Source organism: Lolium rigidum, chromosome 1 (assembly GCF_022539505.1).
Source record: "Lolium rigidum isolate FL_2022 chromosome 1, APGP_CSIRO_Lrig_0.1, whole genome shotgun sequence".
NCBI lineage: Eukaryota > Viridiplantae > Streptophyta > Magnoliopsida > Poales > Poaceae > Lolium > Lolium rigidum.
Window position 1 is genome coordinate 263,872,739 of NC_061508.1, and position 72,089 is coordinate 263,944,827.

The 72,089-nt window shown below is 47.1% G+C and overlaps 1 protein-coding gene across 1 annotated transcript; it reads right to left on the reverse strand.

The window, feature by feature from the left end:
* Window positions 1-27,082: 27,082 nt before the first annotated feature.
* On the reverse strand, window positions 27,083-28,656 carry LOC124658380 (berberine bridge enzyme-like Cyn d 4). The gene has a single exon (XM_047196728.1). It carries the CDS (start codon window positions 28,634-28,636, stop codon window positions 27,083-27,085), a length of 1,554 nt encoding a protein of 517 aa, XP_047052684.1. The 5' UTR covers window positions 28,637-28,656.
* Between the last annotated feature and the right edge of the window lie 43,433 nt (window positions 28,657-72,089).

The following is a 72,089-nucleotide window of genomic DNA, read 5'->3' on the forward strand; positions in this document are numbered from 1 at the left end:
GTCAGATTCTGGTGATAACAGGATGAGAGTCAATTGGGGAATCTACAATACATAAAATCTTGCTCGTAGCTGATTTTGGCTAAGAGGGTTTTACTCACATTACACGTGCCACTTTCCTTGTCTGCAAAACAAGTTCCAATAAAGGAAGAGGAAAGAAGAGGACATTGTGGGCGAGATTGAACACCTTTTTATGTGTTAAGCCGAGGCCTTGTTTAGCTGAGGATTTCGACTTAGGCCTAACAGACTCAACACACCCAGAAATAAATTTCCTTGCGCGCACCACTGTCAGCAAAAATAACAAAATTGGCACGCAAGATTAAGAACGAAGTGAATTTAAGTAACTTGGTTAGCTTTTCAAGCAATATATTCAGAGAAAGAGCACACATGTCCGGCAAATAATCGTAAGAGAAGAACAATAAATCTAAGGCATTCCACTTCATATGCAGAAGGGACGCGACAGCGCATGGATTCATACCTTGAGTCGACTCTGGCTCGTAGAAGGGCGGTCGCGCCTCGAGGATGCCGGCGACGTCTCCACCTCGATCTCACATATGACTGCTTCTCGGTGGGCGGTGCGCCACGCCATGTAGAAGATCTATCAAAAGAGGAGAGCCCGATGACGCTACCGACGCCTCAACCTTGATAGCACCGGCTTGTTGCTCCGCACCGAGATGCGCCACGTGCAAGATTTAGCGGATGCGCCAATTTTAGAGATATGTCATGATCGTTGTAACAAATTTCAACATGATGATGATTTGATCCTGCACTCGGCCTTGAACATAAGTACTAGTACAGTCTCACAATTTTTTTTATCATTATACTTTGCGAGATTTAGCGGATGCGCCAAATTCAGAGATAGATCATGATCATGGTAACACAATTTTCAATGTAATGATGATTTGATGTTGCACTAGACCTTGAACATAAGTACTAGTACGGTCTCACAATTTTGTATCATTATACTTTGCAAGTTTTAGCGGATGCGCCTATTTTCAGAGGATCATGGTAACAAATTTTCAACGTGATGATGATTTGATGTTGCACTCGACCTTGAACAGAAGTACTACTACTGTCTTACAATTTCTTTATCATTATACTTTGCAAGATTTAGCAGATGCGCCAAATTCAGAGATAGATCATGATCATGGTAACAAATTTTCAACGTGATGATGATTTGATGTTGCACTCGAACTTGAATAGAAGTACTAGTACAATCTCACAATTTTTTTATCATTATACTTTGCGAGATTTAGCGGATGCGCCAAATTCAGAGATAGATCGTGATCATGGTAACACACTTTTCAATGTAATGATGATTTGATGTTGCACTCGACCTTGAACATAAGTACTAGTACGGTCTCACAATTTTGTATCATTATACTTTGCAAGTTTTAGCGGATGCGCCCATTTTCAGAGGTAGATCATGATCATGGTAACAAATTTTCAACGTGATGATGATTTAATGTTGCACTCGAACTTGAACAGAAGTACTAGTATGGTCTCACAATTTTTATTACTCGTATAATTATACTTTGAAAGATATAGCGGATGCGCCAATTTCAGAGATAGATCATGATCATGGTAACAAATTTTTAACGTGATGATGATTTGATGTTGCACTCGGCCTAGAATAGAAGTACTAGTACGGTCTCACAATTTTTTTTATCATTATACTTTGATATAGCGGATACGCTAATTTCAGAGATAGATCATGACCATGGTAGTGACCAATATTCAAGATGATGATGATTTGATTTTGCACTCGGCCTTGAACAGAGGTACTAGTACGGTCTCACAATTTTTTATCATTATACTTGGACCTTAGCGAAATTCAAAATCTCATAGCGGCAAAACTTCCCGCCTACAAAATACAAAAATTTCGTACGCTTCCAAATTCCCATTCTACCCCTGTGGAGATGACAGCAAAGTCGGTTGGTGGGGGGGTCTGCCCGTCATTTTTTGGATCACCACCTCCCTAGCCCGGAAACCCTCCCAAAAAAAATTCATTTCCCTCAGACCACCCACCGGAACTTCCCAAGTCCCTCTCTCCCACCTCCACGACCACCGCACCGGAACATCCCCGCCGGACTTCCCCGGCCTACCCGAGCCCTCGCGATCCTCGTCATCCGGCTGCCCGCCGGAGCCGCTTCATCGACGCCGTCATCAACCGGACCGGATCATCCCCGCCGACCCTCGAAACCATATGCTCATCCAGCCAGCCTACCGCAGCCGCTTCAGCTGCGGTATCGTCCACCCCACCGGAGCCGCTTCGCCGGATCCGTCGTCCACCGCATCGTATCTTGCTCACCGACACCGCTGTGCATGAACCGGATCTGCTTCACCGGCGCCGTGCATGATCTAAACTCTTCTACTGTCGCTTTTCTATTGCTTGCCTGCAAGTTCTTGTTTAATCTTGGGGGAACCTGTTTGTGCTAACGATTGCAGATGAGATGAGTAACCATGAAGTGTAATGGCCGTCTCTCCAACCCCAAGTAGCACATGTAGCGTACTTCATCACCGGATCTATCAACCCCAGGAAGATCTGCTGTGACTCCCACAGAGTGCTTCTCCTAATGTAAGTCCCTTGTTTTAGCGCCATGTTCTGGGTTCAGATGCTTGTTTGTCTGAAGCTCTTTTAGTTCATTCCTAGCTATGACCGTAACACGTTGCTATTTTCTACTTCATTGCTAACTTTAAGCGATTGAACATTTTGGTTTGCATTCCTCGCTCCGTAGATGTAGCCATCATAACTTCTATCTTGCTCGGTCGTTGTTACAAAAATTATACCGTAGGTATTATAGTAACATCCTCGCTATTATTTAGTTCATGGCCAATTTTAAGTAATTGCACATGTTGGTTCGCATTCCCTGCTCTATAGCTTTTGGCATCGTAACTTCTATATTTGGTTTACATTCCCTGCTCCGTAGATCTAGCCATCATAACTTTATCTTGCTCGGTCGTTGTTACAAAAATTATGGCCTCGCTACTATGTTGTTTGTGCCAATTTTTTACTCCATGAACATGTTGGCTTGCATTCCCCGTACTACAGGTGATGCCATTGTTTTGTATCTAGTTCATTGTAAGCTAACAAAGTAAGGACTTAGTTTGGCATGCTATCACTCGCTATCTAGCCCGTAGTACAAATAAACTTGTCATACTACTAGATAATAATTTTGCGTGCCATCTTGTTCTTCAAAAGCTGCATTATTGACTTGTTTCTCCGACTTGGCATGACGCTCACATATGGAAAGCTGAACATATTGGTTTGCATTCCCTCTTATACAAGTTCACAGGTGATCCCACTATATTCCGTATCCGGTCCATCCTAAGCTCCAAGCATTAACTATCCTCCATGTGTTGCTCATTACAAGTTTATATCCCGAAACATCTTGATTTGCATCCCCTTCACTATAAGTTCAGGAGTATTATTTAGTTCACGGCCAAAATGAAGTAATTGCACTTGGCACATGTTGGTTCACATTCCCTCCTCTTTAGCTTTTGCCATCGTAACTTCTATTTTTGGTTTACATTCCCCGCTCCGTAGATGTAGCCATCATAACTTCATCTTGCTCGGTCGTTGTTACAAAATTTATAGCCTCGCTACTATGTTGTTCATGCCAATTTTGTACTCCCCGAACATGTTGGTTTGCATGGGACTCGACAGTAGTAAGTCTCGTTGTTTCATTCTAACATGCTCGTTATATTGGCTGTTGGTATGCGGCATGCACTCTTTGTTTGCTTATTGTGCGCATTACAATGATCTTGTTATAATGACGAAATGATGAGTTCCAAATTCTTTGCCAAACAATATTGTAGTGTCTTTGCCTTTCCATTGTTGCTGTCTTAACTTGTAATGTCTTTGTTTCAGATATAGGTGCTGCATGGACAACTTAAAAGATTGCCGGATCGCTTCATTGTATTGCTAGGTTTAATTACCATTCAATTTCTTTGGGTTCTGTAATATTTTTTTCAATGCCTTGCAGCTGATGTAATATTTAGTTAGTTTTTATAGTTCTTTCGCGCATTTTTTCTTTGGTGCTTGTGGTAAGTGAGGCTATCCGACAGAAATCAATGCTGCGTAAATATTCTCAGCATCTAAATCACGAATTCCCATCCCTTAAACGGCCCAATTAAGCGAAATCACATATGTGCCTGCCCGCAAAATCCTAAAGCGCATATTATGCCGGCATATAAACAGCAACTAAACGGGCTGGCCCACTTACTTCTTGGGCCAGCCCATTTGATTTACGGTGGACCCCACACTAATTGGGCTGGCCCACTTGCTTTAAGGTGGACCCCACCAACTACTGGGCCGGCCCACTAATTAGTTGGGCCAGCCCATTTGCTTTTTGGTGGACCCCACAAAATAAATGGGCCGGCGCTTTAAGAGGAAAGTGGGACCCACCTGTGTTTTTGGCCCGGCCCACTATCTTGTTGGGCCGGCCCACTTGCTATATGGTGGACCCCACATACTAGTTGGGCCGGCCCTTTAACAGGAAAGTGGGACCCACATGTGTTTTTGGCCCGGCCCACTATCGTGTTGGGCCGGCCCACTTGCTATATGGTGGTCCCACATACTAAATGGGCCGGCCCTTTAAGAGGAAAGTGGGACCCACCTCTGTTTTTGGCCCGGCCCACTGTCTTGTTGGGCCGGCCCACCTGCTATATGGTGGACCCCACATACTAATTGGGCCGGCCCTTTAGCAGGAAAGTGGGACCCACCTGTGTTTTTGGCCCGGCCCACTATCTTGCTGGGCCAGCCCACTTGCTATATGGTGGACCCCACATACTAAATGGGCCGGCCCTTTAACAGGAAAGTGGGACCCACCTGTGTTTTTGGCCCGGCCCACTATTTTGTTGGGCCGGCCCACTTGCTGTATGGTGGACCCCACAAACGAAATGGGCCGACCCTTTACCTGGAAAGTGGGACCCACCTGTGTTTTTGGCCCGGCCCACTAGCTTGTTGGGCCGGCCCACTTGCTATACGGTGGACCCCACACACTAAATGGGCCGGCCCTTTAACAGGAAAGTGGGACCCACCTGTGTTTTTGGCCCGGTCCACTTGCTTCTTGGGCCGGCCCAGTTGCTGTAAGGTGGACCCCACATGTTAAATGGGCCGGCCCATTTAAGTTTTGACCAGTCAACCTTAGAGGTTAGGCCCGGCCCACGTAACTAATGGACCAGCCCAGCTATATAGTTGACCGGTCAAACTATGTCATCCGGCCCGGCCCGCTTAAGACGTGGCGGGCCTCGTGTGGGCCTACCATCTACCACGGGGTTTCAGCCGGTTAACGCCGTTAACCGGCGCTAACGGCGTCCGCCACGTGTCGGCTTGCATGACGTCGGCAGTCAACGGGCTCCCGAAAACACTTCCGCAACGGTCCGATTTTCCGTGGCGGAAGGGCGCCCAAGCGCGACGGACCGAAAAATCGTCGTTGGACTTTGCCTGACGCAGTTTCCACAACGGAACCCATATCGTCGGGTTAGGCCCATAGGCGACGAAAAATGCCCCTTAGTTGACGATTTTGGGACGTTGTCTATCAGAACTTTTCTTGTAGTGAGGAAGCTCATGAATGGGGCATTTGAGCATTAAAGACTTCAATCTCCCCATGCTTGGGCAATACTCTCTCCATCATGAGGCCAGAAATTATATATGCGGTTTCGGTCTTTGTGAATTTCACTTGGAGGATAGAATTTAGAATAAAATAGAGGCACAATATCCTTCCAATCAAGAGAATGCCCATCCTTCAGCAGTTTATACCAATGCGCCGCTTTACCAGACAGCGACATAGTGATGACCCACAAGTATAGGGGGTGTATCGTAGTACTTTCGATAAATAAGAGTGTCGAACCCAACGAGGAGCAGAAGGTGTTGACAAGCAGTTTCGATGAAGGATTCACTATAAATGCTCACAGACAAGTATTCAGGGGGTTTTGATATAGCAGATAATAAAGTACAAATAAATAAAATGCGAGAGAAATAATTGCAGCGAGTGGCCCAATCCTTTTTAACACGAAGGACAAGCCGGTTTGTTTACTTATAATGACCAAACGTTCTTGAGGACACACGGGGATTTTAGTCTAGTGCTTTCACTTCATACGGCTGATTAATCTTCATTGTTTTGATAAGTGTTGTGTGGGTGAACCTATGCTAATGCACCGCCCTTCCTAGGACTAATACATACTTGTGATTATACCCCTTGCAAGCATCCGCAAATACAAGAAAATAATTAAGATAAATCTAACCACAGCTCTTAAACTCGAGATCCCGCTATCCCTCCCCGCACCGATATACTAACGGGGGTTTAGGTTGTCGTCACTCCGGCAACCCCACATTTAGCAAACGAATACAAGATGTACTCCCCTATGCCCATAAAGGTGAAGTATCATGTAGTCGACGTTCACATGACACCACTAGAAGAGTAACACCACAACTTAAATATCATAACATTGAATATTACTCAACCATAATTCACTACTAACATTTAGACTTCACCCATGTCCTAAAGAACTAAACGAACTTCTCACGAGACATCATATGGAACATGATCAGAGGTGATATGATGATGAATAACAATCTGAACATAAACCTTGGCTCAATGGTTTCCCTCAATAGCATCAATAACAAGTAGTAATCAACACCGGGAGAGTTTCCCCTATCAAACAATCAAGATCCAACCCAAATCGTTACAACGGTGATGACATGCAGTGGTGGAGATGGCGGTGTAGATGATGGTGATGATGATGGAGATGATGTCCAGCTCGATGACGATGGCGATGGCGTCGATTTCCCCCTCCGGGAGGGAATTTCCCCGGCGGATTCCTGCCCGCCGGAGAGCTCTTTCTCTCTCGGTGTTTCTCCGCCCCGCGAGGCGGCTCTGTCAATTCTCCGTAACTCCCCGGGGCTTAGGTTTTCGGGACGAAGAAGTACGCAAAGGAGAGGCGGCCAGAGGGGGCTGTGGGCCCCCTCCCCACAAGGCGGCGCGGCCAGGCCAGGGCCCGCGCCGGCCTATGGGGGGGGCCATGGAGGCCCCTCTCGGCCCCTCCTTTTGGCTCCCTTCGTCTTCTGGAAAAATAGGATTTTTCATATAATTTCCGTCAATTGTTGATCTTCCGAAATATGGTGTCCTGACGGTGCTTTTTCCAGCAGAATCCTGACTCCGGTGAATGATTCTCCAATGATCATGAAACATGCAAAATAGGTGAAATAACATAAGTATCATATCTAAATATGAAATATATCAATGAATGACAAGAAATTATGATATAAAATAGTGATGCAAAATGGACGTATCAACTCCCCCCAAGCTAAGACCTCGCTTGTCCCCAAGCGAAACTGAGCTCAATAAACAAGACCACATGTTTATGGAGTGAAGAGTCGATAAATAAAATACGGACAAGAAGCATCATATTGATTCACACAAGATATTCTAGTAAACATTCTCCTCATATAACTCATCTTGGAATAAGTAAAGAGAAATCACAAATAGAGGTGCATAGGAAATCATGATTGGTTATGGCAAATTTTGTTCTTGGTCAGAGAAATATTAACATATTGTACTTATCTTCTAAACAAAGCTTTCATATCAGAATTTATATGGCAGGGCTCTCATCCTTAATCATCACAATCTCCTCATAATCATTGATAACTTTCAAAGTCATATTCATTCAGATAAAATTTGTACTAAACAAGAAAGCATAAAAGACATGATTAACTGAATCATAGCATAAATGGTTGGTTCTGTTGACGTCAGAAACCCACCGGCGGGCAGTGACTGGTCAACACCGTAGAGCCGGGAACAACTAGGGCTGCGGCTGGCCCCAGTCCCTCAGAGCGACGGCCCGCAAAGCCTCCTGGTCGCGCGCCGATGCAAATTGCAAGGGCGTGCCACCCGACCTATACCCGGTCGGAAGGTGTGGATGATGCCTCGCTTAGTTTCCTCGCAGGGCACACACGTACACGTTAAATACGAGCCTCGATCGGCTCTCAAGTTGTCCCGTGAATCGGCTCATGGAGCCGATCCACCCATGATTCGTCCGAGGTGGCCGAATATATGGTGGTCCTCGCTTGATCATGATAAAGCGTATGAGATCCACGACGATCCGGGGTTTTCACCGCATAATCGGATCATCCTACTCACGATTGGGCCTCGCGCTCACGCACGGTAAACGTAAGCCAGCCCTAGACAAGGCCTAAAAACCAACACTAGGTTGATCCTCGAACGTCCCGTCTAGGGGCAGCAAACTACACCCCGCATGCCGCCGGATCCTCCAACCCTTTGTAAGGCCTAACTATTGCAGATATTAAACTAATCCTTGATGAATCAAGGAGCGACCGTAACGGATCAGATCTACTAAATAACGATCAAGCGGGTGCCGCCCCGCACCCATGATGAGGTACAGTGGACGGCTAGATGCGCAAGGGTTGCACTACGACAGCATATGATACTAGGAACAATGCTAACCCTAACACATCTATGATAACTACGTTGCTCGCCATCAAAAAGGCTTCGATACGAGCAACGCATGAACAACTAGGCAGGCTCGTGCCGCCTAGATCGCGAGATGCGATCTAGGCAAGCATGGTGCTTACCGGAGGAACCCTCGAGATGAAGGAGTTGGCGATGCGCCGAGATTGGTTTGTGTTGAACGTTGGTTGTTGTTTATTCCATAAACCCTAGGTACATATTTATAGTCCAGGGGACTTTCTAACGTGGGCGTGCACCACACCGTGCACGAGATAAATTCTAACTTCTACGAAGCCTACTATAAAGATACACGGGCTAACTAGCCCAAACTTGGTAAACAAGGCCGATTCACATATCTCTTCTATATGTATATCTTCAAGTCCATCTTGATTGCGGCCCACCTCTGACTTGGTCAAATTCTGGTGATAACACATGCCCCCCTGGTTTTGGAAATGACATTTCCAAAATCATTATGCTTTTCTCTCGTAGGGTCATGTCGCGGCAGAGCAAAACCGTCGCAGAGTCCTTCATCATGATAACTTGCCTCCTCAACTTCTCTGCACGATTTGACGGTTTCGGCACCACTTCCTCGGAAACTGCCGTGGCATTGAATTTCTACCATATCCCCTTTTATTTAACAGCCACGAACAGCCCTTCTTTGCATCTCCTTCGCATTAGCACCCTCAAAAGCCCTCCTGCGCCACAATGTCTTCTTCTTCTTCCTCTGCCCCATCGGATCTTTCCAGCCAGTCCTCTACCTCCCGCGAGCCAACGCCTGAATGGGGCCCACAAGAGGCCCATGCGGCCAACATTCGCCGCGCCATAGCCGACGGGGACGAGTCGACCCACGACTCCTTTGTTTGGCCTGAAGACGACCAATCTTTAACGGACGGGGAAAGTGACCTTCGCTTTCTCGCGGTCGGGCAGCCGGAGGAGGAGAGCGACGACGACAGCTTCTCCTGGGACGGTTACCCCTCCATTGAAGAGACAAAGGAAGAAAAGGAGGATACCACCTCCTCCGATGAACCGCCGGCCAAGCGTCTCTGTCCCTGGGCGGGCAACATCTGCGACTTCGACAGCGATTATGGCGACGCTAGCGAAGAAGATGAGGACGATGAAGGTCCCGCCGGTGGTTTCTCCAGCAGTGAGGATGAGCCGGCCGGGAGCAGCGCCGACGATAGCGAGGATGAGAACAGCAGCGGCCCTTAAACAGGATGGAGTTAGGAGCAGTAGATGGGACAATATCCCTCCCAGCAACTTCCCTTGAGAGCAATCGGCTCTTTTTGTAAGAAATCTCTGTTTATCAATGAATAAGTTCCCTTTAACTTGATTTTGCCGATTTCTCTATACTGAGCCCGCCGATCGTCAACCCGGTAGATGCTTAACGAGCCGATGGTAAAGCATCAGCTTTTAAATGGATTGTAAAACAGATCGATCTGATTGCCCTCTCAGACGTCGACTTGCAGCCCATGGTCCTCAGACCCAAACTTTCAATCGAACTGGTCCGACACGCAGCTCTGAGACCCCTAGGCCTTTGGACTTTTAACGTCATCCGAATATGATGTTCGTCCTGATAACAAAACTCCTGAGCCAATGCTCCCAGGAAAGCCTGACCTTTGACGTTGAAGCTGACACCTCTGCCCAACAAGCGTTTGATCACAGCTTTTCCAGCGATGTCGCGCTCCCGTACCGCAACGAACTGGCCTAAGGTCTAACCACCGAAGATGGCCCCTCCTTCAGACTCCTCCTGTCAACCCTGGTGGTTTTATTCTGCAATAACTTTCTCGTTTTAGCATGGTTATGATGCAGAGACAGCCAGTTTCAACACCACTGGCTCGCTGCCCCCCGAGCCTCGATCAAGGCGAGAGTGAGGTTGCACCAGCTGCATTGGGCAACTACCAGCCCCTCTACTATGATGTAGCATCAGCCGATTCTAGTCGAAATCGGTTGTTAACAGCAGAGAACTCCCTCCCGAATCTCTTTGGTCCGATGAGGCAACCTTTGGTGAAAGAATGAAGCTCAGTCTAACTGGATGACCGCCGGTTGCTCTCGTGATCCTAGTCCGATCTGCACATCCATGCTGCTCCTGATGTTTGGCCAGGGTGGTGATCCTCAAACCTGTCGGCAAACCTCAACACCTTAAATGAGAAAAAAGGGCCATCTTGAACGCCCAAACTGATGCTCCTGTTGGTGCTGCCGAGCTTGAAGTCTTGTCGAAGGAACTGGAAGTCGTTGAAGAGAGGGTCCGAGTTGTCAGGCGATCTCAATGAAGGGCCTGCCCTGGTTAGGCTTCCGCTTAAATCCCTTAAGTCGATGGCCGTGCATCGGCTTTGAATCCTTAAGTTGATAACTACGCATCGGCTGTACTCAAAGTTTCTATTTTTCCGATTTTTTTATTAGCCGATCGATTCATGAATCGGCTCCCCCTGGGTACATCCTTTGCGGCTCCGTACCTTCTCCGTGCATATGCCCCCCGAGCCGAATCCTTCACGAGTTTGAAGATATCGGCTTTCCAGCCAATTCGAGATTTTCCCGCCACTCACCCATGTGAAATAGCACATCAGTAAACAAGGGTGATGCGAGTAATTGGAGCCGATCGCTGGAATCGTCTCGCCTTGTAGTGGTCGATCCGACCATTCACAGAATGTTGAGATCTCGAAAATCTATGGAAACGCGCCACCGGCCATCCTTTTTCTCCACAGGTAGTACATTGGAAACCATTTCAGCGTGCTTGTATGGCCTGATGAATCCGGCGTCCAACAACTTCTTGATCTCCTCCTTGACTCTCGTAATCTCTTCTGGCCCGTCAGCCGATGTAAACCCATAGTCCAGCTTTCCATCGCCTCCTGGGTCAACGCTTGTCATTATTTGGGGCCGATCGTGTGGATCGGCCTCCTCTTCGCCTTTTCCGCAGGAGCGACTGTTCCCGGGTTTATCCTCGTAATGGCGATCTGCAAGCCTTGCCCTATTAACACCAGACGAGCCACCTGGCTCGTGTCTTATGCAGTGGCTGAAACTGACCATGTTGACCTCCGGAAACGGCTGCGTATCAACTTTCATGGCAAACTGATCGAAGAGTAACCGGCCTTGCTCTATCGCCATCTGTATCTGTCCGCGCAAGGCTGCGCTAGCCGTTGGTGGCATGGGTGAACGTGTCATGCCATTTGCGGTATGGTTTGCCGGTCATCTCTTGTAACGTGGGGATTTTGTGGCCGTCGGGCAACTTCAGCTGTTTTTCCTTCAGGAGCCAATCAAAAATTTGCTCCGTTTTGCTCAAATCGAAGTCGAATTCCTTTGCCGGCCCTGGTTGTTTCGCCCACTTGCAGGACATGGGTTTTGCCCCCCGGGCCCGCTCAGCATTAGTGAACTCCCGATCTCTCGCAGAACCTTTATTTTTTCCCTTCTCGATCAGGGTGACGCGCTTGTACTCGTCCCGGCACAATTCTGGATGACGCTGTTCACATATTGTCCTCTTCTGAACCATGTCTGTGCCTACCGATGTGTCTGCATTGGTGTCAGCCGATGCCTGTGCATCGGCTTTCGCCTGTTTGGGGTGCCATACTTTCTTCGGCGGGCGCACCTTCGTCTCCACTATCTGCTGGATTTTCGCGGCCAGATCGGGCCGCACTCTCCTCAACGCGTACAGGTACTGTACTTCGGCTTCTTTCAAGCCTCGCGGCCGCTGCACCCGGCGCTTCTGAGACTGGCTGAGTCCATCAGGGCACCACCTTGGTCGGTGGTCCCCATCTTCTCCCCCGTCTGACTCCTCGAAGTCTTCTTCTTGAGATGACTCAGTCCGTTTACCCTGAAGTGGGAGAGGCCCTAGACGTTTGAACACTGAAACTTCGTTCGTCCTTCTCCTTTGCTGTGTGCATTCTGGGCAGTCCTCGATTGTTGGCAACCGGCTCAATCCTGAGTCCCAGCAATGTTTGAAGAAGGGACAGTTCCAGTGTTTGTCCATGTTGTCTTGCTCCTTTGACTTCCCTCTAGCGCGATGTTCGTACCCGTCGTCGCGGCCGTTGTTCTGACGATACCTCCCGCCTGCGTCAGACCGACGATCCCTTTGATCGCCTTCGCCGTAGCGACGACGTCGGTCGTATGGCTGATCATATTTGCTGAGGAGATGCTCGGGTAATGGGCTTGGATGCCGTATGCTTCTCACCTCCTCCTCGGCCAGGTACCGTTCATTGCCGTCTTGGGGCCGGCCACGTGGGACGGCCTCCCCTTTCTCTTTGCCACGAGTGTGGCTGCTTTCCGCTTTGTCCGCGTCATGGCGAATCACGAACCCTGCCATATTGGCATCGAAAGAGAACCCTGGTTCCCTTATGGAGTGGCTGCGATCGACCGTGTTGACGCCATGGGAGCGGGTGCCGTGGGAAGAGCCGGTGAGGTCGGCTTCGCGGAGGACCTTGACTTCGCCATTCCGATCCTCGTACTCGACCGGAGTGCTTTCCGCCATCTCTGATGTGGATGGCGAGGTGGTTGTCGTTGAAGATTGTCCCACCGGGCGTGCCAGAATGTGTTGACGTCAGAAACCCACCGGCGGGCAGTGACTGGTCAACACCGTAGAGCCGGGAACAACTAGGGCTGCGGCTGGCCCCAGTCCCTCGCAGCGACGGCCCGCAAAGCCTCCTCGGTCGCGCGCCGATGCAAATTGCAAGGGCGTGCCACCTGACCTATACCTGGTCGGGAAGGTGTGGATGATGCCTCGCTTAGTTTCCTCGCAGGGCACACACGTACACGTTAAATACGAGCCTCGATGGGCTCTCAGGTTGTCCCGTGAATCGGCTCATGGAGCCGATCCACCCATGATTCGTCCGAGGTGGCCGAATATATGGTGGTCCCGCTTGATCATGATAAAGCGTATGAGATCCACGACGATCTGGGGTTTTCACCGCATAATCGGATCATCCTACTCACGATTGGGCCTCGCGCTCACGCACGGTAAACGTAATCCAGCCCTAGACAAGGCCTAAAAACCAACACTAGGTTGATCCTCGGAACGTCCTCGTCTAGGGGCAGCAAACTACACCCCGCATGCCGCTGGATCCTCCAACCCTTTGTAAGGCCTAACTATTGCAGATATTAAACTAATCCTTGATGAATCAAGGAGCGACCGTAACGGATCAGATCTACTAAATAACGATCAAGCGGGGTGCCGCCCCTGCACCCATGATGAGGTACAGGGACGGCTAGATGCGCAAGGGTTGCACTACGACAAGCATATGATACTAGGAACAATGCTAACCCTAACACATCTATGATAACTACGTTGCTCGCCATCAAAAAGGCTTCGATACGAGCAACGCATGAACAACTAGGCAGGCTCGTGCTGCCTAGATCGCGAGATGCGATCTAGGCAGCATGGTGCTTACCGGAGGAACCCTCGAGATGAAGGAGTTGGCGATGCGCCGAGATTGGTTTGTGTTGAACGTTGGTTGTTGTTTATTCCATAAACCCTAGGTACATATTTATAGTCCAGGGGACTTTCTAACGTGGGCGTGCACCACACCGTGCACGAGATAAATTCTAACTTCTACGAAGCCTACTATAAAGATACACGGGCTAACTAGCCCAAACTTGGTAAACAAGGCCGATTCACATATCTCTTCTATATGTATATCTTCAAGTCCATCTTGATTGCGGCCCACCTCTGACTTGGTCAAATTCTGGTGATAACAGGTTCACAACAACTCAATTGCTTGCTTAAGATAGAGGGAAATAGGTTTAGTGACTCAACATAAAAGTAAAAGATAGGCCCTTCGCAGAGGGAAGCAGAGATTAAATCATGTGCTAGAGCTTTTCAAGTTTTGAAATCATATAAAGAGCATAAAAGTAAGATTTTGAGCGGTGTTTTTTGTTGTCAACGAATGGTAGCGGGCACTCTAACTCCCTTGCCAAACAGACCTTCCAAGAGCGGCTCCCATGGAGGACGTCATCTCTACCAGCAAGGTAGATCATCCCCTTTCTCTTTTGTTTACACATGTATTTTAGTTTTATTATGGATGACACTCCCCCCAACCTTTGATTTCACAAGCCATGGCTAACCGAATCCTCGGGTGCCTTCCAACATTCACATACCATGGAGGAGTGTCTATTACAAAATTAAGTTGCTTACTGATAAATCAGGGCAAAACATGTGAAGAGAATTATTAATGAAAGTTATTAATTGGGGCTGGGAACCCCGTTGCCAGCTCTTATTGCAAAATTATTGGATAAGCGGATGTGCCACTAGTACATTGGTGAAAGTCCGCCCAACAAGATTGAAAGATAAAACACCACATACTTCCTCATGAGCTATAAAACATTAACACAAATAAGGAGTAATATAGTTTGAATTATTTAAAGGTAGCACATGAAGTATTTACTTGGAGTGGCGCAAAATACCACATAGTAGGTAGTTATGGTGGACACAAATGGCATGGGTTTGGTCTAAGGTTATGGATGTATGAGAAGCATTCCTTCTCAATACAGGTTTTTGGCTAGCAAGGTTGGGTAGCAAGCATAAAGGTTGAGGGAAACAAACAAATATACATGTGATAGAAACAATCATGCATCTTTCTCATAAGCACAAGCAATTTTAACTTCAGAATACTAAACTCATTAGCATAAAGATAATATAATAATATATCTACATGTATTTCCCTTTTCTATTTAAACATCAAGGTGTTGTTGCTATTGACCAATGCTAAGTTTGCCAAAACCAAATAGATTTGCTTGATGCTCCCAAAGTGATATCAATACTAATGTCAAGAGTAATCATATAAAAGAAATTGCAAACTAAAATAAGGTGTGCAAAAAGTAAATGATAAGACTTCTCATTAATATTCCATAACGATAACTCACACCAACGGATACATAGATAACCAACTAAGAGAGATACTTCCACACTGCAAACGATTCCATATGATAACTTCCCTACTCATGATATGACACTACTTGATAGTAAAAGATAAAGATAGTGATGATGTGATACCGCGGCACTCCCCCAAGCTTGGAACAAACCAAGGGGATGCCAATACCGATGATGAATTACTCCTCCGATGGCGGTGATGGTGGATTCTTCTTGTCATCAGACTTCCAGGGAAGAGGCTCTCCATCAACAAACGACGTCTTGGTCTCGGGAATCCTGAAACTAGCAGCATCGCTAATGCGTTTAAACCTATTTTCATACTCACAGTTTTGATTCCAAACATCATAAAGTTGCGCCTGAAATTGGTTGGCAGTGTTGTGAAGTGAGAGGATATCGCTCCACGCCTTGCGTCTCCTTCTCATGTTCACCAATGAGTTCAGACACAATCCTGTGGAAGATGTCCACTTCATGCTCAGCCATCTTCTTGTAGGTGAAGACCTCTTGTTCTAGTTTCTCCATTCTGTCCTCCAAGCTTCCTTCTCCCTTAGGTCCCCGAACATCTTCTATCTGCAACTCTCCATCTACGAGCAGCAATTCCTTGGGATGCATCTTCAACTCGCTTATGTACGGGTTGACGACGTTCTCAAGGAAGTTGTCCTTCTGAGGCTCCGACGAAGACATGGTGGCTCTAGATCTGAAAACAATATCTGGCAGAAAACAGCTCGAAACAAAACACGACGAGAAAACGATATACGGACCTCTGGAGATCCGGGGGATTATATAGCAAATATTTTTACGACAAAAGGAAGGTTCCAGGCCGAGAACGAGTGGAAACGGGATGCCGAGGGGCTGTCCCCATAGGGCGGCGCGGCCAGGGTGGGGCTCGCGCCGGCCTATGGTGTCGGGCCCTCGCGCGTCTCCTCCACTCCGTTTCGATCCCGTAATTTTTCATATTTTCCATAAACAACAGAAATATTGTTCGGAAAGCTAAACGCGGACTTTTTATTACTAAAACTGTTACCTATTCAAAGTCGGACTTCGTAGAACCGTCAATTTGATCTTTGATGAAAGCTTCCGGAGTTATCACTTGAATAACATCAATATCTTCATTATAAGAATCTCCGTAAATATAATGCTTGAGTCTTTGTCCATTCACTACTTGTGTGGCGTTACCTTCCAAAGAGCTAATTTTTATTGCTCCTGAACGATATACCTCCTCAATAACATATGGTCCTTCCCATTTTGAGAGTAATTTCCCTGCAAAAAATCTGAGACGAGACCGATACAATAGGAATTTATCTCCAACATTAAATTCTCTTTTAATAATTCTTCTATCATGCCACTTCTTAACTTTCTGCTTAAAAAGTTTAGCATTTTCATAAGCTTCACTTCTCCATTCATCTAAAGAACTCAATTGTAGCAACCTCTTCTTACCGGCAAGTTAAAATCTTTATTAAGTTCTCTTACAGCCCAATAAGCTTTGTGCTCTAGTTCTAAAGGTAAATGACAAGGTTTTCCGTAAACCATTTTATAAGGAGACATTCCCATGGGATTTTTATAAGCAGTTCTATAAGCCCACAATGCTTCCTTTAACTTACTAGCCCAATTCTTTCTAGATTTATTAACAGTCTTTCCCAAAATAGCTTTAATTTCTCTATTCGATAATTCTACTTGCCCACTAGTTTGAGGATGATAAGCTGAAGCAATTCTATGATTAATACCTTATTTGGCAAGAGTTTTTCTAAAACCACCATGAATAAAATGAGAACCTCCATCAGTCATAATATATCTAGGTACTCCAAATCTGGGAAATATAACATCTACAAGCATTTTTATAGAGGTCTCACCATCAGCACTTTTTGTAGGTATAGCTTCTACCCATTTAGTAACATAATCAACATCGACAAGTATATGAGTGTTACCTTCTGAAGAAGGGAAAGGACCCATGAAGTCGAATCCCCAACAATCAAATGGTTCAATAACAAAAGTATAATTCATAGGCATTTCATTGCGTCTAGAGATATTACCAACTCTTTGACATTCATCACAAGATAAGATAAACTTCCTTGCATCCTTGAAAAGTGTTGGCCAATAAAAACCTGATTGTAGAACCTTTTGTGCGGTTCTATCTCCCGCGTGATGTCCTCCATAAACACTACCATGGCATTTACTCAATATCTCTTGTTGTTCATATTCCGGGACACATCTTCGCATAATACCATCCACTCCTTCTTTATATAAGTGTGGGTCATCCCAAAAATAATGCCTCAAATCATAAAAGAATTTCCTCCTTTGCTGAGCTGAAAAGGTTGGAGGCAAGTACTTCGAAACAATAAAGTTAGCATAATCAGCATACCAAGGGCTCTCTCGCGAACTCACCTTTATTACAGCCAATTGTTCATTTGGAAAACTATCATTAACAGGAACAGGATCATAAGTAATATTTTCCAATCTAGACAAATTATCAGAAACAGGATTATCAGCACCTTTCCTATCTACAATATGTAAATCAAATTCTTGCAAAAGAAGAACCCATCTAATAAGCCTTGGCTTAGCATCTTTCTTTTCCATAAGGTACCTAATTGCAAGCATGATCAGTATGAATTGTGACTTTTGAATCAACAATATAGGGTCTAAACTTGTCACATGCAAAAACTATCGCTAATAACTCCTTCTCGGTTGTAGCATAATTTCTTTGAGCAGCATCTAGGGTTTTACTAGCATAATGAATAACATTCAATTTTTTATCTACTCGCTGTCCAAGGACAGCACCTACAGCAAAATCACTAGCATCACACATAATTTCAAAAGGTAAATTCCAATCAGGAGGTTCAACTATAGGAGCAGTTGTTAAGGCTTTCTTTAGAGTTTCAAAAGCTTCCTTACAATCATCATCAAAAACGAAAGGTACATCTTTTTGAAGAAGATTAGTAAGAGGCTTTGAAATTTTAGAGAAATCTTTAATAAACCTCCTATAAAAACCAAGCATGACCAAGAATACTACGAATACCTTTAACATCCCTAGGATAGGGCATCTTCTCAATTGCTTCAACTTTAGCTCTATCAACTTCAATACCTCTTTCAGAAATTTTATGTCCCAATACAATTCCTTCATTAACCATAAAGTGGCATTTCTCCCAATTAAGAACAAGGTTAGTTTCTTCACATCTCTGCAAAACTTTATCAAGGTTTCGCAAGCAATTATCAAAATAATTCCCATAGACAGAAAAATCATCCATGAATACCTCAACAATCTTTTCACAAAAGCCATGAAAAATAGCAGACATGCATCTTTGAAAAGTAGCAGGAGCATTACATAAACCAAAAGGCATACGCCTATAAGCGTAAGTTCCATAGGGACAAGTGAAAGTGGTTTTCTCTTGATCTTTAGCTCTAACAGCAATTTGTGAAAACCCAGAATATCCATCAAGAAAACAGAAATGAGTATTTTTAGACAACCTTTCTAACATTTGATCAATAAAAGGTAAAGGGTAATGATCTTTCTTAGTTACTTTATTAACTTTTCGAAAATCGATGCACATTCTATACCCTACAACTACTCTTTGAGGAATAAGCTCATCATTATCATTGGGCACAACAGTTATACCTCCTTTCTTAGGAACACAATGCACATGACTAACCCATCTACTATCAGCAATAGGATATATAATACCTGCTTCAAGAAGTTTTAATACCTCATTTCTTACCACATCCTTCATCTTGGCAATTAGACGACGCTGATGTTCAACAACAGGTTCTGCACCATCTTCTATATTAATGGCATGTTGGCAAATAGCGGGAGAAATCCCCTTCAAATCATCAAGAGTGTAGCCAATAGCTCCTCGGTGTTTCTTCAATATTTCCAATAACCTTTCTTCCTCGATATCTGAAAGCTTAGCACTAATAATAACAGGATATGTTTTCTTATCATCAATATAAGCATACTTAAGATTATCAGGTAATGGTTTCAAATCAAATACATGATCTTCCTTTGGTGGTGGTGTTACGCCTAAATCTTCAACCGGTAAGTCATGTTTAAGAATAGGTTGACGAAGGAAAATTTCATCAAGCTCATCCCTTTCTTCCCTAAAAACTTCACTCTCACTATTCTCCAAATGCTGCTGCAAAGGATTACTAGGAGCAAGAGCAATAGATGCACACTGTTCAACTCTAAAATCATCATTAGGCAAATCAGCTTTATAAGGAGTTTTGGCAAATTTAGAGAAGTTAAACTCATAAGATTCACCAGCAAATTTAGTAACAATTTTCTCTTTCTTGCAATCTATAATGGCTCCACATGTATTTAGAAAAGGTCTACCAAAAATAATAGGACAAGACTTACTAGCAGCAGAACCAAGTACCAAAAAGTCAGCAGGATATTTAATTTTACCACATAGAACTTCAACATCTCGAACAATACCAATGGGAGAGATAGTTTCTCTATTAGCTAGCCGAATAACCACATCAATATCTTCAAGTTCACAAGAACCAATTTCATGCATAATTTCCGTGTAGAGCCCATAAGGAATGGCACTAATACTTGCACCAATGTCGCATAAACCATAATAGCAATGATCACCAATTCGAACAGAGAGCACAGGAACACTGGCTTTCCTAGACTTATTAGGATGCGAAACAATATTAGAAGCATCTTCACAAAAAATAATATGACCATCTTCCACATTTTCAGTCACAAGATCTTTAACTATTGCAACAGCAGGTTCAACTTTTATTTGTTCTTTAGGTTCTATGGGTTTCTTTGCACTTTTATTATCTACATTAGTTATAACAGAATACTCCTTCATTTTAGCAGGGAAAGGAGTTTTTTCAATATAAGCTTCAGGAAGAACATGATCAACAGTTTTAATTTCAATACATTTGCCTTTAGGCGAATCAACTTTATCTTTATATGGTTCATGATACTTATCAAAATTCTTCCTAGGCAATTCAAAATGAGAGGCAAAGGCTTTATAAATATTTGCAACAACTTGAGAGTCAAGACCATATGTAGCACTTATATTACGATATTCATCGGCATCCATAAAAGTTTCAATGCATTCATAATTATAATTTATACCCGACACTCTACCTTTGTCATTCTCCCATCCTTCAGCATTTTCTTGGATTCGATCAAGAAGGTCCCATTTAAACTCTTCTTTATTGCGCGTGAATGATCCGGAATCAAGCAGTATCCAAGCAAGGTTTTATCTTGAAAAGACAGTCTTGCATAGAGATTATCAATAATAATATTACCAGGAAGCTCATGAATGGGGCATTTGAGCATTAAAGACTTCAATCTCCCCCACGCTTGGGCAATACTCTCTCCATCATGAGGCTAGAAGTTATATATACGATTGCGGTCTTTGTGAATTTCACTTGTAGGATAAAATTTAGAGTAAAATAGAGGCACAATATCCTTCCAATCAAGAGAACGTCCATCCTTCAGTAGTTTATACCAATGCGCCGCTTTACCAGATAGCAACATAACAAATAATTTCTTCCTAACTTCATCCATTGAAATACCTGCACATTTGAATAACCCGCATAATTCATGTAAAAAATGTAAATGATCTCCAGGATGAACAGTTCCATCCCCTTCATAGCGGTTATCCACAACACGTTCAATAATTTTCATAGGTATTTTATATGGTACCACTTCCTCACCTGACGCCTCATCCACTACCGTTGCAGTAGTAGTAGATTTCCCAAATAGAAATTCAAGGGAGGATCTCTCCATAATGATTTATAGCAGCAAGCAGAAACAAAATCAGCACGTACAGTAAAAGTTTCCTTACCAATTCCACTTACCAATAACGCTTCACTCCCCGGCAACGGGGCCAGAAAATAGTCTTGATGACCCACAAGTATAGGGGGTGTATCGTAGTACTTTCGATAAATAAGAGTGTCGAACCCAACGAGGAGCAGAAGGTGTTGACAAGAAGTTTCGATGAAAGATTCACTGTAAATGCTCACAGACAAGTATTCAGGGGGTTTTGATATAGCAGATAAATAAAGTACAAGTAAATAAAATGCGAGAGAAATAATTGCAGCGAGTGGCCCAATCCTTTTTAGCACAAAGGACAAACCGGTTTGTTTACTTATAATGACCAAACGTTCTTGAGGACACACGGGGATTTTAGTCTAGTGCTTTCACTTCATACGGCTGATTAATCTTCATTGTTTTGATAAGTGTTGTGTGGGTGAACCTATGCTAATGCACCGCCCTTCCTAGGACTAATACATACTTGTGATTATACCCCTTGCAAGCATCCGCAAATACAAGAAAGTAATTAAGATAAATCTAACCACAACCTTAAACTCGAGATCCTCGCTATCCCTCCCTGCACCGATATACTAACGGGGGTTTAGGTTGCTGTCACTCCGGCAACCCCACAATTAGCAAACGAATACAACATGTACTCCCCTAGGCCCATAAAGGTGAAGTATCATGTAGTCGACGTTCACATGACACCACTAGAAGAGTAACACCACAACTTAAATATCATAACATTGAATATTACTCAACCATAATTCACTACTAACATTTAGACTTCACCCATGTCCTCAAGAACTAAACGAACTACTCACGAGACATCATATGGAACATGATCGGAGGTGATATGATGATGAATAACAATCTGAACATAAACCTTGGCTCAATGGTTTCACTCAATAGCATCAATAACAAGTAGTAATCAACATCGGGAGAGTTTCCCCTATCAAACAATCAAGATCCAACCCAAATCGTTACAGCGGTGACGAGATGCAGCGGTGGAGATGGCGGTGTAGATGATGGAGATGATGGTGATGATGACGGAGATGATGTCCAGCTCGATGATGATGGCAATGGCGTCGATTTCCCCCTCCGGGAGGGAATTTCCCCGGCGGATTCCTGCCCGCCGGAGAGCTCTTTTCTCTCTGGTGTTTCTCCGCCCCGCAGAGGCGGCTCTGTCAATTCTCCGTAACTCCCTGGGGCTTAGGTTTTCAGGACAAAGAAGTACGCGAAGGAGAGGCGGTCAGAGGGGGCTGTGGGCCCCCTCCCCACAAGGCGGCGTGGCCAGGCCAGGGCCCACGCCGGCCTATGGGGGGGCCCATGGCGGCCCCTCTCGGCCCCTCCTTTTGGCTCCCTTCGTCTTTTGGAAAAATAGGATTTTTCATATAATTTCCGTCAATTGTTGATCTTCCAAAATATGGTGTCCTGACGGTGCTTTTTCCAGCAGAATCCTGACTCCGGTGAATGATTCTCCAATGATCATGAAACATGCAAAATAGGTGAAATAACATAAGTATCATCTCTAAATATGAAATATATCAATGAATAACAGCAAATTATGATATAAAATAGTGATGCAAAATGGACGTATCACATAGCGAATAATTTCTTCCTAACTTCATCCATTGAAATACCTGCACACTTGAATAACCCGCATAATTCATGTAAAAAACAGTAAATGATCTCCAGGATGAACAGTTCCATCCCCTTCATAGCGGTTATCCACAACACATTCAATAATCTTCATAGGTATTTTATACGGAATTACTTCCTCACCTGGCGCCTCATCCACTACCGTTGCAGTAGTAGTAGATTTCCTAAATAGAAATTCAAGAGAGGATCTCTCCATAATGACTTATAGCAGCAGGCAGAAACAAAATCAGCACATACAGTAATAGTTTCCTTACCAATTCCACTTACCAATAGCGCTTCACTCCCCGGCAACGGCGCTAGAAAATAGTCTTGATGACCCACAAGTATATGGGGTGTATCGTAGTACTTTCGATAAATAAGTGTGTCGAACCCAACGAGGAGCATAAGGTGTTGACAAGCAGTTTCGATGAAGGATTCACTGTAAATGCTCACAAACAAGTTTTCAGGGGTTTTGATATAGCAGATAAATAAAGTACAAGTAAGTAAAATGCGAGAGTAATAATTGCAGCGAGTGGCCCAATCCTTTTTAGCACAAAGGACAAGCCGGTTTGTTTACTTATAATGACCAAACGTTCTTGGGGACACACGGGAATTTAGTCTAGTGCTTTCGCTTCATATAGTTGATTAATCTTCATTGTTTTGATAAGTGTTGTGTGGGTGAACCTATGCTAATGCACCGCCCTTCCTAGGACTAATACATACTTGTGATTATACCCCTTGCAAGCATCCGCAAATACAAGAAAGTAATTAAGATAAATCTAACCACAACCTTAAACTCTGAGATCCTCGCTATCCCTCCCCGCATCGATATACCAACGGGGTTCGAAGTTGCTTGTCACTCCGGCAACCCCACAGTTAGCAAACGAATACAAGATGTACTCCCCTAGGCCCATAAAGGTGAAGTATCATGTAGTCGACGTTCACATGACACCACTAGAAGAATAACACCACAACTTAAATATCAAACCATTAAATATTACTCATCATAGTTCACTACTAACATTTAGACTTCACCCATGTCCTCAAGAACTAAACGAACTACTCACGAGACATCATATGGAACATAATCAGAGGTGATATGATGATGGATAACAATCTGAACATAAACCTTGATCCAATGGTTTCACTCAATAGCATCAATAACAAGTAGTAATCAATACCGGAGAGTTTCCCCTATGAAATACTCAAGATTCAACCCTAGATGTTACAGCGGAGACGAGGTGCAGCGGTGGAGATGGCGGTGTCGATGGTGGAGATGATGATGATGATGATCCCAATGAAGTCCAGCTCGATGACGGTGACGATGGCGTCGATTTCCCCCTCCGGGAGGGAATTTCCCCGGCGGATTCCTGCCCGTCGGAGAGCTCTTTTCTCTCTGGTGTTTCTCCGCCCCGCAGAGGCGGCTGTGTCTATTCTCCTTTTCCCCCGTGCCTTAGGTTTTCGGGTAGATGAAGTACGCGAAAGAGAGGAGGCCGAGGGGGGTCGTGGGCCCCCTCCCCACAAGGCGGCGCGGCCAGGGCTGGGCCCGCGCCGGCCTATGGGGGGCCCATGGCAGCCCTCCTCGGCTCCTCCTTCTGGCTGGCTCCTTCTTCTGGAAAAATAAGATCTTCGGTATAATTTCCGTCAATTGTTGATCTTCAGAAATATGGTATCCTGACGGTGCTTTTTCCAGCAGAATCCTGACTCCGGTGAATAATTCTCCAATAATCATGAAACATGCAAAATAAGTGAAATAACATAAGTATCATCTCTAAATATGAAATATATCAATGAATAAAAGTAAATTATGATATAAAATAGTGATGCAAAATGGACGTATCACGACACGTTCTGAATTACGTCAGTATCCCAAATTCGTGTTCGGGGACACGAGTTTGAAGTAGGTTTATCCGGATTTGCCACTAGAGCAATTAACTGGTACCTGATCCGTCAGATGAACCAGCCGCATTTACCAATATCCATGTACAATATATTTAACGAAGAAAATAGTGTCTCTTCGGTCTCGAAGAATTTGAAAAAGAGAAAATGCACGAAAATTTCATTCGATTCTGCAAATATATAAAGGTTTGTAGACTCAACTCGATTCTGCGACTCGAGTGGAGCCTACTCCCACCAGGAGTGCATGGATTTCATTAAGTCTTCGAACAGGAGTCGATAAAAAGGGGCAGTGCCCAGAAATATAGTCAAGTTCTTCATCGAGTAGTACAACTTGACTCTATGCCCAAGTGCAAGCATTTGTCCATAGACTCGGGGGCTACTCCCATCGGGAGCGCTGCCGCGCACCCGATAGAAAAATAATTTTGAGAATCGTCGACATCATCTACGCTACACATGATATACGATATTGACCTGATGTATTTTCCGGATCAATGGCCTCGCCTTGTATTTCTTCGACTTTGGAGATGATTATGCTTGGAGTCTCTACGCAAGTCTTCGACTTCCCTAGACACTCGGGGGCTACTGACATGGGTATACCCTTTGGGTACCCATTATTAGTATACCTGGCTCGGCTCAATATGGAGAAGGCACAAGAAGGCAACCCGAAGAAGTAGTCGACTAGGACTCTTGTAAAACCCTAGGCTGGTTGCATATATAAAGCTAGCTATGGCACCCCTATGGAGGGGGAAATAGATAGACAACATAGCTCCGCTACGGCGGCACCCTGTAAACATACTTATGATCATATACTAGATTTCTAGAAGCACGTAGGGATCCTCCACCGAGGGGACCCGAAGCTGGGTACATCGTGTGCCTAATCTCGCTCCCGAAATCTCCATCGTCGCTCTCTCTCCCGAAACCCAAGTCTACAATCCGTAGGCATTGGCGAGCTGATGCCTCGTCAAGGAGCCTTCGTCTTCAGATCTGGTACCAGAGGCCTGTCGGGGCGACCTCTGCACCAAGCCCACACCCGCTGCCCGCGCGGCCGAAGGAAGCAGACCGCGGCATCGGCATCCGCCGCCAAGCCGGCGATGCCCCACCCTGCGCCCAAGGCCGCCGCCTTAGATTCCTGGCCCTAGCCCGATCGAAGGAAGGCACCCAACCACCGGCCACCGCTCCTCAGCGCCGGTGAGGCCGTGCCGGAGAGGGGGACGGAGGGATACGGGCCGACCTCTCCCAGCGGCGGAGGCCACCCCCACGCGGCCGTCGTCCTCCCTACAGCAACGCGTGGGGGGGGGCGAAGGAGAGTTCCCCGCCACCCCCTTCACCGATGCCGCACAGCCTTGCCGGCGGCCGCCTCCGGGGGCGACGAGGGGGAGGGAGAGGGAGGGGAAGGTGGCGGCGGGATCTAGGTCCCCCCAGTCGTCTGCAGGGGCGACGCGAGGGAGAGGGAGAGGGCCGGGACCCAATCTCGCTTTAATTCTCATTGAGACAATTGGTGCACATTTAGGCATCTAGTGGTGGGGTGGTACGAGAATTGAAAGACATGAAAATTCTCAATTCTCTACGGCGTCTAGGAGATAGATAGAATATTTTCAGGAACAAGAAAATAAGAAGAATCTTTCTCTCTATTCACTACCATTCCGCGTCTTCGACTTCTATTAGTTTCTTTTCTTATTTAATGCAATAGCTATAGTTTGATATAAGAATCCATTTCTCAAAGTAATGGAAACCATTCTCTTATAGGAAATGGTTCGAAAATCCCTATTCCACCTTTTAGGTATCGTGAAAAGTGATACCTGTGAAGATCGTGCATTTCAGTCAAATTCGGATCCGTTTTTTGAGTCCATGATATAAATTGGGTGGATCCTCCACCCGTTTAGCTAAGAAAGAATAGATACAGAGGTGGATAATAGATCGATATGAAGATCATGAGCTGCCCCATAATGAAACCCCACCAGTAGTCGCGAATATCTCCTTCTTCCCTAATCCAAGATTGGAGAAAGAAGATCTAAGAGGGACCTATGGAGAATGTGGTCATAAATCCATAATAGAGTCCGACCACAACGACCGAATTAATTATCCTCATCGAGAAACTTAGACTACTAAATAGAAAAGATTTTAAAATCATGGCATGGGTCTCCTTTTTTTCTTTCTTTAGAGTTTTCTATATGCACAATTTCTCGATGTTTCGATGAGAATTTCTTGACTTTCCATATATAGAAAGAGATAGACTATAAATGACATCTCTTATGTCAATAAGACCAAAGGCCCCTTTTTGTGATATCGATCTTTTATAGTGCTAAAAGAATGAAACAACAGACAACAATACGAAATGATCTTACGAGTTTCGACTGTTGAAAAACAAAAGTGAATTCACGTAGAATTACTAGCTACGCATCTATGACAAATGTCACATTACACACAGCATTACCCTATTTTAAACCAGCTGCTTATTCACATCCTCGAGACAAGTGGCGGCACACTCTGCTCGTTCCTGAAGTAGTCGTCAGCGTCCACCTTCCCCTTTGTGATGGCGAGTCTTTTGAAGTTTCCCCCGAAGTATTGCTCACCCCACACCTTGCCGGTTTCATAGCTCGTGACGCCACCGATTACCGTGTTCTCCCCAATGTCGAGGTCCCGGTAGTTCACGTACGCACCCCTCGGGGTCTTGCTCACCAGCGGCTCCATGAAGTCGTACATGCCTCTGATCCAGTTCGGTGAGTCGGTGCCGTTGCCCGTCCAGAACGCGACGTACTGGATGTTGTAGAGGACGCCGCTCCGGTGAGGGTACGGTGTTTCGGCGTCAGCGATGCTGCCCACTCTTCCACCGTGAGGCTCCAGGATGATGATCCCGGCGCCCGCGTTGTTGAACCAGGGGAAGATCTTCTCCCACGAGGCCTCCGTGATGGCCTGCTTGACGTAGTCGGACTTGTTCTTGGTGAAGGTGTTCAGGCTGGTCGTCCTGTTGAGGAGCGTCTCCACGGTGGTGTTGGCGTCGCCGGAGTTGATGTAGACCGTGGACTGCAGCCAGCTCATCTCCCGGCAGTCGGCGCGTGTCATGCCGAGCTCAGGGAACTGGCTGCTCATGGTCCGCACGAGGGCGCTGCAGTTGCCGAGATACAGGGACTGGAAGAGAGCCTGCTTGCTCTGCACGATCACCCGTATGCTGAGGTCCTCTGGAAGGGCCGGCGCGATCGTTTGCCATTTGGTCACGGCATTGACCGCACCCTGGTCGACGCTCTTCTGGATGTTGAAGAACGTCACTGTCTTTGGGACCGGCACGAGTCTGACCTTCCACGACAGCACGATGCCGAAGCTCCCGCCGCCGCCGCCGCGGATGGCCCAGAAGAGGTCCCTCCCCATGGCTTTCTTGTCCAGCAGCCGCCCTGTTGCGTCGACCAGCGTGGCGTCGAGGACGTTGTCGACGGAGAGGCCGTACTTGCGCATCATCATGCCCATGCCGCCGCCGCTGAAGTGGCCGCCCACGCCGATGGTCGGGCACACACCCGCCGGGAACGCGAGACCGGGTGCCGCCTTGGCCACGGTGTAGTACAGCTCCCCCAGAGTTGCGCCGGAGTCCACCCACGCGGTGGCCGCGCGACCGTTGACTCGCACGGCGCGGAGGTTTGCGAGGTCGACCACGGCGAAGGTCTCGGGGCGCTCGGACCGGTACGAGAGGCCCTCGTAGTCGTGCCCGCCGCTGCGCACGCGGATGCGCACGTCGTGGCGGCGGCCGCAGAGCACGGCGGCCTGGACGTGGGACGCGTTGGTGGGAGTCACTATGCAGAGCGGCCTCACCGTCGTCGGGGTGAAGAACTTGGGGTTCCTGATTGACGACACCAGGACCGAAGTAAAGGACGGCGAGCTTGGCGTGAACACGAGCTGGCTGGGGATGTTTCCCGAGAGGCACTGGAGGAACTCGCCGGAGGAAGCCAAGGACGGGACGGACGCGTAGCAAGCGAGGAAGCAAACTGCGAGCAGGAGAGCTGTGCCTGTGGACACCGCCATTTTCGCCCCTCTCGTGCACTCTAGGGTCTAGGGAGAAAGAAGGTGCATATGGGCTTGCCAATTGCCATCAGCTCGTTTCTCGTTATATAGGCCATCGACGACTTCTTTGAAACGTCCGCAACAGGTGAAGTGCTTTGGTGGGCGTTGAAGTCATGGTTAAATTTTTTTTTTCTGCGTTGGTCAGCCATTCGGTTACTTGCATCGGCCGGATTAATTGGCTAATTTTCGTTACTCGTTAGCTGTGTTTGATTAGTACTTGCATATGAGATAAGTTTTGACCAAAAACAAATAGATGGACAATATATACTCTTTCCAACGATGCTAATTGTATACCTATACCTTCTATAGAGTCTCTCCGATCCACAACTGAAAGGTGTCTAAATATACGGAAATTCAATTCGGCACATGGGAGCATATGCTCCTGCCACCGGAAAAACATTTTGAAATATTCAAAAAAATCAAACAAAAAGTTTCTTGCTTACGTATCAACATTTTACGTGCGCACATCAAGTCTTGCGAAAAACCGACATTTTTTACAACTTGTGTAAAAAAGACAAATAAAACGTCTCGTACACAACCTTTATTTACACAAAAATTTGTCTTTTTTACGGGTGGCACTCAAAATGTCGGTTTTATGTGAAACCACTTTTTGAATGTGTAGAATTTTAAGATGTATCCACTAAATTTTTTGTTCAAATTTTTCAACATTTTAAAAGTGCATTTAAAGCGAAGTTTGAAAACCGGGAGCATATGCTCCCGGGTGCCAAAACGCCACTCCCCTAAATATATCTATATTAGCATCAAGTAATATGAATCGGAGGGAGTAGTACATAATAAGTATTGTTAAATTTGTATTAAAAATATTCTAGTGATGCTAATTGTATACCAATAATCTTTATATGGTATATAATAAGTATCATTGAATTTGTATTAAAATACACTTTCTAATGATGCTATTTGTATACCAATAATCTTTATATGGTAGTACATAATTAGTATCGTGGAATTCGTATTAAAATAACACTTTCTAATGATGCTATTATATTCCAATAAATAGTACATCATAAGTATCATTGAATTCGTATTAGAAAACACTTCTAATGATGCTAACTGTATATCAATAATCTTTGTATGTTTACACTAATTCTTTGCCAAAGACAAATTAATCTTAGAGGTTGTTTGGTATCCAACATTTGGGCCTGGAATCTTGGAATTCATTTTGAAATTCCATAGGTGGGCTGTTTGGTTGTCACAGAATTGGGCCGTCATTTCATTTAGGAATTCCAGCAAAATGACCCCATGGGTAAACACGATTCCAAGCCTCTACAAATGACCTATCATTTACGATTCTCTATGGAAGCCTCTACAAATTCAATATTGAATTCTGCTGTCATTTGTAATTCTGTGGCAACCAAACACGTGTCTATTTCTGAAATTACAATGTAAATGAAATGAATACATGTATTCATTTCAAAATGCTACAAACGAAATAAAAGCCTGGCTTCCAAACGACTTCTTATAATACATCGGCTGGATTTACTTGAATGGAGGAGTATTATATTTCCAAATGAAAACCAAGAACTAGTACTCCCTCCTGTCCAAAATATGTTGCATATAAGTTTTTGTCAAAGTTAAACTTTGTCAAGTTTAATCATATATATTGATAAAAATATAAACATGTACAACAAAATGATAATATTTTTAGAATTGTTATGAAATATATTTTCATATTATATGCATTTGACATGGTAGATCTTTGTATTATTATGTCTATTCTTGATCAAAATTTGCATAGTTTAACTTGTACGTAAAATTATACACAACATAAAATGGGCAGGAGGGAGTATCAGACCGAATATTTTTGTTGAAAGTTGTGTACTCGTGTAACTAATGAGATTTTTCTCTTGCGAATAGAGCTGTTAAAAATATTCGAGCCCATCAAACTATTTAAAATTGATTTATTAGTGGCTCTCGACTCGTGTTCGGCTGAGGTTAAGCCGAGCTCAAGCCTGGAATGAAGCTCGCGAACCTGCAGTCCATCTCGTTTTTTTTTTCTATGAAAATATTCTGGACATGACCGTACATGCAGCCCAGGATGTAAGTGGACAAGCCGCTGGACAATTCGCGACTTGCCGCACCAGCAGCAATTCCCTATGCGGAATTAACCGGTAACCCACTTAAGAGTAATGCTACACGGACGAACATTTTCTTACAGAAATCACTTACGGACTCATCATGTACACAACGGGCAGGGTGGTTTTCTATAAAAAAAAAAAAAAAACAGGCAGGATGGTTGTTTCCGATTTTTAAGCAAGGAAAGCAAACTGAACCAACCAATTTCTTCTACATCAGCCCGTAGGTGTTTCCGTAAACAGAGAATCCGTAAGTCTAGGATTATTGCCCACTTAATATTCGTGTGGTAGTTGGGGCGTCCGTGAAAATCTCATTCCGTGCGGCACAAGCCAGGTTCACAGAGCTCCTTGTACGATCTCGAGCAGAAAGCGACGCTCGGTGGTCGCCACCATGATCCAAAATAGTTGGAGCTCAGCCTACTGCGACAAGGCCTCGATGCTCATCGGTGACAGCTGGCCCCCACGTATTATTTCATATGTTGATGAGGCCGCTACTCCCAGCGTGGTTAGGTTCTCGCTCGGCGGAGGCGGCAGAGGTGAGAGGTCGTTGCTGCACGGGCTACTCCACATCGGAGTGGCTTCGTGCACCATATGAACTACAATTCTGTTCTAAAAGACAGCCCTAGCACTCCGTTCTTTGGGCGGTGCCTGGTTGTAATCTCTCTGTGCCATGAAGATTGTTTGAAATTTCTCAAAATTTAAATGTATCTAGCTGAATACGTTTAAAATTTGATGAATCATAAACAATCTTTGCGGGATGGACGAAGTAGCATAATTCATATTCCTTGCAAGCTGTTATGTTACGTACAACAACTGATCGATCACAAGGTTGGCTCTAAAAAGTCGCAGCACATCGAGCAAGCTCTGCATATTGTGTTAGCTCCGTGTCCGCGATAAGTATTTCCGCGGGATTCACAAACAGATTCCTAGAGGGGAGGAAGTGCATGCAGACGTGCGCCGCTGGCGCCGCTGATCAAAATATGGGAAAACTTAAAATAGAGGCTCTAGGCGAAGCTCCTAGTAGGACAAGGTAGGGCAACCCACCTATCTTAATTTTTGGTGATTATACTTTTATGCGCGTGTTTTTTCTGCAAATTTTGAGTGGTCGTACATCGAAAACGGACTCCGTATGAAATAGTTGTGTTTCTTTCAGTGAATATTGCGCAAAATCGATTACAAACCGAAAACATAGACTATTTACCTCCAAATATAGACTCATATTCTAAGTTCAATATGAATAACATTGCTTGTATTACAAAGATTAATCATTAACTGACCTTAGTATATATAAGGTAAACTTGAGTTATCCACAATTTATACTCATAGAATTTTAGATTTTGAAGATTTCTAGATATGAAAGGCACATCATACTTTCTCTGACCTCATTATCACTTCTTTAACGTGACCTTGGTTCACCCATGGGCGGCATCAACAATTGAAAGTAATTTTCTGGCAACAAAGATAATTAAGATCGAGTTGCACATCGAAGAGAGATAATCGAACGTCTTGATTGTTTAAATACACTAGATTTTTTTAAAGAGATAAAGCTTTACCATTGAGTTGGCATTATTGGTATGTGTTTTTAGATTCTACTTACAATTAAATATTTTTTATTTTTCTTATACTCAAAAATGTGTTTGAACCATATACATCATTACTATTTTAAAATTATTTTGGTATTTGCATCATTCAAGGTTCACCCTACCTCAGTTTTTTTTCGTCCTTCGCCACTGGGCTCGCCTACACAATCTTTTAATTTAACGGGAAAACTTAAAATAGAGGGTCACATACACGTAATATTTTAATTTTGAACATTTAGAAATTATATTTAGAAGTTTAAAAAATCTAAAACAAAACTCTAGACGTAGCCAATGATGTATACTGCTCAAAATATTAATACAAACTACTTGTTATTTTACGCTTATTATTTTTATATAGCTTAGTATATAAAGTAATTCGTATTGAGATTTTGCAGGTTTGTAGTATACGTCATTAGCCACCTCTAGGATTTTGTTTTGGAATTTTTTTGACACTTCAAAATACAAATTTTAAGTGTTTGAAAATAAAAAGCCGCATGTAGCCCGGTCTTTATTTGTCCACTCTCGCCAAATCAGTTGATATATACCAAACGAAACAGTAGTACGAGGCCCACAAGTGGTCATATGCACACATGCCTCATCTCCAAAGGACAATTTCGATAAAACTTACCTATTTCTAGAAAGAAAGCATGAAATAGCCTGTCCCCGAAAAGATTTCATAGAATAACCTTTTTGTATGGCGCCACACCAGGTAGAGCTGAGCTCCACAACACGTTGTTGCCTCGGACGGCGCCATGATCGGCACGACGCCTTGGACAACACTACTATGGGGAGTCCGACGTTGCTATCAACGACAACCGTGGGGCCTGATTCGCGTTAGCATGGCGCCCCCATGATGGCGTCGTGATGTGGAGCATGGCGACATCCGCGAGACACAATTCGATTCGGCTGTGTTATGCCAAACCATCTCACTCCTCCACTTAAGCTCTTTGTCCTGATCTCGACCGCCCTCTCACCCCCTCTCGCTCCTCCACTTAAGATCCTCTCGAAACCCTCTAGATCCGATGTGTTTCTTTGTGAATTTCGGCTACTTTTGTCCCTAGAGATAATATCCCCCATTCCCCTTCTTTTTGTCCACCTAATTTTGTTGTATTGGGTCAATTTTCTCAAACATGGTGAAACCTTAGATCTTGCATTTGAAGGGTTTATTGTTCATGTATTTAACAATGGTGGTTACGGTTAGAGTTTTGTAAGATTTAGTAAGAGCAAGGTTGTGTAGGTTAGGTCAGATTTTATACCAAAGTTGGCATGCCTTGTTTGATATTGCTTATTGGGAATGCTTTGGTTGAAGGTGATATAATTGTTCGTTGATGCATTTTGGCCTTTTCATTGTTTTTTAGATGACCAGAATCATAAATGTTCATCATGTGGACAAGGCAACTTTTTTGAAAGGCAATGCCGAGTGTGTTGACCTGGAGGAGGTAGTCATGGTGTTCGTCACTAGTTCTACCTATGCCGAGGTGTTGGAAAGAGTGAGGATGGATTTGAAGTGGATTGGGCCAAGTGATGCATGTGAACTGGTTGGAAGGTACAATGCCAAGTTTGCAATCACAATTACTTGAAGATAATACCTATTGACTCCGAATTGAAACATCCTGCACGGTCATCGTCATCTTCCCACAAGGCAGGTGAAAACTATGCGTCTCCGGTCTCGATTGATCAACAAGTCCCACGATCACACAAGGGTCCATATGTGGTGTCGAATGGGACACAAAGTGGACGACAGGGAGAAGTCCAATCTTCTCGATATACTGTGTGTATCACTCGCCGTAATGCATCTTCTTTCTATGAGCCTCATGGCACCTCAGGTGCAACCATTTGCAAATTGTCCTTTTCTCCACCAGAAGCCTTTCATGGTGCCATTTATTATAATGCTCATCTAGAATAGATTCGGGTTCCATCCTGCATTTATACAAAAAAATATTATTTTTCCTAAGTGATTCATATAAGAGGCACAAAGTTGGTAATATTCACTAAAGTTAATATTATGAACATATTTGTTTTCACAACAAGGGTGAGCTTACACAGCCAACAATTCATTAAATACGCACCAATCCATTTTTGCACAAATGAAAAAGTTGTCACAACAATCCGCATACATGTCATCAATTATCATGAACTAGCACCGCACCAATCCATGTGTGCACACATGAGACTATGAACATATTCAGATAGACCATAATTCGTATGCACAACAATTTATCTTGTGTAATTTCATTCTATGCACATACTAGGTTTTCACATCATATAAACTAGGTCACAAACACTCAAATCTAGCTACACGAAACAACTACCAAATATCTGCAATACATATATGTGCCGTCAACTAGGGTTAGTATCCAGAAAAAAACGAAAATTTAGAATTATGGTCTATCCGAATATGTTCATAGTCTCATGTGTGCACACATGGGTTGCCGAAATCCTAGAGGTTTGATGATTCCAACCAATAAAAACAAGGGAAGGGGTGTATTACCTCTAGGGATGTGAGAAGCACAAGTTCCACCAAAAAGAGCTTTAAATCCGTGGATATTTGGATTAGGGTTTTGAGGGAAGGGGAGAGGGGCAACACCGACACCATGGAAGGTTGCTCTCTATTTCTCGGGCAAGGAGGTAAGTGAGGAGAAGGTCAGGGCGGTGATGGGCTGGGCTATTTCACTGAAGGGAGATGGCGTTATCGAGCACAGAGCCATCGTTCAAGACATAGTGCCTTGAGAGATGGCACCATACATACGTGTCATGGGGCCCATGACAGGCGACGACCGCCACGTCGGCCTACGCGTACATAGCTTCATTGTCCACGTCGTTGTGCAAGCCATGGAGACGTCCTTGGTGGCATTGTGCCGTGAAGCATGTCTATGCCTGTTGCGGCGCCAAATAAAAAAAGTTATTCTATGTATGAGAACATGTCATTTCGTTAATTCTCTGAAGGCTCATTGATTCTTTCTAGCTTAGCTTACGAGCCCATCAAATCCCGATACTAGCAGCAGCACATAGCCAAACAGCTAGTACCACCTTGCTAACACAACAAGAGTAGAGGGTGAAAACAGCGTGACGTTTTGGCTTATATGTCTAAATGCACCTATAAAAATGCATTTTAAGTTTATTTTAAAATGGAAAAAAATCTGAAAAGAATCCCTAGTGTATATCTAGACATTCTATGTTCACTCACAATTGAAAAGACATTGTTTGGGGGTGCACCTATAAAAAAAGACATTGTGTGTGGTCTACAAAAAAACTGATAACATATCAAGTGAAAAGCTATTTTCGATGAACGGAATTGTCTTTTTTCCACATCCCATAGAAAATATCTTTTTTTTTTTTGCAAAACTTAGTGGTTGAACATAAAATGTCAAGATGTACCCCCAAACTTTTTTTTTATAATTTTTTAGACATTTTAAAATATATTTTTAGAAAACGAGTACATTTACACCTTTTAAGCCAAAGAGGATTTCCCCTAACATAAAAGAGGGCTAAAGGGGTTATTTATTTACTCGCCAGGAGAAGCTCCTCCAAGTGCCCAATTATCCATAGAATCAGTGAAAGCATAAGACTGCTGACCTGTGTGAAGTCCATTGCGCATGCGTGCACAGTAGCTTAAAAAAAGGAATTTACCAGCCTTCCGGTGAACCAATCTCGAACCTGGATTGCAGCTCGCCGAGCCGAGCTCGAGCTAAACAATAGGTTCGTTTGGTAATTTCAGCTCGAGCAGAGCTAGAGTGTAAAATAGCGACATCTACAATGTCAAATTTATTATTTTAAAATTATTATAAAGTATATATTCATTATATGTACTGCATTTAGTATTACGAATGTTGATATTTTCTTTTTAATAACTATTGCAAATTTTATTTTAACTAAACTTAGAAGGTAACGTAATTATGAATTATGATACTAAGAGCATCAGCAGTAGCGTTCCCCAAAGCGTTCCCCAAACCACGCCGGATTGAGCGTTTGAGGACGTGTTTCGTTCGTGCCGCGTTTGGGGGACGTCGCTCCCCAGTCGCGTCCCCCAAACAAAATTTCGAAAATTTTAAACTTAAGCGAGATTCGATAGATTCATCCAAAGTTGGCATATATTTATTTACATAGATTCGGACGAAATTTGACTAAATTTAAACTAAACCTAATCTAGAAGTACTTGCGGCGGCCGGAGGAGTCGTAGTACTGGCGGAAGTTGTACATGTCGTCGGTGACGACCTCCTGATTGACGCGCTCGTCGGGCTCGTCCTTCACCAAGCCGCTTGGCCCTGCGCCGTCGTCGGTGAGGTTCACGAGCGGCTTGCCGTTATCGCGGATGGACATGGCGATCGCCATGTCGATGTCGCCCCTCCAGGCGTCCTTGTCGTTCATCGACGCCAAGCACGCCGCCCACATCCCTGGGCAGTCCTCGGGGTCGTCGCTATTGGCGATGAGCCGCTGCTGCCGCTCGTACTCCGCCAGCAGCGCCGCCTGCGACGCTTCCTCCGGCTCCTCCTTCACCTCCGGCTTCGGGATGAGGAAGGCGCCGCCACGCCTCTGTTGCTGCCGCCGGCTGCCGCTGCCGCTGTCGCCACGCCTCGTGTTGACGGGCGTCGCCGGCTCCTCCTTCACCTCCCGTTTGGGGATGGTGTAGGGCGCCGAGCGGTACGACGAGGACGGCGTCGACCGGGCCGGTCCTGAGGAAGAAGAGTTCGAGGAGGACGAGTACTTCGTCCTCCTCGGCTGCCATTGCGGTGGTCCTCCTCGAGGAGACGCTGGCGGTGAGGGCGGCGTCTCAAACCTTGGAGCGCCGTTGCGGATGCCGCGGATGACTTTGTCGAGGGTGCGCCCCGGAACACCCCAGAACAGGGCGCGACCGTCCTTGTTCCAGCTATTCGGCCTGCCGATGAGGCCGATGGTGCTGTGCATCTCGACGTCGTACTTCGCCTTGAAGTACGTGGCCCACCACTCGTCGTTGTCCTTGGCCGCCCATGTCGGATCCGCCCGCTCCTCGGTGGTGAGTTGAGCCCGCCGTTCCCTGATGCCGTCCCTCCATTGCTCCGTGTCCGGCTTCGGCGGCGGCGGGACGCCAATGCCGTTCGCGGCCATCCTCCAGCCGCCGCTGCTTGGCAGGCGCATGTCCGGCGGGACAGGATATCCCGCGCGGTATAGCGCCCACGCCTCCGGTACGGTTAGGCTGCCGCGGCCGAAGCCGTTCGCTGCGGCGATCTTGCGGGAGGACGAGGACGACATTGTTTGGAGCAGCGAGGAGAAGATCTGGGAGGGGCGGCGGCGAAGAGAAGGTTTGGGAGCGGTGAGAGAGGAACCGCAGGGCGTCTTAATGTACAGCGGCGACAGCGGGTGGTTGCACGCAATAACGCGGCGCGGACGGCCACGCGGCCATGCACGACGAGACGCGTCCCTGCGTCGCCTGGGAAACCAGGGACGCCATTAACGTCGCTTGACCAAAGGTAGGCGACGGGGTTTTAGCCTTCCGAGCCGCTGACGCGTCGGGCCCGCATCGATTCGCCTCGCTTTTCGTTGTGTCCGGCGTGCCCGGTGTGTCCCTTGTGGAACGGGAACGGGCTCGGGGGGTGCCGGACACCGTATCGGGCCGCACCGGACAAAAATGGGCTTTGAGGGACGCGGTTGGAACGGTTTTTTTGGTCTGGCACGCCTCAAATGACTTTGGGAAACGCCTTTAACGCGACTGGAGATGCTCTAACAATCTCTTTGGATCGTCGTCCGATCAAAGTCCCGGTGGATGTGAGGCAACCTGAGACGATTGGCGGGAGATCGATTTATTTTTTCTACGGCTTAGCCATGTACGGTTCAAAGGCTGACCGCTGACGCATATCTTCGTGGCCACATCTTCCCTGGATACTGACTGCTCCCGTGATTTGGAAAACAGTTGCAACCTGCACCTTGTTGGTATAAAGGATGACACATGTCGAGAGCCCACATATGTCCATGCATATCTGCCTCTTTGGTTGACCGGTCATCTGAAAACGACAGCACAAACTTTCTTTTGAATGATCGAAAATTAATGATGAAGATTGCTACAACCAGAAGCGAGGATTCCACCATCATCGAAGATTGCTGCTGAAGAGTTTGCCGAAAACCTCATTCATCATAGTTTCAACGCCCGTAGATTATCTGGTTGTATAATAAACAGTGGCGTGAGTTATTGAATATAGCACCAGGGTGCCTACCGGTGCCAAAAGAAAAAAAAACTATTCTTTTCAGGGTGCATATATATGTGGTAAAATAATTTGCTGTTTTGCAAAGAATTATTTTTTCCACCCGGTATCCAGTGCAATCCCATGGGTCAATGTAGATCCGCCACTGATAATAAACTTGTTGCATCAAAGGTATTGACCAAGACTAAGTCCATCTCTCAAAGCATACTAGGAGGCAGTGGCGCGGCGCACGCCGCGCCCGTGGCCTTTTGTCTCCAAAATCAGTTTACCTGTCCTACTGAAGTCTTCATAGAGAGGTCAGTTTCTAATATCTCTATAGATAAACAAAGGTTAAAGAGATGTAGGCTTACTTCGCACGACTGCCGAAGAACGTTTGCTATCTGGCTGGTTTGTCGATTGGCTTGGTTAAAAGTACCGGCTACGTGCTTGGTCTCTGTATCTATCTTGGCCAACACTTTTTTATTTGTATATGAACAGCCGTTTTATTCCTGTCCATTATCTTTTTTCCAAATTATAAAAATTGCATCTAAGTATCTGACTGAAGCGGTGCTTTAAAGTAAAGTCTCACTGGAGCGATGAGAAGAAAGGGGGAAAAGCAGTCTGCTCTGTCGGGGTGCGGCTAAATGCTTTTTTGTCACTACTGAAGATCTAACTCTTGTGCGGAGAGATAGATCACAAAGAAGCGAGAGAGAGCTTTCCGGTTCCGGCGAGAGGAGCATGGTCGGCTAGCGGCCGAGCAGACCGGAGCTGCTGGGGTTAGCTAGCGGCGCGGTACCCTGGCTGGCTGGCTCTGGTTCCGATGAGAGGAACATGGTCGGCGACTGGCCGACCAGAGGAGAGCTGCGGGGGCAGGTACTTGTGTTCTTGGATGCGGTCGCCGCTCTGCGGTAGCACGGTAGTACTAAGACTGCGCTTGGAAGGGCAGGGATGCGAGGGTTCACAGCTGGATGGGGATGCCGGACCGAGATGGTATGTCCCGTCGGCATGAATTCTACCGATCAATTGCAAGTGAAAGAAAGGCACACACAACTAAACGGTATGTTCCTCTTTCTTTGGCCACTTAAAGCAATTTCTTTCGTGTGTTATCTGATTGGTCAGGCCAGCTTCCGATTCAGAATGGAAAATTATGTCTGTTTCAGTTAATTTAGTGCATACTGTTCTCTTTGTGTGTATGAACGAATTGAAATCGAAGGGAAACAGCAGGAATTAACTATACGGAGCTGATCTCCTGCCAGCTGGTAACTTGGTATATGCTCCTCTCCGTTCAGCTACTAAAATCAAATTTCATTTATATACGTATGCCAGATGAGTGCATCGATTAGCTCTGAAGTCTCTTTGCTGAGCTAGAGAGAATAAATGTGATGTCCCTTTTCCCCGCTTCCTTAATGTGCTGAGGTTTATTCTTTGTGCTTATATGAATAAGCTAAAACTGGAAAAGCGGAGCAAAAAAATTAAGTACACAAACCGTGACCTCTTACTAAGTGAACTAATTACAACGATCCGAAGTAACACAAATCCAGATAAGATAAGAGATGTCCTTCAATATTTTTTAGGAGGAGGATGATGCATATAATAAGTGAACCACATCAAGAGAAATTATCTTGTGGTAGAGGAAAAAATAATAGTCGCTCTGAAAAGAACACTATCATGAGGGGGGGGGGGGATAGTCCTTAATTATTGCACATACCAAAAAATGAAACAGTGAATCTGAAGTATATTCAAGGCTCCTATGCGAATAAAGGCTTAAGATAACATAATCAATAGCTATCTGTGGTTTCTTATATACAAAAATAGTCTTAGCTTGTACAATGCAAATGACCAGAGGGAACAGCTGTACGGTACCACAAGAGAACAACCATCCCTGTGAAGGGCGAAGGTGACCTGCAATGAGTTACAGAAAAAAAGCTAAGTTTACCAACCAATCTATTTCAGGAAAGCCTGGCAGTAATACTCTACTTGAGAACAAACAATAAGCAGTAATGGCAGAAAAATTATTTTACTAAAATGTTACGAAGCAAGATAGATTTTTTTCTATCTAAATCGCACCAAGAAACATGAGTATTTTTGGTAGTCTGTGAATAGTGACTACATAATTGGTTATTATTCAATGCATACCTTAGCCAATCTAGTGCTAGGAACAACTCGTCCCTTAAAAAAATACTGATATACGTCATCTCTATAAAATGTTCTATATTGGGCTACTCAATTTTACATTAAAGATAGAACATCAACACAAAAGGAACCAATGATTGATTTTATGCATAGGAGGACCTAGTTTTTTAGTCCTTGGTGGAGGGTGGTGGCCATTATAGATATGCACATACATGTTTCACCATGAGGGTGGTGGTTGTACTATAATATGCACAACCCAGTATTAAAGAATCGGAGTGTCGAAACAATTATGTACCGAACCATTGGCAAGGATGACTTTGACATTGTTATGTCATGGCATGACTTGCACCAATGTGCACCAGTGGTCGTCAAGGTCAGGAGGAAGGGATTTTTTAATCATGGCGAAGGGTGGTGGCCATTATAGCTAGGTCCATGCCGGGAAATCAAAAATGATGGGGGAGGGGCAAATGGGAGGAAATTAAATCATGTGGGAGGTGAAAAGCAATGGCAAAGGCTGAGCAGGAGTATTAAAGAAGCTTACAGAAATGGAATAGCAGGTGCCTGAACGTGCTGCTTTGCTCGCTAATGTGAAATTTAAAACTGAGATCGGTGGCAACACAGAGGGCCAAGTAACTAACCGACCAATTCACTATAAACTGGAAAATTGTTTGGAATCTTTTTACAATGTATTATAAATTGTGTTCCTAGAATAAATCTACAATATTTGCTGGAGTCATGCAGTTCAGTGGAAAAGGATTGCAAGAGAGTAAAATAAAACACACACGTGCATTTTATTCTCGTGGCAATTGTGCACATAGAGGGCAGTAAAAGATATATTGGTTATTTTTCTATTTTAAGTAATCATATTTCATTAGATGTTGTAATTTAAGCATCCGCCATGGTTTCCTCTCTCTGATTAAATGGTCAGTAGTTCTATGAGGTAATAGAACTGAGGAGGTGGTTAGAGAAATCTGAGGAAACAATTCTAACTGAAGGAACTGAGGAGGTGGTTACTTACCAATCCTTGCTTTTGTGTTTTCACCAAAACAGTAGGTGAAGCTACAATTACCTGCATGGTACCTTTGCTACTTTGTTCCGCTAGTAAATGGGTGCACGAATGCATCAAGTATTCAAGAATTGAAATCATAGGGCATGCCCGAGCCATCATGACCAAACAAAGGAAGCAGAAGTTTGTTTAAAGGAGTGGTCTCGCCAGAAAATGTACCGACTAAAATAGATAGAAAATCAGTAACTCCATCCAAAAATATAGAAATAAACCAAATAATATATCATATTCTGTTACCTAAATGGAGGATAGAAATTCATATTATCGCCAACTTGTTTATTTTCCTATTGGCTCCACGCATGCTCCATGAATTTTTCACGGCTATTTGAGAATCCCTTCTCAATTTATAAACTTGGCCTGCATATAAAGAAAATTAGCATCATGCCTTGTAAAGGATAAACTGCTTTTGGGCATCAACCAAGCTACAAAATGCATATACTTGCTTGCCCATGACATAGGAACATTTATTTATAAACTTGATCTCCGTATGGCTTTATCTGGACATTCTGATGATCAGTAATTTCTCCATTACCAATCGGGAAACATAAAGGTCTATAATAGTAGCTATATGCGCATAGCAAGTGATATTTTTTGAAGAGTATTTATGTACAATTTACATGAGGTGTGACAGCAAGCATGAAGTAAATTTTGAAAGTCCTACTCGGTTACATATCTGTATAACAAAAAGATCAAGGAAGTAATCAACCATCTAAAAAATAGAAAGAGACCGAGGAGAACAGTTTCCGCGGCCTCTTTTCTTATTGATTCAAAAGAGGATAAAAGCTGTGGAGTTCACATATAACAAATCCTTGGATGATTTTTTCTTCTCATGAGCTGCACTGCTGAAAAAGTATATACATTGAGTTAGTATAGCTTGTATGTAGATGTCCTTAAAGTATACCTTTTTTAGTTGCTGCAGTAGGAGGTCCTAAGTTTCTCCATTTCTTGTTGTCCCTTTGTAAGATTGTTTCCTGTGGGCTGCAGGTCACACCAACCTGGCCTGGTTGTGTCATTATAATCACTCTTCCGGCTGAGCTGAGCTAGTTGTGATGATCTCCACCTCTCCTGATCGTTCACCTTGGCACGTGCTTCGCCTTCAGAAGTTTCTGCATGCACAATCCCAGTGAGGACATCAATACTGTCGACACCAGTGTCGAGAGTGCATGCTATGGTAGATATGCCGGCGATGAGGGCGTCCAGCGGAGCAGAACATGCTGTTGTACCAGGACACCATTAGGTATGTGTTACATTTCATATACATAGCTATTTTCTGAAGTAACTGAATACAGTTGATACTATAACCTAGTGTGTAAAACCTAGGACCACAACTTGGATAGTGATAGCCGAACCATCATCGTACTAAAATCAAACCTTCCAGATGCCATGCCACTTCCATAACCAAGTGTGTAAGGACCATAAGGAATACGTGATGTATAAGAGATAGCTATGGGTTATCCTACATAATGCACCCAAGAAGTGCAAGATTTATTTTATTATAAAAATTCTAGACACAGCTATTTGATTTCAAAATACATGCCTTTCCATGTTGTAGCATTGCATTATCACAAAAGGCATTGCCAAAGGTATAACTTTTGTAGAATCGTCTTATTATGGAAGTGTTATCACCAGATTTTGGCTAAATCAGGAGATGGGCCGTAAGTGAAGATGGGCTTGAAGTACACGTGGAGCATCTTTGAAGCGGCCTTGCGCAAAGAGTTTGGGCTTAATTACCTATGTATCTGTAATATAGTAGATCGCATCGTAGTTTAGATTAAAAGATAAGAGTTTGACCCGTGCACGGTTAGGTGCACGTCCAAATTAGAAAGTCCCTTGGACTATAAATATGTATCTAGGGTTATCGGAAAAGGAGGACAATCACGTTCACAACAAACACAAATCAGGCGCATCGCCACCCCTTCTTTCGAGGGTTTCTCCCGGGTAAGCACCATGCTGCCTAGATCGCATCTTGCGATCTAGGCAGCACAACGTTTATTCGTTTACCTTGTGTTGCTTGTACTAAAGCGTTGTTGATGGCGAGTAGCACTATTTATCGTAGATGTTTTGGGGCTTGCATAGATGCTTTTCTCGCGCATATCTGCTTAGCTATGCCGTCCCGAAACATCTAGCTGCCCTTACACCTATCCAGGTGTGAGGGCAGCATCTTGCTTGTTCGTTACTTAGTAGATCCGATCTGTTATAGTTGCTCCTTGTCTTCAAGGATTAGTTTAATATCCGTATGGTTAGGCCTTGCAAACGGGTTGAACGATCCGGTAGTGCGTTAGGTATGGTTTGTTAGTCCTAGGAGGGATGTTCTGGGGATTAACGTAATGTTGGTTTTTAGGCCTCTTTTAGGGTTAGTTTTCCATTATCTTTCGTGTCTATTAGGCTCAACTACGTGTAGGATGTTCCGATCATACGGTGAAAACCCTAAACTGTCGTAGATTGGTTTAGCTTTGTTGTGATCAAGCAGGATCCCCATGTCATTGAAAATCCAACGTGAACCATGGGGCGATCGGCTCTTTGAGCCGATCCGCAGGGCAACCTGAGAGCCGATAGGGCTCGTATTTAATGTTTACGTGTCTGCCATGCGAGGGAACTAATCGAAGCAATCCACACCTTCCCGGCCAGGTATAGGTCGGGTGGCACGCCCTTGCGGCCGCCAGGTCGTGTGCCGGAGCATTTGCGGGACGACGTCGAGGGACCAGGGCCCGCTGCCGCCTTGGAAGCCTCCCGGCTCTTCGTGTTGCTTAACCACTGCTCGCCGGTGGGCTTTGGCAGGCAACACATTCTGGCACGCCCGGTGGGACATCGGGACAATCTTCCGCAACAACCATGTCGTCATCTGCACCTCAGATTGCGGGAGAACCAGTCAAGTATGAGGATCTGCCTCCTGAGCATAAGAAGAGATATGACGAGCTCAAGGCCATCCTGGAAGCCGATCTCATCGGCGCTTTTGAGAAAACCCTTCGCACGGGATCAAGTTCAAAGGGTTCCAACCCGAAGGCGCGCTGGATGGACTAGATCTATCTCTCCCTTCGGACGAACGTACCAGAGCCCTGCGACAGGAAGTCAATTATGCCGTTGCTCACTCTCTTCATCGGCATGCTGAGAGCCTGGTGAATACTCTGGAGCGTGTCGCGCTCAATGTGGTGCAAGAAGTCACGAAGCATAAGTACTCTCCGTCAGGTCCTGATCTAGGAACTCATCAAGGAGAGATACCGCTCTATACAAGGCCACCACTGCAGCACACGTTTGCAGCTCCACAGCAACAAGGTTCACCAGTGTACGTCGTCTACGAGGTTGGAGGTGATCCAGGCGACTACCAATTCCTGTATGAGCCGCCCAAGGAAGTTCCACATGGATACGTGTGCACATACGTGCCGGACTGCAACAACTGGATGACCCAGGTTACAGCAGGAAGGACTGCCACGGCAGGAGGAGTCGGCCGGAGCAGGAAGCAGTTCTGGAGCGGATGCTGAGAAACAGGCGTGGCTAACTAAATATGCCACCAATACAAGTCATGAACGATCAGCTTCCGCAGCTCCTACGGTGGATGAGATCACCGCCATCATGAGAGACAAGTTCGGCATACTGCCAAAGAAGAGGATGATCGGCTATTCCAAGCCGTATCCCAACGACTACGACCTGATCCCGCTGCCACCTAAGTATCGGCTCCCTGACTTCACCAAATTTAGTGGATCAGAAGGAACCAGCTCGATCGAGCACGTGAGCCGATACTTAACACAGTTGGGCATGGTCTCAGCTTCAGACGAGCAACGTGTGAGGTTCTTCTCGCAGTCTCTCACGGGTCCAGCCTTTGGGTGGTACACCTCGTTGCTACCAGACTCGGTTCGGACGTGGAAGCAGCTGGAAGAGCAATTCCATGAACAATACCATTCAGAAACCACGGAAGCTAGCCTTGCCAATCTGACTCAAGTTCGGCAGAGACGAGGAGAAACGGTATCTGAGTACATCCAGAGGTTCAGGGCCGTCAGGAACCGATGTTATTCGGTTCGCCTAACTGAGAAGGAAGCAGTCGAGCTGGCGGTAGCAGGATTATCAGCGTCGCTCAAAGATGTGACCTTCCAAGCAGAGTACAATTCACTGGCGCACATGGTTCGAAGTTGACAGCATATGAACAGCGCCATCCGAGTGTACCGGGACAAGTACAAGCGTGTCGCCCGATCGAGACGGACGAAGATGAAGACTCTGCAGGAGATCAGGAGGTCGTTATAGCTGAGTGGACTCGGGGGGCAAAACCCGTGTCCTGCAAGTGGGTGAAGCAACCAGGGCCTATGAAGGGGTTCGACTTCGATTTGAGCAAAACGGAGCAAATTTTTGATTTGCTGCTGAAGGAGAAACAGTTGAAGTTACCCGAAGGCCACAAAATTCCCACGCCACAAGAGATGAACGGCAAGCCATACTGCAAATGGCATCACACGTTCACCCATACCACCAATGACTGCAAAGTCCTTCGCGGACAGATTCAGATGGCGATAGAACAAGGCCGATTGCTCTTCTGTCGGTTTGCCATGAGAGTTGACACGCAGCTGTTTCCGGAAGTCAACGTGGTCGATCTCAGCCAGTGCATAGAACGCGAGCCAGGTTTCTCGTTTGATATCAATATGGCAGGGCTCGCAGATCGCCATGGCGATGATAAGCCAGAGAGTAGTCACTCTCGTGGCAAGGATAAGAAGGAGGCCGATCCACCCGATCGGCCCCAGCATGATGACATACGGTATTTGACGGAGGAAGAAGTGATCAGCGTGCGGTATCAACGACCACTTTCCGCGCACCTCCTTAACAAATATGAACAGCAATACGACCGACGTCGGCGTTACGACGTAGATGATGATAAATATCGTCGGTCTGATGCAGACAACAGGAAATACCGTCGGTACGAAGGGTATGAGCGTCACGCTAGAGGGAGGTCAAGGGAGCAAGAGGACGTGGACAGGCATTGGAATTGTCCTTTCTTCAAACACTGCTGGGACTCAGGAATGAGCCGATTGCCTACAATCGAGAACTGCCCAGAATGTAAGCAGAAGAGGAAGAGAACAAACGAAGTTTCAGTGTTCAAGCGTCTAGGACCTCTCCCACCTCAGAACAAACGAGCTGAGTCATCCCAAGATGAAGACTTTGAAGAGTCAGAAGAAGAAGATAGATATCACCGACCAAGGTGGTGTCCTGATGGACTCAGCCACTCCCAAAAGCGTAGAGTGCAACGGCTCAGAAACTTGGAAGAAGCCGAGGCGCAATACCTGTACACGTTGAGAAAAGCACGGCCCGATCTGGCCGTGAAAATTCAGAAAACACTGGAGACAGAAGCTCGCCCACCGAAGAAAGTGTGGCGACCCAAGCAGAAGACAGCCGATGCAGGGACATCGGCTGATATAAACATGGTGTTCGTTCTCCCGTCAGAGTTTTGTGGTCCAAAAGACGAGGAAGTATCAGTGGCACAGTTTGATTGCGGGCCGCGGCCGGTTATCTTTGAGAAGCCACGAGAAAGGAGCTATAGGCATCTGAAGGCCCTATATCTGAAGGGTTATATCAACGGGCAGCCTATTAGCAAGATGCTGGTTGACACGGGAGCAGCAGTCAACATAATGTCGTACTCCATGTTACGACGTTTGGGACGTTCTACTGAAGATCTGATCAAGACCAACGTCACACTAAGCGATTTCGACGGCCAACCGTCAGAAGCCAAGGGTGTTCTGAACGTGGACTTAACTATCGGCCGAAAGACCATCCCCACGTCCTTTTTCATCGTCGACAGCAAGAGCACTTATGCTGTTCTGCTAGGAAGGGATTGGATCCATGCTAACTGCTGCATTCCATCCACAATGCATCAGTGCATCATACAATGGGATGGAGATGAAGTGGAGGTTGTTCATGCAGATGATTCAGTCGATATCTCTTTGACTGCCATGAACATCTGGGAAGCAAACGACCAAGAACCGCTCTCTGGAATTAATCTGGACGATTGTGAGCGCATTGAAGCTACAAAACACGGGGTGAGGCTAGTCTTATCCACTGGCCTAACAGAGTAGCAAGATCCAAGTCTATGGACGTACGTGGCAAGGCCGATCCTTGCGATCGGCCCCAAAAAATAAGAAACAAGGATCTCACTTCAAACATGCCACGTTGTCATAGCAGGGAGCCAAGAAGTTGTAAACCCACGTTCAACATTGCAATGGAAAAGGAGGCCGATTCTAGCAATCGGCCACAATTAGCCTCAACCTACCTTTTGCCTGTGTTCATCATTGATTCGGCGAGGCAATGGAAAGCCGAGATATGGGTTTGCAGCAGCTGATGGACTGGGAGAGATCAACATTGGTCCTGGGGATAAGCCATGGCCAACATCTATCAGCAAGTAAGTTGGATCACCAACTGCAAGGGGAGCCGATTCTAGCAATCGGCTAAAACTATTCCCACCACCCATGTTTACTGATGTGCTATTTCGCATGGTGAGTGGCGAGACAAGCTTGAATTGGCTGAAAAGCCGATATCTTCAATCACTTGAAGGATTCGGCTCGGGGGGCATACACATGGAGAAGGTACAAAGCCACCCAGGGGAAGCCGATTCATGAATCGATCGGCCGATAAAAAATCGAAAATACAAAAAAATTCAGCACAGCCGATGCTCGGACATCGACTTTTGAATGGCAGGGTTTAAAACTGCCACTTGATCAGGCCTCAGTGAAGGAAAATGACTCGAAGACAGGCAACGTCACGACTGGTCAGGGCTTCAACTGCAGAGTCATCGTCAAGGATGGTGAGCCGATCTAAGCAGCAAAGCACAAGAATTGAGCCAGGAGGAGTTAAAGAGCCATTGCATGAGAAGCTTCTTGGTTCAAAGAAGGGATTTGCTGGTCCTGCTGAGCCCTCGTGGTACATCGACTCCTGGTGCATAAGCTTTCCTATCTTGATTTGATGGGAGTTGAGGGTTGGCCTGTTCTTGGAAGCCGATGGTGACACATCTGGCTAGTTCTACGTGGTGGTGTACCCGGAGGTGTCCAAGTTGGAGCTTCGTCAACAGGATTGCATGTCCTTGATGATATCATCTTCGGGGGAAGTCTACAAGAGCAGGATTACTGGACTTAATAACCAAAGACTAGAGGGGCGTTTTCCCTTCAAAGTTGTCCTGGCAGCCATCTACTTCGCTACCGTCCTCGCCCTGATTGAGGCTCGGGGGGCAGCTGCCCTTGAAGATCCTTTGCTCTTGGGAGCCGATTTTGGTTAAAATCGGCTAGCTCTGCACCACAATTGTTATAAAACGGTGGTTAACCGCTATAATTGAGGGAGGAGTTTGAAGAGGGAGCCATTATCATTGATAGGCTCTGAACCAGTTTGTTGCTGCAAAGGAACAGAATATCACAAGGAGAGTTGTGAGCAAATGGTACCTGTTTCGCAGGTGTATTAGCTTCAACGTCGAGTTGTTTCAGCTATGGTCCTGGAAGCTTTCCTGGAGGCGTTAATTCAGGAATTTTTGCCGTCAGGCCAAACATCACGATCGGATGATTTTGAAGTCCAAAGATCTAGGGGTCTCAAGGCTGTGTGCTGGACTTGTTCGATTGGAAGTTTTGATCTGAATTTCAAGGATTGCAAGTTACCATCTGAGGGGATGACTAGGTCGAACTCGTCTTGCAATTCGTTATAAAAGGTTGATGCATTGCCATCGGCTCATTGAGCCTCGATCAAGGTAACAATCGGCAAAAGCAGTGCGAGGAGAAATCGGCTAAAATAGCATAAAAGGAATCGGCAAGATCAAGTTGAAGAAAAATTTTCATTGATGGCAAGATTTCTTACACAAAGAGTTGATTGCTCTCAAAAGAAGGAACTAGGGGATACATGGCCCCGTCTACTGCTACTGGTCCTAATCTAAAGCCTATCTACGGACCAGTGCTGCTCTCGTCATCGCCATCGCCGCCGCTATCGGCGGGCTCGTCGTCGCTGCTGCCGCGACCACCAGGTGGACCTTCATTGTCCTCGTCTTCATCGTCAGCGTCGTCGTCGTCGCTGTCGAAGTCGCTAAGGTTGCCCGGCCAAGGGCAGAGGCGCTTGGCCGGCGGCTCGTCGGAGGAGGCGTCGTCCTCCTCCTCTTCTTCCTCCTTCACCTCCTCGGAGGAGGTGAAGTCGCCCCAGGAGAAGAGATCGTTGTCGCTCTCCTCCTCCGACTCCCCGTCTGCGAGGAAGCGGAGGTCGCTCTCCCCGTCGGTCGAGGACTTGTCGTCCTCCGACCAGACGGAGAAGTCGTGGCTCGGCTCATTCCCGTCGGCTATGGCACGGCGGATGTTGGCCGCGTGGGCCTCCTGTGGGTCCCACTCCGGCGTCGGCTCTCGGAGGGGAGAGGACTGGACAGAGAGGCTTGACGAAGAGGAGGAAGAAGAGGAAGACATGGTGGCAGAGGAGGGCTTTTTGGAGTACTAATGCGGAAGGGACGAAGACGGGAACTGCAAAAAGTGGCTAAATAAAAGGGGATATAGCAGAGATTTAATGCTTGAGCAGTTTTTGAGGATGAGGTGCCAAAACCGTCAAATCGTGCAGACAAGTTGAGAAGGCAAGGCGTCATGATGAAGAATACTGCGACGGTTCAGCTCTGCCACGACATGACCCCTCGAAGGAAAAACAGAATGGTTTTGAAATTATCATTACCAAAACCAGGGGGCATGTGTTATCACCAGATTTTGGCTAAATCAGGAGATGGGCCGTGAGTGAAGATGGGCTTGAAGAATATACAAGTGGAGCATCTTTGAAGCGGCCTTGCGCAAAGAGTTTGGGCTTAATAGCCTATGTATCTGTAATATAATAGATCGCATCGTAGTTTAGATTAAAAGATAGAGTTTGACCCGTGCACGGTTAGGTGCACGTCCAAATTAGAAAGTCCCTTGAACTTTAAATATGTATCTAGGGTTATCGGAAAAGGAGGACAATCACGTTCACAACAAACACAAATCAGGCGCATCGCCACCCCTTCTTTCGAGGGTTTCTCCCGGGTAAGCACCATGCTGCCTAGATCGCATCTTGCGATCTAGGCAGCACAACGTTTATTCGTTTACCTTGTGTTGCTCGTACTGAAGCGTTGTTGATGGCGAGTAGCACTATTTATCGTAGATGTTTTGGGGCTTGCATAGATGCTTTTCTCGCGCATATCTGCTTAGTTATGCCGTCCCTCAACATCTAGCTGCCCTTACACCTATCCAGGTGTGAGGGCAGCATCTTGCTTGTTCGTTACTTAGTAGATCCGATCTGTTATAGTTGCTCCTTGTCTTCAAGGATTAGTTTAATATCCGTATGGTTAGGCCTTGCAAACGGGTTGAACGATCCGGTAGTGCGTTAGGTATGGTTTGTTAGTCCTAGGAGGGATGTTCCGGGAATTAACGTAATGTTGGTTTTTAGGCCTCTTTTAGGGTTAGTTTTCCATTATCTTTCGTGTCTATTAGGCTCAACTACGTGTAGGATGTTCCGATCATACGGTGAAAACCCTAAACTGTCGTAGATTGGTTTAGCTTTGTTGTGATCAAGCAGGATCCCCATGTCATTGAAAATCCAACGTGAACCATGGGGCGATCGGCTCTTTGAGCCGATCCGCAGGGCAACCTGAGAGCCGATAGGGCTCGTATTTAATGTTTACGTGTCTACCATGCAGGGAACTAATCGAAGCAATCCACACCTTCCTGGCCAGGTATAGGTCAGGTGGCACGCCCTTGCAGCCGCCAGGTCGTGTGCCGGAGCATTTGCGGGACGACGTCGAGGGACCAGGGCCCGCTGCCGCCTTGGAAGCCTCCCGGCTCTTCGTGTTGCTTAACCACTGCTCGCCGGTGGGCTTTGGCAGGCAACAGGAAGTGAATATACTATATTAGAATTAAGGAAAAGTTCATAATTATGAATTTGCACATCCATTATGAACTGAACAACTATATGACAACAGAACATTTCTGCCTTGTAATTTTGCCCACTTAGGAGCAAATTGAAGAGTGAATCATAGACAAAAGGGTAGTGCAGAATTTTACATACAAAAGATATCGACACATAGATATGTATAGATAAAAATGATAGGTCTGTACAAATATGATGGCCTGTAAAGACAAACTGATCAACCAAAGAGCAGTTGGGTGCATCTCCTAAAGAATTGCAACAATTCTCAGAAAGTGGCAAAATCATATGCCTAGCCTTTCAGTACCATCTAACAATTATTTACCACTGTTTTTTTTCATGTTTCCACCGAAGCAGTAGATGAAACTACAATTAAACAACAACGCAAACATCTGATCATAAAGTGCAAAAGGCCAGACTTGAAAAATCTAACTAACCTGAAGGCACTCTTTAATGCCATTAGACCTGGAACCTCTTGTGTCGTGAGGCATATATGTAATGTAATCAACATACTTATTGCATCTTAATTCTCCACTCCTGATGATTTTGAATCCAACAGGGTAATCATATCGATGTGGGCCTTGTTCTTTAGGCTACTCAGAACCTAAGGTCACCAAAAAGAAGGATCAGTTTCTATTGCTGAAAATTTTATTTGATCAATATACCACAACTTGCAATACAAAATACAAATGGCTGAAATTTGGGTAGTCTTGCTAGAACCTGAATGTGCCCATCTCCAGGAAGGCTGCAGAGAAGACGTAGAGATTCCAGAGCAGGTTGCCTGCGTTCCGGCGACCAAGACCGACGACGCGCCCGAGATCGCTCAGCCTGTAGTAATTTCGGTTGATGATGTGTGCCAACGTGAAGGCATGGATGGCGTCGCCGTACCACCTGAGCCAGCCAATCGGCGCCTCCATCCGCAGGACGGCAAGGTCGCCGTCCCCAGCCTGCGCCTACTCCGCCCCGAGGCCACCGCCAGAGGTCCACGCCGCCACCGCCCCGAGGTGGTCGTCCCTGTCCCGCAGCTGCTCCTGCCCATGGTCGCCGTCCGTGGCCCACACCTGCTCCTAAAATCCTCCGCCGCCAGCCGTCTGAGGGGAGAGGAGGGCGCCGAGCTCCTCCACCGTGCCGCCGGCCGTGCCGATGGCCACCTTGGGAGGCTGTACAGGGGCCTCGAAGAAAGAATCCTAGGGCGGAGAAAATTGCTGGAGCGGCCCATCACCTGCAACAGCTTGATTCCGATAAATTATTTTGGTGCAGGATGCCGACAGGAGGAAGAGAGGAAGGGATGAGGGATGACCAAATCGAAGATGGGAGACAAATTTTGGTTCCTCTCAAGTCGGTTATTTTTTCTCCTATATTCTATGGCCACGCGTATGGATAGAATTTTCTGGACGTGGGCGACTCACAAAAGCCACCGCTTTTGACTGGAGGGAGTCAAACAAAAACCACCGCTTTTGACTGGAGGGAGGCAACCGGAAGCTAGCCGGTAACCTTATAACAAAATAAAAAGGAAGAAAAAAAATGTAAAACGTGCTGTTGACTGGAAAAGGGGAACGTGGAGTTACCAGATTGGCAAAAAATCGCCATCAACAGTATCCCAAGCAACCTAAAAACGTGAATCCGTCCACCCTTTATGCTACGAATAATGTCTACATATATTCAAGACTAAATAAATCTAAGAATTTTTCTGAAGTACAATGTATCATCGATCAATAGCTAAATTCTAGTAAGTCATTGTTTCCAAAAAAAAAATAGAATTGCATATTCGTGCTTTGACTCACCGCTAACCTTATTCTTTGGAGGACATGGATGCCAGTCACCATTTTCCTTGTTTTCCTGGCAAGGATCTCGTGACGGATAGTGCTTGATGATGATCTCTGATATTCAAGACAGACATATACTTCTTAACATGTCTTGACCAAATAAAAGCAATAGTTCAACAGGAGAATGTCAATGCAAAATACATAAATAGAAGCCAAAATTAGCAGAGCAAATTGTGCATGCATCCTTTTTTTTACAGAATTGTGCATATGCATCCTTGGCGGAGGTAACCCTGTATGTTCTCTGATTTTTAGTTCCTTCTAATCAGCACAGGGCCCCGTTCCTCTCTGTATGCATGTATGCAGTTCGAGCCACAGCACCTCGGCAGCGCCGCTCGCCAATCTTCACCTATGTCATCCAATGGTTAGGGTTAGGGCCGCGCCGCGACGCATTAGAATTTAGAAACACTGAGCTTCCCACCAAGGCGATGACAATTACTGAAAATTCATGGTGTATGCGTACGTGTATACCAATCGGAAACCTGCGACAAAACAACAGTGAAAGATAATTTGTGTCGTACCTCGTCGTGGCGCCATGGATCGAAGACTGGCTCTCGTGGTCGTCACATGGCAGATCCATATCCAAAATTGGCTGTAGGAAGAGCTTGAGGAAGACCCAGGGCACCTTGTGCGTTTCGTCTTCTTCCTTGCGCTAGATCGTCGTCATCCACTCGAGGTAGCTTTGTGGTCGGCGAGACCTTCACAAGTCGTGGCTTCATGACAGATTGATATGAACAATTTCCTATTCGAAGATCTTGAGGCAGACTGAGGGCACCTTGGTGTTCGCCTGCTTCCTTCCGTGAGATCGTCATCGTCTTCTGGAGCTAGCTTTGTGCTAGGCCAGGGATGCTAGTTCACGCCTCATCAAGATCGATACAATGGCCGCTGTGATTGCTGTTGAACGCCCACGATGAGCACCATCGACAATCTACTACTGGTCCGTCATTGTGGGGTAAAATTAATCACTGCCGTGTTGGTCTAAGCAAAGAAGCAACAATCACAGCTTATATAGGGAGGAGAACGTGTCTTCTAGATAAAGATATTGTTGAGATACGGGTGGATGAATGATCTTTTTTCTTATTTTTTGTTGGTACTCCTATTGCACACGGTGCCTAGTTTATTATCTCAACAACCTTCCGCAACTTTTTTTAATCTCAACAGCCCAAGTACCGTGCGGTTGGTAGCACCCATATCGATAGGAGTTGCTGTTTGAGAATTTGAGATACGGGCGGATGAATCGGTTTTTTTGCTGCGTTGGTCGCATTCATATCCACCGTTTATACATCTCAGTTTTAGCATGACAAATCTCCACCGTTAGTTGTTTGTTGTTTTAATAATATAATAGATAGATAGATAGATGCCTGGGCAATGAAAAGATCTGCTACACAATGTAATTCTCTGCAACTTTCGGTATTGAATTTTCCTTAATAATCCTTGGCTATTGCACCCATACCTCCTTTACCTTGGTCAATATCATAAGCGGGTTCAATATTAATTTTCATAGTGTCTTCTAGTGGACGTAACCAACTTTCCGGCTTCCTCTCCCCCGGTTTATCCTTTGACCGCCAATAGAACTCCGATAGACATCGCACTTCTATGCACATATATATATAGGTTAAAGCACCTCACCATGTGCAAATTGCCATATTCCCCACCAAATATACCAAGCTCCTCTTACAATGATTTCAACCTGTCTAATATGTAACATCCCAAGTGATCAACCCTAGTCCAGTTCCATTGTTTGAGTTGTTGCATCATAATAAGCAATGCATCATGTCATCACATTGATTTTAAAAATTGCATCAAACTTTGGTCACATGTTGATGGGGATACACCCATAGGGGGTGGGTCGCCAGTCCCACTCGCCATAAAGAAGGAAGACCCAGTTGGGCCGCCAGTCGCCCAAGCGACTGGGCCGTGAAGCGACTAGGCCACCTGTCCAGGGGGAAAGCCTGTGCGACTGGATAAGAAGATTGCGTGCATGAGGAGTAGAGAATCCCGAATTAGTAGCAACTGTATGATTCGGAGTTATCTCCTTGTAACCCTAGATCGGGGGTGTCCATATAAACCCCCGAGCTAAAACCCTAGAGGACACATCATCTGAGATCCAATCTCCCCCTGTAAGCTCCGGCGTAGCCGCCGATTGAACCCCCCCATTGTAATTCTCCACTGAGCAATAAAGATCTAGCAGGACGTAAGCCCTTTACTCTCCGGAGGGGCTGAACCTGGGTAAACCCTTGCGTCCTGTGCACCTCGATCCGCGTATGGCCATGTTTCCTTGCCCCCGCATCAACGAAGTGCTACCCCCGGTAGCATCTGCCGTGGTCATATCCACGACAGTGGCGCCCACCGTGGGGCCTGGAATATCAAGCCTCCGAGCCGCGGCGAGGCCCTACTCGCCGGTACGCCGGCAGGTCGCCACAGGCAGGATGATCGCCACCGGCGGCTTCTTCCACATCCAGCCGAGCTCATACCGGCCGGCTTCGACTCCCCTCGCTCGCGCTTGGATGGTGCCGGTCGGCACCATCAACCTCTTCGTCGGGCTCACTGGAGTCAGCGACCCCGGCGAAATTCGCCCCAGCCAGATGCACGATCCCTTCGCGCCAGGACAACTCCTCACCGCAACTCTCCCCCTCACGGGCGAGGTCCACACGGAGGCCGAGCCGGCCTTGGAGGATGACGCCGACTCGGCTGCTGCAGCATCAACCGCCGAGTCCATCGCCACGGCGTCGGTCGCCGGGTCCATAGTCGCAGCCTCGCTCGGGGACTCCATCACTCCAGTCTCCAACCCGAGCAACTTCGAGGACGACTCCGTCCTCCCCCTCTTCAGCAGCGACTCCGACTCGGACTCGGTCGGTGCAGCCTGGCACCAACACCCCACCGCCGTCTTCATGGCGGCTGGTGAAGGAGACCAACCTCCACAAGATCCCTTCTCCACGCCGCTTCCTCCCACCGCGACCGCGGCCGAGATCGAGGCACATCGAGCGGCCCTAGAGGAGCAACGGAAGAGGGAGCTCGTGGAGCGGCAGAAGTTCCGCCTCGAACAAGATTCGGTGAGAGCCGTGTCCCATTACCGCAACGAGCGAAATCGTGCACGCATGGAGCGCATCCAGGCACAAGGCTTCCCCAGTGCGCGTCTCAACTTCGACGATCCGGATGGAGAAGTTTGGGTCGCCCGACCTACGAACCCCGACATCCCAGAGTCGAGTCGGGTCGCCGCCGGAGGAGTAGCTCACGGAGCACCGCCACCCCCCCCCTCCACCTCCCGGAGGACGACCGCCTCCCCAAGCAGAGGTCGACGCCAACGGCCTGCGATTCCATTCATCCCCAGCAGACAATGTCGCAGCGGCCCAAGCCGCACTTGCCAACCTCCCTGAAACAGGGAGGGTGCTATCTTCGTTCAGCACGCCAAGGCTTTAGTCGCCAAGGCCCTGGAACAGCAACACGCCGCCGCCGACTCTCAAGGACGGCTCTACTCGCGCTCGTCGGCAAGCCGAGCCGCGTCTTCAGCCGCGGCGAACCGCGCAATCGTCAACGTCAACAACTGCCCACCTCCAGCACCGCGAGCTGCTCACTCGACTAACCACCGAGTCGAGCCGCGACCGGCGCGAGCAATGGTCGCCGCGAACGGGCAAGCGATTGACGCACGCACTCACATCCTCAACGATCAAGAGTGGCGAGCGCGCAACAGGGCTAACGACCGCTTCGCCGACGAGGCCCCGCGCTAGAGCGCGTTTAACCGGGTCGGACCGGCATGCTTCGGTCCCATGATAAGAGGCGAGCCCTACCCGGTCGGGTTCAAGGGTCCCCGTGACATTGAGAAGTACGACACACACATCGACCCCACGGTCTGGATCGACTCGTACACCATGGCGATGGGCATCTTGGGTTATTCCGAGTTACTCGCCGCCCGCTACCTGCCCCTCATGATGGACGGAGTGAACCGTCATTGGTTCAACACCCTCACGCCAAATAGCATCGATTCATGGGACGAAGCCAGGGCCGCCTTCAGCCAACACTTTGCCAGCGCGTACACGCGCGCAACCACCATAGAAGACTTGGACCGCTGTGTCCAAGGCCCACACGAATCGACTCGCCGATGGGTACAACGCTGGCAATACATGTGGACCACCTCCAGCGGCATCAGCACCGACACGGCAATCTACTGCTTCCGAAGGTGCTGCCGATATGAACCACTCAGCGCCAAGCTCCGTCGAGTCAGCAGGGATAACATCTCTATCGCTGAGCTCTTCGACATCGCCCTGCGCTACGCCGACGAGGACCCCACAGTCGACTCGGACGACGAGTACGGCCAGCGGCGCAATCTCCGCCCTACTCACTCCGACAACCGCCGCGGCGACTACCGGTTCAGCGGCCGGTCCAGTGGCGGCAAACGCCGCGTCGATGGTGGCCACTCGGAACTCGTCGCCAATGCCGACTACGAGCAACGCGACCCGAAGTCGTTCCGCCGTGACAACCGCGCACCAAGAGAAGACCGGCCTCAGCCCAAGCGGTTTGATGCGCGCAGCTTGCTAGATGCCCCATGCATCTACCACAGCAGAGAGGGCAAGCCCTCCAACCACACGACTGGAAACTGCTATTCCCTGAAGCAGATCGAGAGAGCCCGCAGCGCCAAAGAAGCCAACGGCGGTAACCAGCAGAAGGACCGCGCCAAGGACCAGGACCAGAGCAAAGAAGACGGATTCGGACGTAGCGCCGGCTCGCTACACACCTTCACCGGGGTCGGCGACCGCCGCGATCGGAAAGTCCTCAACATGGCAGTCGTTGTGCATGCAGTCTCAGTTGGCGTGCCCCGCTGGCTCAACTGGTCCGAGCAAAGCATCACGTGGAGTCGTGACGACCACGCCCCACGCATCGAATACCTAGGCCGAGTAGCCCTAGTCGTCAGGCCAAAGGTGGCCGACTACTGGCTCCTGAAGACTCTGATGGATGGAGGAAGTTCCATCAATATAATGTACTACGAAACCTTCCAGCGACTCGGTCTGCCGGACTCGCGCCTGGAGGACACCAAAGTCACGTTCCACGGTATCGTCCCAGGGCGGAAAGCCTTTCCAATCGGCAAGGTCACACTGCCAGTCACCTTTGGCACGCCTGTGAATTACCGCACCGAGCGGATAACATTCGAGGTGGTCAACTTCCGCAGCCCATACCACTGCGTCCTCGGTCGCCAGGCATTCGCCAGGTTCATGGCCGCGCCCCACTACGCCTACAACATGATGAAGATGCCCGGGCCCCGTGGTATCATAACCGTCCACGGCGACCCGGCAATGGCACTGGAGTGCGAGGACGATAGCGCCAAGCTCGCCGACGCCGTCATCGCCGAAGAACTCGACAACAACGCCGAGCTCACCAAGTATCCGGTCGACAGCAACGACCCCACCATCCTCGAGAAGCCGACCGAGCTCGACTCGCCTGCGGCGACCTTCAAGCCTACTACCGACACTCGCCAAGTAGACGTTGTAGAAAATGATTCGAGTAGACAGGTTACCATTGGGACGGGCCTGTCCGCCCAATAGGAAAGCGCGCTCATCAAGTTCCTCCGTGAGAATCGAGATATCTTTGCATGGAAACCGTCTGACATGCCAGGTGTCCCGAGAGAACTTGCTGAGCACAAATTACACGTCGACCCCACCGCACGCCCCGTTAGGCAGGCGATGCGGCCCGTGGGAGAAGAGCGCCGGCGTGCAATCGCCGAAGAGGTGAACCGGCTACTCGCCGCCGGTTTCATCATAGAAATCAAGCACCCCAAGTGGTTGGCAAACCCAGTTTTGGTGCTGAAGAAAAACAAGACATGGCGCATGTGTATCGATTACACAAGTTTGAATCGCGCCTGCCCCAAGGACCCATTCGTCCTACCGCGAATCGACCAGATCATCGACGCGGTTGCTGGTTCCGAGTCGTTATGCTTCCTCGATGCATATTCCGGCTACAACCAAATAAGGATGGCCAAGGAGGACCAGGAGAAGACGGTGTTCATAACGCCGCTCGGCGCCTACTGCTACACGGCCATGACTTTCGGCCTCCGGAACGCTGGCGCCACCTACGAACGGTGCATGAACAGCTGCCTAGAAAGCCAGATCGGCCGCAACGTCCACGTCTACATAGACGACGTGGTCGTGAAGTCGACTCGTCAGGACGACCTGGTCGCCGACCTCGCCGAAACATTCGCCAACCTGCGGCGGTACCACATCAAGCTCAATCCCCTGAAGTGCACCTTCGGAGTACCATCCGGACAGTTACTCGGCTACGTCGTCTCCAAACACGGCATCGAGCCCAACCCGGAGAAAACGGCAGCGGTCATGCGCACCAAGCACCCAACCTGCCTAGTCGACGCGCAGAAGCTCGCCGGGCGGGTCGCGGCACTCAGTCGCTTCATCCCTCGACTCGGCGATAAGGCCACGCCACTCTATCGCCTCTTGAAGAAATCAGAATCGTTCGAGTGGACAGATGAGGCGCAGAAGGCCCTAGAAGAGCTCCAGCACGCTCTCAGGAATGCACCTGTCCTCGCGGCCCCACTCCCTCAAGAAACGATGTTGTTATATGTCGCCGCGTCGAATCGCGAGATAAGTGCAGTCATGGTCGTCGAACGCAAAGAAGAAGGGAAGGAGCAGCTGATCCAACGACCAGTCTACTACATCAGCGAAGCCCTCATCGAATCGAAGCAGCGCTACCCGCACTACCAAAAACTGGTGTACGCAGTACTGAGGGCCCAGCGGCGACTGGCCCCTTACTTCCACGAACACCCCATCAAAGTGGTTGCTTCAACTTTACTCGCCGACATCATCCGGAACCGCGACGCAACCGGTCGGATAGCCAAGTGGGCAGTCGAACTCGGCGTTCACAACATCACGTACGAGTCGCGCCATGCCATAAAGTCTCAGGCACTAGCCGACTTCCTCGTCGACTGGGAAGAAGCACAGCAGCCTAGCTCCCAGGCCGACCTCAAACATTGGACGCTACACTTCGACGGCTCCAAAAACCTCGAAGGAGCGGGCGCAGGCGTCGTCCTCACCTCGCCCAAAGGCGACGTCGTGCGGTATGCCTTGCAGCTCCGATTCGAACCCTGCACCAACAATATGGCCGAATATGAAGCACTCCTCCATGGCATGCGTGTCGCAAAAGAGATGGGTGCAACTCGCCTACGATGCCTCGGCGACTCCGACCTCGTCGCCAGCCAGACGTCCGGCACCTGTGACGCCTCCGACGCCAACATGATCGCCTACAAACAAGCGGTCGACCAAGCCGGCGCCAGCTTCGCCGGCCACGCCGTCGAGTGGATCGACAGGCGCAAGAACGAAGAAGCGGACGCCCTGGCCAGGCTTGGGTCCAAATGGCTACCACCCCCCCCCCAGGAGTCTTCCTCGACGTCCTCACCCGCTCATCGGTGCACATACCACGGGAGGTCGACATCGCCGAACCACCCGCACCCGACTCCGCCCTAGTCGCACTCGCCTCGGATGCCGCAGACTGGACTGAGCCGTACATCAGCTACCTCGAATGCCAGGTACTGCCGATGGACGAAACAGAGGCACACACCCTCGTGCGCCGATGCAAGTCCTTCACCGTCATCAACAACGAACTCTACAAACGCAGTATCTCCGGGATATTCCAGCGCTGCGTCACGCCCAACGAAGGCCGCAAGATCCTCCAAGACATCCACGCAGGCGACTGCGGTCATCACGCAGGTGCCCGCTCGATCGTGGCCAAAGCTTTTCGGCACGGCTTCTACTGGCCAACAACCCACGACGACGCCATAGCTATCGTCCGAGCATGCGCCGGCTGCCAGAAATACGCTAGCTAGTCGCACATGCCGGGCTTAGCACTGAAGACCATACCCCTCACCTGGCCATTCGCCGTCTGGGGCATGGATATGGTGGGAAAGTTCAAAACGGCGCCCGACGGATATACCATCTCCTCGTCGCCGTGGACAAGTTCACCAAATGGGTAGAAGCGAAACCCATCAAAAAATGCGACGGCAAAACGGCGACCAAGTTTCTTCGGGAGTTGATCTACCGCTACGGCTACCCCCACAGCATCATCACGGATAATGGCACCAACTTCGCCAAAGGGGAAATGGCTGACTTCTGCAAAGAAAAGGGCATCCGACTCGACCTCGCGGCAGTCGCACACCCCGAGTCGAACGGACAAGCAGAGGGAGCAAACCAAAGCATCCTCCATGGGATAAAACCACGGCTGATGGTACCCCTGGAGCACGCGGCCGGCTGCTGGGCCGAAGAAATACCTTCGGTACTCTGGGGAATTCGCACAACACCAATTAGGTCGAATGGCTATACGCCCTTCTTCCTGGTGTATGGCGCCGAAGCTGTCATGCCAACAGACATCGCCTATGATTCGCCACGAGTCGCCAACTACGCCGAGGAAGAAAACGAGCAATCTCGGAAAGACAATGTCGACCTCCTTGACGAGGCACGAGACCCCGCACTCTCCAGAACGGCCATTTACCACCAAGGCCTGCGCCGGTACCATAGTCGCCGAGTGCGCAGTCGCTCCTTCCAAGAGGGCAACCTCGTCCTTTGGCTCATACAGGACAAAAATGGTATGCACAAGCTTTCTCCCCCATGGGAGGGACCATTCGCCATCAGCCGCGTGCTTGGCAACGATGCCTACTACCTCACCGACGTCCGCAAGAACGACAAGGGCGAGCCGCTCACCAGAGAAGTCAAACGCCCCTGGAACGTCAACCTTCTCCGCCGATTCTACACCTAGCATAAGCGTGTAAGCGACCTCGATGATATCAATGAAAAAACACTTGTCTCTCCAAATTGCATTCGCCAACCACCCTGCAGTGCTCGCCGACCTTAACTCATCTCCCATCCCCGCGAGTCGAACCGCCCACGGTGCGCGACTCGGGGACTGCGAGACCTTCGATTGTTGCTGCTGACCGAGCAATCCACGATCAACCAAGTAGCTCGGCTAACAAGAGCACAACAGGCTACCGGTCGCAATATATACCAGGACCGGTCCGCCCCGCGTCTCTTACGCCGTCAAGCGAACACGGCGACTGGATCCGGCAGCAGGGTCGCCCGCTCGACCAGCCCTCCGGGCCCAGCAATCGTACAGTGCTACGCTATAAAGCACAAACTCCACGCCCTCCTCTACCTTAGGCAGGTGACTTGAAAGGCTAAGTACTTCGACTAGGGACCCCGCAAAACGGCCCCGCGGTTCGCCAAGAAAAAACGCCCGACCAAGAACCCCTTTGGAGTCGCCTAGCGACTGGCTCACCGGGCCACGACGAGAGGCGCGCTACACAGACAGCGCAATAAATCCACTCACCCACCCATGAGGCTGCTATACGCGCAAAACGACTACATACTGCGACTGGGGACGCCCAGCTCGAACAGGAAAACATTCATGCCGATAGCCTTCATTGGGGTCACACAACGACTGGCCCCTCGGGCCATGGAAGAGCCGGAACACCCCAACCAGAAAGGAGCAGCAAAAGCAACGAACTTTCATTCACCAAAAACAACTTATATACAAAAAACACACCCTCGAGTCAATGGCTCGAGGGACAACACACCCACTCACTACGAAGCATGCCAACCTACTTGGACGGGCTCGACTTCTCCTCCATCACCGGCTCGGCTCCACCGTCCCCGTGACGGAACTTCGGGGTGTACCGAACGACCGGGTAAGTCGACAGGGCCTTGGTAGCCGCAGCATGGAAAAGCCGCTCGGCGGGGAAGTCTTGCGGGCCTGGCGCCTTCTCCGCGTCTTCGGGGGCCGACTGGCTGGTGATGTGCGTCTCCAAGTCGGCAGTCGCCAACACCCGGTCGGCGTACGGGCGAACCGCTTCCTTCAGACGCAACACCTCGGCGACGTCAAACTCCCCAGTTTCGGACGGGAAGCCGGCCGTCACCTCTTCCACGTCGAAGCCCTCAGAATAATGGGCAAGCACCATGCTAAGTGCCATGGTGACACCCACTCGACAGGAGGAGCGGCGGAGCCAATCAACCACCGCCGGAATGTTGGAGACGGCCTTGAAGACCGACGGCGCGTCCCGAGGAATTACTTCCCGCGGGCTAAGGTACTGAAGCGCCGCCAGGATCTCCCCGGCACAGGCAATGATGCACGCCGTCGCCTCCTGGAGACAATCCCGAGGAGTCGCCAACTCAACGAAGTCGCATTGCCCTGAAAACACAAGTAGGAACAAATTTTCTAAGTCAGAGCTCGCCTTATCAGAGACTCGCCACGCTCGGGGACTGGACCCCTGAAGCGGACTCGCCACGCTCGGGGACTGGACCCCCGAAGCGGACTCGCCACGCTCGGGGACTGGACCCCCGAAGCGGACTCGCCACGCTCGGGGACTGGACCCCCGAGGCGGACTCGCCACGCTCGGGGACTGGACCCCCGAAGCGGACTCGCCACGCTCGGGGACTGGACCCCCGAAGCGGACTCGCCACGCTCGGGGACTGGACCCCCGAGGCAGACTCGCCACGCTCGGGGACTGGACCCCTGATACGTCTCCAACGTATCTATAATTTCTTATGTTCCATGCTACTTTATTGATGATATCTACATGTTTTATACACATTATATGTTATTATTATGCGTTTTTCGGAACTAACCTATTGACGAGATGCCGAAGGGCCAGTTCCTGTTTTCTGCTGTTTTTGGTTCCAGAAATCCTAGTAAGGAAATATTCTCGGAATCGGACGAAATCAATGCCCAGCATCCTATTTTTCCACGAAGCTTCCAGAACACCCGAGAGCCGCCAGAGAGGGGCCACAGGGGGCCCACACATGGTGGCGGCGCGGCCAGGGCTGGGCCCGCGCCCCCCTAGTGTGTTGCCGCCTTGTCAGCCCTCCGACTCCGCCTCTTCGCCTATATAAAGGTCCCTGACCTAAAACACGATACGAATAAGCCACGGTACGAGAAAAGTTCCAGAGCCGCCGCCATCGCGAAGCCAAGATCTGGGGGACAGGAGTCTCTGTTCCGGCACGCCGCCAGGACGGGGAAGTACCCCCGGAAGGCTTCTCCATCGACACCGCTTCCATCTCCACCGCCATCTTCATCAACGCTGCTGCTCCCATGAGGAGGGAGTAGTTCTCCATCGAGGCTCGGGGCTGTACCGGTAGCTATGTGGTTAATCTCTCTCCTATGTACTTCAATACAATAATCTCATGAGCTGCCTTACATGATTGAGATTCATATGATGATGCTTGTAATCTAGATGTCATTATGCTAGTCAAGTGGGTTTTACTTATGTGATCTCCGGAGACTCCTTGTCCCACGTGTGTAAAGTTGACAGTGTGTGCACCCTGTGGGTCTCTTAGGCTATATTTCACAGAATACTTATTCACTGTCATGAATGGCATAGTGAAGTGCTTATTTATATCCCTTTATGATTGCAATGTGCTTTGTATCGCTACTAGTCTATGTGCTACTCATGTGATGTTATTAAAGTAGTCTATTCCTCCTGCATGGTGTAATGGTGACAGTGTGTGCATCGTGTAGTTCTTGTCGTAGATTATGATCATAATCTCTTGTAGGTTATGGAGTTGATTATCGCTATGATAGTATTGATGTGATTTATGCCTCCTTCGTAGTGTGATGGTGACAGTGTGCATGCTATGTTAGTACTTGGTTTATTTTGCAAAGATCTATTATGCTCTAAGGTTACTTAAATATGAATATCGAATGTTGTGGAGCTTGTTAACTCCGGCATTGAGGGTTCGTGTAATCCTACACAATTAGTGGTGTTCATCATCCAACAAGAGTATATGTAGTACAAAGGAAAGAGAACTTATTTATTATGTGATCAATGTTGAGAGTGTCCACTAGCGAAAGTATGATCCCTAGGCCTTGTTTCCACCACAAAGAATTGCTTCCTACGCTAGCAAGCTATTTTCTGGCGCCGCTTGTTTACTATTTTACTGCATCTTTACTTTCTGCAATATTACCACCATCTATACCACCTGTGTTTTACTATCTCTTCGCCGAACTAGTGCACCTATACATCCGACAAGTGTATTTGGTGTGTTGGGGACACAAGAGACTTCTTGCTTTGTGTTTGCGAGGGTTGCTTGAGAGGGATATCTTTGACCTCTTCCTCCCCGAGTTCGATAAACCTTGGGTGATCCACTTAAGGGAAAACTTGCTGCTGTTCTACAAACCTCTGCTCTTGGAGGCCCAACACCTGTCTACAAGAATAGAAGCACCCGTAGACATCAAGCTATTTTACGGCGCCGTTGCCGGGGAGGAAAGGTAAAAGGTACTCACACTCCGGATCTCGGCTACTAAGCTATTTTCCGGCGCCGTTGTAAGTACTCAAAGCTATTTCCTTTAGATCCTGCAATTGCATCTTTTTGTTTCTTGTTTACACTAGTTAGGCATAATGGAAAACAACAAAAATATGAGAGATCTTTATGAACTTTATCTTGAATTAGGACATGATGTGTTTGAAGAGAGAATTAAAAAACCCATGGAAATTTATATGCATGCTAATGGGAATGTTATTAATATGAATTCTTTGAACACCATTGTTGCTAATGCTATGGAAAATTCTAAGCTTGGGGAGGTCGGTTTTGATGAAAATGATCTCTTTAGCCCTCCGGGTATTGAGGAGAAAGTTTATGTTGATTATGATATGCCTCCCATTTATGATGATTATAATGATAGTGGTCTTTTGGTGCCACCTACTATGGAGAGTAAATTTTATTGTGATTATACTATGCCTCCTACACTTGATGAGAATAATAATGATAGTTACCTTGTTGAATTTGCTCCCACTACAACTAATAAAACTGATTATGCTTATGTTGGGAGTAGTAATAATTTTATGCATGAGACTCATGATAAGAATGCTTTATGTGATAGTTATATTGTTGAGTTTGTTCATGATGCTACTGAAAGTTATTACGAGAGAGGAAAATATGGTTGTAGAAATTTTCATGTTACTAAAACACCTCTCTATGTGCTGAAATTTTTGAAGCTACACTTGTTTTGTCTTCCTATGCTTGCCACTATACTCTTCATGAACTTGTTTATTTACAAGATTCCTATGCATAGGAAGCATGTTAGACTTAAATATGTTTTGAATTTGCTTCTTGATGCCCTCTTTTGCTTCAAATACTATTTCTTGCGAGTGCATCATTAAAACTGCTGAGACCATCTTAATGGCTATAAAGAAAGAACTTCTTGGGAGATAACCCATGTGTTTATTTTACTACAGCAATTTTTGTTTTGTTGAGTCTTGGAAGTTGTTTATTACTGTAGCAACCTCTCCTTATCATATTTTGTGCCAAGTAAAGTTTCTATGTTAAAGTTGATGTTATATTTGGGATCGCTGCGCAGAAACAGCATTGTCTGTCACATCACGAATTCTGGCACAAGTCTCTGTAAAAAATTCGAAAAAATCTGCAAAATTACGAGCGTGATCCTCAGATATGTACGCAACTTTCATTAGTTTTGAGTTTTTCCATTTGAGCAAGTTAAGTGCCCAGTCCAGATGCATCTTTACTGGATCTGTTCGTTTTTGACAGATTCTGTCTTTTATTTCGCATTGCCGCTTTTGCTATGTTGAATGAGTTTCTTTGTTCCATTAACTTTCAGAAGCTTTGTGCAATGTCCAGAAGTGTTAAGAATGATTGTGTCACCTCTGAATATATGAATTTGTGGTTAAGCACTAACCCTCTCATGATTTTGCTTGAAGTTTGTGTGAAGGAAGTTTTCAAGGGTCAAGAGAAGAGGATGATATACTATGATCAAGAAGAGTGAAAGGCCTAAGCTTGGGGATGCCCCGGTGGTTCATCCCTGCATATTTTAAGAAGACTCAAGCATCTAAGCTTGGGGATGCCCAAGGCATCCCCTTCTTCATCGACAACTTATCAGGTTTCTTCTAGTGAAACTATATTTTTATTCCGTCACATCTTATGTATTTTACTTGGAGCGTCTGTTTGTTTTTATTTTTGTTTTGTTTGAATAAGTTCATCCTTGTGTGGGAGAGAGACACGCTCCGCTGGTTCAGATGAACACATGTGTTCTTAGCTTTTAATGTTCAAGGGCGAAAGTTGATCGCTTCACTTGTTGTTATATGGTTGGAAACGGCAAATGCTACATGTAGTAATTGGTAAAATGTCTTGGATAATGTGATACTCGGCAATTGTTGTGCTCATGTTTAAGCTCTTGCATCATATACTTTGCACCCATTAATGAAGAAATACATAGAGCTTGCTAAAATTTGGTTTGCATAATTGGTCTCTCTAAGGTCTAGATAATTTCTAGTAAAGAGTTTGAACAACAAGGAAGACGGTGTAGAGTCTTCTAATGTTTACAATATGTCTTTTATGTGAGTTTTGCTGCACCGGTTCATCCTTTTGTTTGTTTCAAATAACCTTGCTAGCCTAAACCTTGTATCGAGAGGGAATACTTCTCATGCATCCAAAATCCTTGAGCCAACCACTATGCCATTTGTGTCCACCATACCTACCTACTACATGGTATTTCTCCGCCATTCCAAAGTAAATTGCTTGAGTGCTACCTTTAAATTTCCATCATTCGCCTTTGCAATATATAGCTCATGGGACAAAATAGCCTTAAAAACTATTGTGGTATTGAATATGTACTTATGCACTTTATCTCTTATTAAGTTGCTTGTTGTGCGATAACCATGCTTCGGGGACGCCATCAACTCTTTGTTGAATATCATGTGAGTTGCTATGCATGTCCGTCTTGTATGAAGTAAGAGAGATCTACCACCTTAATGGTTAGAGCATGCATATTGTTAGAGAAGAACATTGGGCCGCTAACTAAAGCCATGAATCATGGTGGAAGTTTCAGTTTTGGACATATATCCTCAATCTCATATGAGAACACTAATTGTTGCCACATGCTTATGCATTAAAGAGGAGTCCATTATCTGTTGTCCATGTTGTCCCGGTATGGATGTCTAAGTTGAGAATAATCAAAAGCGAGAAATCCAAAATGCGAGCTTTCTCCTTAGACCTTTGTACGGACGGCATGGAGGTACCCCTTTGTGACACTTGGTTAAAACATGTGTATTGCGATGATCCGGTAGTCCAAGCTAATTAGGACAAGGTGCGGGCACTATTAGTATACTATGCATGAGGCTTGCAACATGTAAGATATAATTTACATAATACATATGCTTTATTACTACCGTTGACAAAATTGTTTCATGTTTTCAAAATAAAAGCTCTAGCACAAATATAGCAATCGATGCTTTCCTCTTTGAAGGACCTTTCTTTTACTTTTTATGTTGAGTCGGTTCACCTATCTCTCTCCACCTCAAGAAGCAAACACTTGTGTGAACTGTGCATTGATTCCTACATACTTGCATATTGCACTTGTTATATTACTTTACATTGACAATATCCATGAGATATACATGTTATAAGTTGAAAGCAACCGCTGAAACTTAATCTTCCTTTGTGTTGCTTCGATACCTTTTACTTTGAATTATTGCTTTATGAGTTAACTCTTATGCAAGACTTATTGATGCTTGTCTTGAAAGTACTATTCATGAAAAGTCTTTGCTTTATGATTCATTTGTTTACTCATGTCATTACCATTGTTTTTTATCGCTGCATTCATTACATATGCTTACAATAGTATGATCAAGGTTATGATGGCATGTCACTTAAGAAATTGTCATTGTTATCGTTTACCTACTCGAGGACGACTAGGAACTAAGCTTGGGGATGCTGATACGTCTCCAACGTATCTATAATTTCTTATGTTCCATGCTACTTTATTGATGATATCTACATGTTTTATACACATTATATGTTATTATTATGCGTTTTTCGGAACTAACCTATTGACGAGATGCCGAAGGGCCGGTTCTCGTTTTCTGCTGTTTTTGGTTCAGAAATCCTAGTAAGGAAATATTCTCGGAATCGGACGAAATCAATGCCCAACATCCTATTTTTCCACGAAGCTTCCAGAACACCCGAGAGCCGCCAGAGAGGGGCCACAGGGGGCCCACACATGGTGGCGGCGCGGCCAGGGCTGGGCCCGCGCCCCCCTAGTGTGTCGCCGCCTCGTCAGCCCTCCGAATCCGCCTCTTCGCCTATATAAAGGTCCCTAACCTAAAACACGATACGAATAAGCCACGGTACGAGAAAAGTTCCAGAGCCGCCGCCATCGCGAAGCCAAGATCTGGGGGACAGGAGTCTCTGTTCCGGCACGCCGCCGGGACGGGGAAGTGCCCCCGGAAGGCTTCTCCATCGACACCACCGCCATCTTCATCAACGCTGCTGGCTCCCATGAGGAGGGAGTAGTTCTCCATCGAGGCTCGGGGCTGTACCGGTAGCTATGTGGTTAATCTCTCTCCTATGTACTTCAATACAATAATCTCATGAGCTGCCTTACATGATTGAGATTCATATGATGATGCTTGTAATCTAGATGTCATTATGCTAGTCAAGTGGGTTTTACTTATGTGATCTCCGGAGACTCCTTGTCCCACGTGTGTAAAGGTGACGGTGTGTGCACCGTGTGGGTCTCTTAGGCTATATTTCACGAGAATACTTATTCAACCGTTATGAATGGCATAGTGAAGTGCTTATTTATATCCCTTTATGATTGCAATGTGCTTTGTATCGCTACTAGTCTATGTGCTACTCATGTGATGTTATTAAATTAGTCTATTCCTCCTGCATGGTGTAATGGTGACAGTGTGTGCATCGTGTAGTTCTTGTCGTAGATTATATATGATCATAATCTCTTGTAGGTTATGGAGTTGATTATCGCTATGATAGTATTGATGTGATTTATGCCTCCTTCGTAGTGTGATGGTGACAGTGTGCATGCTATGTTAGTACTTGGTTTATTTTGCAAAGATCTATTATGCTCTAAGGTTACTTAAATATGAATATCTAATGTTGTGGAGCTTGTTAACTCAGGCATTGAGGGTTCGTGTAATCCTACACAATTAGTGGTGTTCATCATCCAACAAGAGTATATGTAGCACAAAGGAAAGAGAACTTATTTATTATGTGATCAATGTTGAGAGTGTCCACTAGTGAAAGTATGATCCCTAGGCCTTGTTTCCACCACAAAGAATTGCTTCCTACGCCAGCAAGCTATTTTCTGGCGCCGCTTGTTTACTGTTTTACTGCATCTTTACTTTATGCAATATTACCACCATCTATACCACCTGTGTTTTACTATCTCTTCGCCGAACTAGTGCACCTATACATCTGACAAGTGTATTTGGTGTGTTGGGGACACAAGAGACTTCTTGCTTTTTGTTTGCAGGGTTGCTTGAGAGGGATATCTTTGACCTCTTCCTCCCTGAGTTCGATAAACCTTGGGTGATCCACTTAAGGGAAAACTTGCTGCTGTTCTACAAACCTCTGCTCTTGGAGGCCCAACACTGTCTACAAGAATAGAAGCACCCGTAGACATCAACCCCCGAAGCGGACTCGCCACGCTCGGGGAATGGACCCCCGAAGCGGACTCGCCACGCTCGGGGACTGGACCCCCGAGGCGGATTCGCCACGCTCGGGACTGAACCCCCGAAGTGGACCCGTCGCGCTCAAAGGCCAAACACCCGTAATGGGCTCGCAGTACAAATGGCCGACCAGCAAAACTAAAAGAAAGAGACGACTCACCAAGCAATTGCCGCGACATCTCGCGGACGAAGGCCTCGAAGCTCGTCTTCTCAGCTTGAACAGCTAGAAGGGTGCCTTCCGACGCTTCCTTCTCGGCCGCAAGCTCCTTCGCGTGCTGCAACTTCAAAGCCGCCAGCTCCTCACGCAGCGAAGCGGCCTTACCTCGAGCGGCGTCCCTCGCCTCCGCCGCGGCATCAAGCCTGACCTTGTAATCAGCGATTACATCTTCGAGTTCTTTGCCCTTGCCCTCGAGGACCTTGGTCAGGTCGGCGACCTCCGCCTTCGCCTTCTTCTTCGCCTCCTCGGCTTGCTGGGCTCGGAAGTCGGCCTCCCTGTACAGGGATTCCTTCACATATCCCTCTCGAGCCTCGGCAAGCGCCTTTTCCCGCGCCTCTGCTACAAGAAATAGAAGATCATAAGGGCAAGAGCAGCAACTACACCGGCCGAAATCAAGGCCGTGCGAACAGATACTTACTGCCAAGGGCGATTAGGCGACGGTTCTTCTGTGCCGCCTCTTCCACAAGGGCCGTCAGTCGCTTTACCTCCGCCTGCACAACAAGAAAAGAAAACTCAGTACAACAATTGCCTGGTTCCAATCTAAAGAGACTCGACTCGCCCCTTCAGCCCGAGTCGACCCTCGGGGACTGGGAGGGAACCATGCTGAACATACAACACTCACCACATGAACTTCACCAAGCGCCGCGTGCAGCTCAGTAAAGGACAGGGTCGATGGCGGAGGTTCGCAAGACTCGTGCGCCCCGCCCTCTCGCATCACCGCCTCCGTCGAAGGCGCTCCTCCAGTCGGAGCAGCGGGATCGCTAGGACGAGCCGGATCCCTGGCGGCCTTGGTCCGCCGCTCCTTCATCGGCGCCGGAGAACCGCTTCCCGCGGCTGCGCTCGGCTCCCCCTCGGTCGAGGAGGGGACGACGATTGGATCCCGAGCCTCGTCAGGAGTGACATCCGTCGTCACCCCCTCCGCGCGACCCACACTCGGCAGGGGATAACTCCCATCGACTGGCTTGACGGGGCTCACAATCGCACCCGCCGCCTGGCTCTCGGCGACGGTT

Coding starts and splice junctions, on each gene's coding strand:
- LOC124658380 (XM_047196728.1), bottom strand. CDS start 28,636: ATGGCGGTGTCCACAGGCACAGCTCTCCTGCTCGCAGTTTGCTTCCTC.